General features: G+C 45.6%; 3 protein-coding genes across 6 annotated transcripts; 1 reads left to right on the plus strand and 2 right to left on the minus strand.

The window, feature by feature from the left end:
- Positions 1-603: 603 nt before the first annotated feature.
- On the minus strand, positions 604-12726 carry PSMB1 (proteasome 20S subunit beta 1). Its single transcript, XM_084776121.1, has 6 exons — positions 12561-12726; positions 8789-8896; positions 7971-8052; positions 4868-4997; positions 3446-3552; positions 604-1781 (listed from the first exon to the last, which is right to left on the minus strand). The coding sequence occupies exons 1-6, from the start codon at positions 12668-12670 to the stop codon at positions 1596-1598; spliced, it is 723 nt and encodes a 240-aa protein (XP_084632247.1). The 5' UTR covers positions 12671-12726; the 3' UTR covers positions 604-1595.
- Positions 12727-14472: 1746 nt separating this feature from the next.
- On the plus strand, positions 14473-31671 carry TBP (TATA-box binding protein). 3 transcript variants are annotated; one of them, XM_084776118.1, is made up of 8 exons: positions 14473-14625; positions 18241-18407; positions 19400-19770; positions 22980-23067; positions 26930-27021; positions 28299-28466; positions 29804-29898; positions 30965-31671. In XM_084776118.1, exons 2-8 carry the CDS (start codon positions 18354-18356, stop codon positions 31042-31044), a joined length of 948 nt encoding a protein of 315 aa, XP_084632244.1. In that variant the 5' UTR covers positions 14473-14625; positions 18241-18353; the 3' UTR covers positions 31045-31671. The 3 variants fall into 3 exon arrangements, with proteins under 3 accessions (XP_084632244.1, XP_084632246.1, XP_084632245.1); XM_084776120.1 differs by having other exon boundaries at positions 14515-14625; positions 18238-18407; XM_084776119.1 differs by lacking the exon at positions 14473-14625 and adding an exon at positions 14718-15006.
- A 1549-nt stretch (positions 31672-33220) lies between these two features.
- Positions 33221-39094, minus strand: PDCD2 (programmed cell death 2). Of its 2 annotated transcripts, XM_084776116.1 has the most exons (6): positions 38772-39093; positions 38121-38363; positions 37340-37471; positions 34802-34905; positions 33889-34002; positions 33221-33741 (listed from the first exon to the last, which is right to left on the minus strand). In XM_084776116.1, exons 1-6 carry the CDS (start codon positions 39052-39054, stop codon positions 33583-33585), a joined length of 1035 nt encoding a protein of 344 aa, XP_084632242.1. In that variant the 5' UTR covers positions 39055-39093; the 3' UTR covers positions 33221-33582. The 2 variants fall into 2 exon arrangements, with proteins under 2 accessions (XP_084632242.1, XP_084632243.1); XM_084776117.1 differs by lacking the exon at positions 38121-38363 and having other exon boundaries at positions 38772-39094.
- Between the last annotated feature and the right edge of the window lie 18947 nt (positions 39095-58041).

Here is a 58041-nt window from a genome sequence, read left to right on the forward strand (position 1 = left end):
GACTTCACATTGGCCAGAGCACTCTCCTGGTCTGTACCTCTAAGCCTAGCTCTCAACTTTAAGATGACCAATATTCACAAGCTCTTCAGAGGAACAGCTCCATTTTCAGTGGCCACCAGGTGGCTCACAACCACCTGTAACTGCAGCTCCAGATCAGGACTCCATGTTGTGGGTACCCACATGGGAGACAGACAGACAGACAGACAGACAGACACACACACACACACACACTCTCTCTCTCTCTCTCTCTCTCTCTCTCTCTCTCTCTCTCTCTCTCTCTCTCTCTCTCTCTCTCTCTCCCTCCCTCCCTCCCTCCCTCCCTCCCTCCCTCTCTCTGTCCTGGCTCAATCTCATGTGAAGGTTGTTTACTTTTACACTGTTTTCTTTCTTCACAACAGCCATTCCATATTGCCTGTTTGACAGTCCCAGGGATGACAAATCTTAAGAAATTCCACTCAAGCATTAAGCTGGTAATAAAGGCCTACAAGTCTCTTCTGAGTAGACTGCAGGCATCTGCAGACAAGCTGATGGCCTGAATACTGAGAACCTTCATATAGTGGCCCAAATTACCAACCTTTTCAAATGAATCTCTTACTCCCGGACTTAAAAACAGACACAACTTTTATTTTTTAACATACATTGGTATAAGGGTGTCAGATCCCTTTGAACTGGAGTTACAGATAATTGTAAGCTGCCATGTGGGTGCTGGGGATTGAACCTGGGTCCTTTGGAAGAGCAGACACAACTTTCTAAAAATTAAAAATGTGTGTATGGACCACATGCATGGCTGCTGTCTGTGGAGGCAAGAGAACTCCAGGTAGAGATGGCTCTGTACGACCACGAGGGTGCCGGGAACGGAATGCAGGGCCTCTGAAAGAGCACAAGTGTTCTTAACCACTGAGCCACCTTCCAGCACCCACAATCCATTTTTCATTCTTTTAAAAATTGTGTTCTTGTGTGTGTGCATGTGTATGTGCCATGGCATATGTGTATTAGTCAAGGAACAAACTGTATAGTTCATTTCTATCCACCACATAGGTCCACGGGAAAGAACTCAGGTTGTCAGGCTTGGGGCAAGCATCTTTACCCACTGAACCATCTCCTCAGTCCCATTTTTTTCATTCTTAAATATAAAAACATAGAGCTGGAGGGACGGCTGAGTGTACAGTCCGTTAGATGGCCCAGGTCTGGATCACAGCACACATCTGACAGTTCATGACCGGCTCTAACTCCAGCTGCAGGGAACTGACAGCCTCTTCCTGCTTCCCCCGGGGGCCGGCAGACATACAGCATATATTCACGTAAGCTCACACTTAAAATAAAAATAAATCTCAAAACAATATACCCAGATAAAGAAATTATTTTATTATGTTTATGAGCATGAGCATGTGCTGGTCGAGGGCTGAGGAGGGCACTGTCTGCCCAGGAAGTGCAGTTACAGCTGGGTGCTAGCTGCCGAGTCATCTCTCCAGCCCCACAGAAAAAAATTCTTCCCAATTTGTCGTCTTAGAGAAGACAAACTGTAATAAAATGAGCACTTTACATTTCCTTCGAATAAAACAAACTTGTGCCACAGCTCCCGTATACGGCACACGTCAGTCTTTCCGCAGGGGGACAGTCTCCTCCTTGATGCCCTCTTTGGTCACAATGCAGATCCTGAGGGCGTCTCCGGTGTACACGTCCCTCTCGGCTGCAGAGATGAAGACGTCCTTCACCAGCCGCATGGCTCTGTCCAGAGACAGGGGGACGTGCTCCACATTCTGCATGTTTTTGAAACCAACCTGGAGAAGCAGAAACACATATGGAACATCTTGTGTCCCCACAACCTAAGGAAGATCCCTGCCTCCCACAGCACACATCCTCACGTCCCAGGCTTTGCACTGGGCCTGTCAGGGCACGTTAGAATGGCTGTCACACTGAGGATACTCTAGTCCCAGTGTAAACACAGAAGAATCTGGCAAAGCTCCCAGCTTCTCAAAAGCACAGCACAACGAGGCAGATAGAGATACTGTAACACAGCAAGGAGGGGGCGGCGCCAGGACAGCCCGATGGCCATGGCGTCTGTCAGTGGGCAGCATTCCCTAGGAAGAGGAGGCTTGAGCTGAGAAAATGCCTCCATCAGATTGGCCTGGAGGCAAGGCTGTGGGACATTGTTCAGACTAATGCTTGATGTAGGAGCACGCAGACCATGTGGGCAGGTGGCCCTCGGCTGTATCAGGAAGCAGGTTCAGCCAGCCATAGGGAACAAGCTGGTAAGCAGCACTCCTCCAAGGTCTCTGCTTCAGTTTCCCGCCTCCAAGGTTCCTGACCCAACTTCCCTCACTGAGCACAGGCCATTAAGCTGAAACCAACCCTTTCCTCCACAGTCGCTTTTGGTCATGGCACTTTTATAACGACAATAGAATCACAAGGTGAAGACACTGAAATTGAGGAGTATCAAACACTCCTAACTAAAGAGTGAGATCAGATAGGAGACACCATCTCAGGAAAGAGCAGAGGCCGGGTATGGTACAAGCAGATGGACAGACAGCAGAGGGTGAGGTAAGGAATCCAGAGCAGTATAAATCAGGCAACTGAGCTTGAAGGCTGAAAGAATTTAAAGAAGAAAACCCAACACATGGAGGTCTGAATAAAGGTGGTATTTAAAAAAAAAAAAAAAAAGAGGGACAAATTAAAAGTATAGTTGGGAGTGGGCTAGAGATAGCTCAGTGGCTAAGAGCACTGACTGCTCTTCCACAGGACCCAGGTTCAAATCCCAGCACTCACATGACGACTTAAACTGTCTGCAACTCCAAGGTCTTACAACCTCACAGACATACTTTCAGGCAAAACACCAATGCACATTAAAAAAAGATAGAAATATAGTCGGGAGACAGACTACAACCTAGAAACAGTAAGGATAATAAAGGAGACATGTGTGATGTAATGAAGGAGACGTGTGTGATGTAATGAAGGAGACATGTGTGATGTAATGAAGGAGACGTGTGTGATGTAATGAAGGAGACGTGTGTGATGTAATGAAGGAGACGTGTGTGATGTAATGGAGACGTGTGTGATGTAATGAAGGAGACGTGTGTGATGTAATGAAGGAGACATGTGTGATGTAATGAAGGAGACGTGTGTGATGCAATGAAGGAGACGTGTGTGATGTAATGAAGGAGACGTGTGTGATGTAATGAAGGAGACGTGTGTGATGTAATGGAGACGTGTGTGATGTAATGAAGGAGACGTGTGATGTAATGAAGGAGACGTATGTGATGTAAGGTAAAGATGGCACAGAAAACGCCTCAAGACTTGACCAATGCCTGCAGAGAAAGAGTCCATAAAGCCATGGGGCAGATGATATCTAAGGTGGCACTGGCAGAACAGGGGCAAAGAAATGGTTTTAGAAGACCTTAGCAGCACCTCAGCCCACGCGGCTACGGCAGAGGCTCAAGCTTATTACCTGGTTGTCAAGCAGAGGCTGCAGCATGGCGCTTGCTGAGCCTCCAGCCTTGAAGGAGTCTCTCTGGTAGGAGCCCACGGGGTCAAAGCTATACACAGCTCCCTTTCCTTAAAGAACAAAGAGGAATCGTCAAAGCATGGTGCAGGTGCCGTCAACTTGGCTCAACTTTTGACAAAGGTCAGAGTGGACCCCAGCAGAGTATTCTTTATGAAATGAGGTCAAAGTCATCCTAACACTGTGGTCAGCTTGCCTGGAATTAATGTCACTGTTCAGACACACTGAGTAATCATCACAGACCTTACTCAAAGTTCTAAGGAAATCTCCACGCTGTCCCTAACAAATAGGCTGCTATAGTTTCAGCATAGACTAGATAGTTTAAATTTTTCTTAGAGCTAAAAGTAAAAATACCAAGAACTTATCACATATATCTTTTTACTATTAGATAAATATACCCTTAACAATATACTGTAAACTGTACTGGTTAGTTTTATGTCAACTTGACACAAGCTAGAGAGTCATCAGAGAGGAGGGAGCCTCAGCTGAGAAGATGCCTCTTCAGAGTGGGCTGTAGACAAGCCTGCAGGGCATTTTCTTAGTGACTGATGGAGGAGGGCCCAGCCCAGTGTGGCTGGTGCTATCTCTGGGCTGGTGGTCCTGGGTTCCATAACAAAGCAGGCTGAGCACGCCATGATGAGCAGGGCAGCGAGCAGCACCCTCCATGGCCTCTGCATCAGCTCCAGCTTCCAGGTTCCTGCCCTGGTTAAGTTCTGTCCTGGCTCCCTTCAATGATCAACAGCAATATGAACATGAGCCCTCTCCTCTCCACCTTGCTTTCTGGTCATGGTGCTTCATTGCAGCAATAGACCCCACCTGGGAGTAGATGTATATGTGTATTTTGCCACCGTGTAGGTGCAGGAACCAAACACAGGTCCTGTGCAAGAGCAGTAATTGCTCTTAACCACAAGTTCTTCCAGCCCCAGAAATTCCTTTTCAAGAACTGTTTGAGAAGGTTAGAGAGATGGTTTGGTGGCTAAGAACACTAGATATTCTTCCAGAGAACCTGGGTTCAATTCCAGCACCACAAGTGCCTGTAACTCCACCTCCAGAGGATCTGACACCCTTACGGGCAAAATACCAATGCACATAAAATAAAAATAAGTAACTTTAAAAGAGAACTGCTTGAATTAACTATGTTATATAACCATTCATCAACTTCTGTAGGTCAGGTCTGTAAGATAACAGATAATAACTTTCAACACATAGCAGATCCTGAGAAAACAGAAGTGACTGATAAGTCACCAGATAGCTTCGGTTTCTTCTATTCTCATGATCAAAGAGCAAAGCTGCTGGGCTAATGGCTCAACCCCAGGCAGAAGCTTATACATTTATAAAAGAACACATTTGCTTTTGGCAGGAGGCTACCTTCTTCGTCAAGTCCCCCGATGATGTTGTACACGTAGTACGGGAAGAAGCGCCGTGAGTACAGGATGGTGGACAGCATGGCCGCGATGGCCCCGGTGGTCATGGCTTTGTTGTTGGAATGCTTGTACATCTGCATGGGGGGGGGACGGACAGGAGAGCAGAGTCAGAGCCCTCAAAGTTCAATGACACACTACATACACAAGCTTACATCTTTCACTACTAACATAGATTGACACTTATTACATATATTTGAGGCAGAAGTAGCAAAGTTTTCAAATTAGAAACATTTCCTGGAAAAGAGCAAGACTCAGGATGTGAACAACTCTTGACAAGTGCTAGGAAGATCCCAGAGGGCCGTCCTCAAGGTTATACCAACAGTAAACAACTCCCAGCACTCAGCAGGGGTTTCTAGGACCCAGCACTCCTGAATTGCCGTCTATGCTGTGCTGAGCCTCTGCTGATGCAGCTCCCTTTCAGGTACTCAAGCCCCCTAAGGAATTCCTCGGCCATACTCCTCTAAATAACCAAATAAACTCATTGGTTCTGAAAGGCAGACTTTGGCACAATTAACATTCTGGTCTGTAGTTGGTTTGCCACCTCAAGCAAATAGACAGTTGTCCCAGCATGCCTTTAATCCCAGCTGAGAGGAAGCAGGAGTCTGTGTCCACCCTGGTCTGCACATCAAGCTCTAAGGCAGAGAGGACCACACAGACACCCTGTCTCAAAACAGATTTTAATGGGAAGAATGTCAGGAACGCTGGTAACAAGATGCTCTCCACCGCAGGCACTAACTCGGCAATGATGTGGTGTGCAGGCCTGTAAGGTGAGCCTGGGGAAGGTGTCCCCGTGCATCTCTTCCTGCACTATGCACCCCAAATGATGTCAGCACCAGGAGCCTGACTGACCTGCTTCTACAAATAATAATTTCCTGAAAGATAGCCATGTTATTTATGCTGCTTTCTCAATCCAACAGCAAAACTGGGTAGCTATGACAGAAATCAAATGACCTTCTAGATTTAAAATATTTATGATCTGGTCTCTTACAAACAAAAATCAATTAACTGCATCCTTTGGGGCCCCACTCTTTGTAAACTCCTGGACAAGCGCATCACTAAAGGGCAAAGTCTTGCCTCTCAAAGTGTCTACCAAGAAAAACAGTAACAAAAACGTGATTTTAGGGACTAGAGAGATGGCTCCACAGAATTAAGAGCCCTGGCTGCTCTTGCAAACCTAGTTTGGTTCCCAGCACTTACATGGCAGCTTACAAGTGTTCATAGACAGTTCCAAGGGTTTTGAACCTCCTTGAGTATCAGGCATGCCCATGTGTACAAATATGAGTGGACCAAACCTCCATACCCATAAAATAAACAAACAAAATTAAATAACTACGTTAAAAAAGATCTTAGGATGCCAATACAGGGATTTCATAATTCTGATATACTAAATCCTTATAAATCTTAAAGTTTCCACAAAAATCATAAACATAAAAAGGGTTTAAGTTCACCATTTTTGTTGTTTTGTGAGGCAGGGTTTCTCTGTGTAAAAGCAACCCCTTGGGTGTCCTAGAATTCGATTTGTAGACCAGGCTGGCCTCAAACTCCTCCTGCCTGCCTCTCAGCTGGGATTAAAGGCGCACACTACCACACCTGGCTCAATTCACCATTTTTGTTAGTCACGTAATCAGCCTTTCAAAAGCAAAGCCTAAGTACTGTAAGACAAGGTGAAAATACTGAACAATTACAATAAGCTACATGAAAAATACAGAAGCATTTCTAAGATAAGTTATAGTAAAATATGAATTAGAAGGCATAATGTATTGTAAAATTAATTTTTTAGTCTCTGACTCAATTGTTATCTGCGAGGCTTACTGCTTCCTTCTGCTAACCTAGGCCTAATCCTGAAAGCTTCTAACCGCCATAGACTCTAACTTAAGCCTAGAATATTTTTCAGTCTCTGAGACTCGTGATCTGGGCTGGCTGGTTCAACTCAGCTGTTCTGCTTCAAACTCTTCTCCCAGATGATTTATTTAATCTGGCTTCTCTCTTGGCCTCTGAATTGCTCTGATTGGTCTCAGACTAACTCAACAATCTGTTCTAATCTTCTGGCTTTTTCTCATTTTCTGGCTGGTTCCATCTCTCTCAGCAACCCATCTCTCTATTACTGTCCTGGTAAAACTGCCTCCTTTCTCTGAAAAACTGCCTCTTAAGTAGCTTCCCTTTCCTCTCTCTTCTCGTGAGAGTTGGACTTATCCTATTCTGTCAAATCTCCTCTGATTTGTTACCTTTTTTGCCACTCAATTAGACACCACTTTCAAACTTTTCTTTCTACAAACTAACTTCACCTTTGTTTGAGATTAAAGGCATGTACCACCACGCCTGGACCTAAGCTTTTCTCTACCTGATACTTGCTTTATACCAGGCTGGTCTTGAACTCAGATCTGCTTGCCTCCTGGATTAAAGGTATGTTTATATTCCAGCCAGATCACACAGACCTAGAAGATCTTTGGATGTGATCTCTCGCCAGAGCAGCCATGTTCTGAATTAACAATCCTCTACATTGTATCTACTATAAATGTAAATTTCTGAAGCTTTCAATACTAGATGTTCTAAGATAGTGAAAGTCTACACAGCCCTCAGCAATGCAAGTTACTGCTTCATGGCTATGTGATGAGTCACCTTAAGGGACCCAAGGAGGTGACAGAGAAAGTGGTCACCCTGATAACCCTTTCTACAACACAATCCATCGGTGATGGCTATTACAACTACCCCCCTTCAGCAGTGCTCCAGGGTCATTTCTGGAAAGGCCAGCAGACTGGTCAAGTCATGTTCCTGTCTATAGGCTGCCCGGGCTATCTTCTGTCACAGCCAGACTTGAGACACCTCAGAAGAGCCCTCGGGCTACCCACAGAAGGTAGGCGACCCTGACAAAGCAGAGGTTTGAGCAGACTGACTCTGCTGCCATTTCCTGCTAATCTTGTGACCGCAGCAGCCAGTTTGGTGCCACTTTACTCCTAGGACATGGGAACTCCACCTGCTAACTCGCTGTCTCTCTAAATGCAGCTGTCTGAACTGTTTCAGCAGGTGACATGTTCAAAGGCACCTACCTTTAATCTTGCTTCAATAATCTTTGTCAGAGTGAGACAATCTCCATGAAAACCACTGCAGCCAATTACTGTTTTGTCTGTTCTGTAAAAAGCCAATTTCAGAAAAATGAGTGATAAAGCAAGGCTCACAAACTGACAACCAGCCAGTGCTTTGAGGCTAAAGATACAGTATGAATAGGCTAAAGAAAATAAGGGTGACTATTTTACAGTCTAGGGCTGGGGAGGTGAAGCATGAGGTAACCCTAGGGTCATAGAGAAATCTCACCACTCTGACTACGTCCACAGAAAACAAGTATGAAGTAAAAACACATGAACATCTGACTAATAAAGTCTAACGCTAGCTTCCTTCCAAAAGTCCAGTTAATAAGATAGAAAAGCTGGGTAGCCAGGAACTAGGAAGACACGACACACTCATGGCGTTTTACGGCAGGTGTGGCCAAGCCTAGGACACGCACGTGGCAAAGCTGCCTTCCTTCCTTTCAGATCCACATCACCTTAACCTTCTATGCAGAGAGTTCAAGCCTTGGTGGTTTCCATTTCAGTTCTAGCTTTGTGATTAGCCAAGTATCTTCCCAACTGCCATCACAAGGCAAGGGATGTCTTTACACAGTCTTACTTAGGAGCTGGAGAGATGGCTCGGCAGTTAAGGGCACTGGCTGCTCTTCTACAGGACCTGGGAGGGTTCAATTCCCAATACCACATGATATGCAAAAGCATGCACAAACAAAACATACACTTCAAATAAAAGTAAATCTTTAAAAGAGAGACAGACAGAGAGACAGAGAGAGGGGGGCAGGGCGAGGGAAAGCTTTACTTACAGTTTGTAACATTTGGGGCTGTCTCGGGTATGAATTGAAAATCCTTCACTCAACCGAGTGTCTGAAGCAACAATGGAAAAATCTTCTCCAGCAATTGCCAATACAGTACTGATAGATTTTTTAAAAAAGGTAAAAAATAAAAAATTAGAAAAAGACATTGATTCTGTCTCTTCAAACAGGAAAGTGCTCTAGAGAACTGATCTGGGTAATTCCACGAGCTCCAAAGGAGAATTCAAACGAAAGATGAAATACAGAGAAAAGGATCCCCGGCCACAGGTCATCCGGAGAAGCCCTAACCTAGACTCTGTGATGCAGTCATAAGCCTGTGAGCACACTAACCTCGGAGGGCCTCGCTTTCCTCTAATATACATCACAGAGTGTGAAACAGAACATCATCCTGCTCCAGTGCCTCCCTGAGAAGAGGTGACAGGAAAGTCACTGTGTCACACAGCAGTCCACAAGCAAGGCCAGGTCAGAGAAGGACTGTGTCTGTCTGTCTCTCTGTAGGAGAGCTGCTAGGGAGTGTCTAGAGCAGGCTCTTCCCAACTGAACAGCCTTTGTGTGTGTGTGGGGGGGGGCGAGGTAGGCTCACGGGATTCCTAAGGTAAACGCTCAAGGGAATCGCATTCTATCTAGTGGGAAGCTGTGAGATTCTTGGAGACACCACCCCCCCCCCCCCCCGACACACACACACGCACCTTTTCATACTTTGAATTTCAGCATTTGGGGGGAAAGGCAGGCTCTGTGAGTTCTAGCCTAGCCAAGGCTGCATAGGAGACCCTATCTTAACTGTCAGGGGAGGAGACTCTGACCAGCCAAGCTGGAAGAGGAGACTGTGACTTGTGAGGCTTCCTACAAGTTGTACAGAAATCCGACAGCTTATATGGGTCGTCTACTGTGTGGGGTGGACTTTTCTACGATGCGGTTGATTCTGGGACATCCTTGGTTCTCTATCTCCTTACCCAAACACAACCCCAAGAAAGACTCATTGGTTCTCCAATTTAACTTCAGTCAGCCATGGAGCGGGGTTTGTGTATGTCATGTCTTCCCAGGAAAAGTTGTCACTGTACAGTTCTGACATCTTACTGAAGAGCCCCAGAGCACAACCACAGAAGCAGACCCAACATCCTAGTGCTGCTTAACTTCTAAAGGCTTTGACTCCCTTAGCACCTACAGGAGACATTACGTAACAGTAACTATCTCATATCACGGCGCTGGAAGGGTTAAATGAGTGGACAATCATCGTGGCACACAGTAGGACAGTTCTATGTGATGACTGAGCGCCTGGGCACTGGAATTCCTTGAGAGGTCTACTCATGCCACTTAGGTGTATGACTGGATAAATTCATATTCAGATTGATGGTAATGGCAGGGTGTGAAAATTAACATAATCCACACAGGTACCTGGCATAGTTCCTTCTAGGAAACAAACATCCAGAAAATATTACCTACCATTTACTAGCAAATTTTGTACTAAAGCAGAAAAGAAGGGCATTCCACACACCATGAACAGCAATAGAAGGAGCAAAATGTAACAGTCCACTCAAGCTCCTTAATAATGTAGTCCTTACTTGTAACTAATTAACTGGGTAACTAGAGACATGCATACTCCTTATGTGGTAGGCTGTTGTAGAGGATCCCAAGTGCCAAGCTAGGTTGTAGAATTTCAGCAGGGTGTCCTGAAGGTTGTGCAGACAGGGATGAGCAAAGTTCTATTTGCAAAGTGAGGTTTTAGAACAATTCTCACAATAATAAAGTATGTAATATGGGGTCGGTTGGGCCAGGGTTAGGGTAAAGAAATACTATTCCAATAAGAGTGACACAGGAGACAGAATGAGGAACGTGAAGAAGGAGAAATCCAAACACAGCACCAATGCATGCAGCCACGTCCCCATAACTGAGCACCAACGCATGCAGCCACGTCCCCATAACCGCCTCAGTGGTTTGCTGAGGAAAACAACTACAACAGTCCCAACTTTAAACGGAGAGAAGCACAGTTACACCATAATCACAAGAGGCATTTTAAGGAGCAGAGGTAACTGAAAGGAATAATCACCCTGTTGTTTTGTTTACTAGCAGGAGTTATGGTGAGAACAGAAAATGCACTCAGGAACATTTCCCTAAAGAAGCCAGAATTGAGGGGACTTTTGAGAAATAAAGTTATAGAAACTTGGGAATTATGCTCCCAGGAATGAGGGCTGTAAAGGTCTTAAGTGACAAAAACTGGAAGCGACAAAGAGAAAATAGTATCAGTTTGTAGAGTCAGAGGTTGCCTGAAGGGCTAGTTGTAACACATGCTAAAAGGAGCAGAAAAGACAGGGGAAAGGATGACTTAATAAGAGCGCTGTAAAGAGCTATGAAGAAAGGAATGCATCGAGAGGAACGACCGCCAAGTTAAAAAGTGAATTACAAGTATTGTATTCGGAACACCTTGAAATGATCAACACACCTTACAGTGTAAGCATTTAGTGGTCACATGCAGAGTTAAGAAGCACAGAGGAGGGGGCTGGAGAGATGGCTCAGCGGTTAAGAGCACCTGCTGCTCTTCCAGAGGACCCGAGTTCAAGTCCCAGCCTCCAAAGCAGGTGAATCACAACATCTGTAATTCAGCAGGAGGCCAGGCGTGGGGATCCCCTCTCCCTCTTCTGGCATCCACCCCGCCATACACATGGCACACACTTATAGGACACATATACGTGCCTGGGTAGATAATAAAAATGAGTTAACATTTAAAAAAAAGAAAGAAGAAAAAGAAAGAAGAAAGAAGCACACAGGAAAAGCAAACCAAAACTGTAACAAGGCAGAGAATACTATGAATTTTAAACCGGTTCTAATTCACACCAGCTCTATGACCAGGACTGTTTAAATGCCAAGAGGAAAGGACTAAGACTATAAAATACTCAACTGCTTGCATTTTACAAAAATGTAACCTCCCCGTCAAGAAACGGAAAGGAACCCACTTAGCACACACATTCACATTTGCTCTTCAAATGGCACAACCAAGGCTAAAGTCAGCCATGTTCAACATTCATAAAGACATATTTAACGTTTTTGCTTTTCTTTGTTGATACAAGGTTTCTCCGTGTAGCTCAGGCTGTCTTCGAACTCAGAGATCTATATATATATATATGTTTCTATGCATAAACAATTTGATGAAGAATGCCCCTGTATTGTCAAAGATCGAAAATCGAAGAAAAAAAGCCCTTCGAATAAAGAGGATAATTAAAACGCACAAGTAATTTGAGAGTAAGAATACATACACAAACAAGGCTGGGGAAGTAGCTCGGAAGAACTTGCCCAGCAAGCTACGTCTCAAAAATAGAACAAAACAACCTTTACTTTTCACCCCTGAACTTAAAGCAAACAAAAAGGAAAACAAAAATCAGTGATCTACAACTTTAAGTCTAGTTAATGAATGTTATTTTCTTTTTGAAATAATAAATGACCAGACCGCTCATCCACAGAAAGGGCTACGCGTCTTACAAGCGGGACAAATCAAATCAGTCATGACTTCGTGTTCGAGTAAGAACAGCCCCCCTCGCCCTCCGGCTTTAGAAACGTGTTCATGCCCCACGACACGACACCCACAGAGCTGAGGGTTAAGGATGGAGCCCGTCCTGCTGGAGCAAGCGGCACCAAGGGCGTTCGTGTACCGCCCTGGCTGCCCGCCGGGCTGCGGAACACCCCACCAGGCTGCATCCCCGCCATGCCCACACCCGCTCGCCGCGACCCCAGGCTCGACCAAGGTGAGCGCGGCTGACCCGGCTTTTACCCTCCATTGAAGGCGTAAGGCGAGAAACGCAGCTGTACAGGGCCGGCGGAGCCGTGTGGCCCCATCGCCAGCTCTCCGTCCGGTCCCCGGTAAGCGGCAGTGGAAAGCATCGCGCCCAACTCCTGCTGTCTCACGGCAAGATGGCCGCCGGGCCCGGTCCACTTCCGCCCCTTGCCCCGCCCCCCCCCCTCGGCCGGGCTCCTCTAGCCTATACTCGTCGTTGTTCTTGGAGGTCTACACCTGCGTCCCGCCGGCGCGTAACCCAGATCCATCCACCAAATCCAAGAGACCTGTTTTATAACCCCAAGAAAACCTTTGGATTCGCTCATGGCAGATAAAAAGTTAAAAGTGAGGCCGTACCAAAAAATTAATGCAATCACAGAGCAATGGCAACTCAAATGTCACATTGAGAATGGGTCAGCAGTTCCTGCTGTGTCCAGGATGCATGGTCAACTGTGTGGTACGCGCAGCCACGAGACCCAGGAGGCATCACTAGGTTTCCCTAACCAGAATCTGATGGTTACTATTGTTCGCTTGAGAGACTCTCCCATCACCTAGGAAACACCCATGGGCATGTCTCCGCAGGTGTTTCAAGAAGGCTTAACTGAGGCGGGAAGACCCAACCTAAATATAAGTGGTACCACCCTATTGCCTCGCTTTCTGGACTAAACAAAAAAAGAGCAAATTAATATTTATCTCTTTATGTTTCCGGCCTGTGGATGCAATGTAACACTCTTCTGCATGTGTCATGCTTCCCCAACACGGACTGTATTCCCTTCAAGCTGTAGGCAGAAATAAAACCTCCTTCCCTTAAATTACCTCTTGTCAGGTCTTTAAGTTTTCTTTATTCTTCAGTCTTCCAAGGAGAAGGTTTTCTTTAGAAGATAGATGCACAATACTACTGTACTAATTAGAGCCTATGCATAGTCAACACCTATAGACATAACATACACAGGTACTGTCCATCACACACGCAGGCACGCATGCACACAAGCTAACCTAAAGGAGCGCATTACCACGTTGATAGTCCAAAATACAAGGGAAAGGACGTAAGCAGGACAACACATGTATATACCTAGATGAGCCGCAGAAGGAAAAAAAATTAAGATATGGCGGAATCCAGTCAAGCATTAAGAAACAGCCTAAAAAAGCCTTTAATCCCAGCACTCAGAAGCGTAGAGGCAGGCAGATATGATGTGAGTTCGAGGCCAGCCTGGTCTATAAAGTGATTCCAGGCAGGACAGCCAAGGCAGAGAACCCCTGTCTCGAAAAACTAAAAGGAAAAAAAAAAGATAAGGAGGAGGAGGAGGAGCCTAAAAAACAACTGACGTTTTCTTGTGCCGGCAGGGAAGAGAGCTGGTAGTAGCTAAAACATAAATGACTTTGAAACTCCAAGGCTGCCCGTTCTGCAGTCCTACTTTGGACACGAGTTAACATCCGTTGAGCACATGACAAGGACTACTTGCTTGCCGTTCACGTCATCGACTCACAAATCTCTTAGGAGGCAATTACTATTATCATTCGACTTTACGGAACAAAGCGGAGGACGCAGTGAGCTTGCCAAGGGTAACACCGTTAGTTTAAAAGCCTGTTAAGACTACCAGGGCGTGGCGGCGCACGGCCTCGATCCAGCACTGGGGAGGCAGAAGCAGGCGGATCTCTAGTTCCAGGCCAGCCTGGTCTACAGAGTCCAAAGGCAGCTAAGGCTACACAGAGAAACCCTCTGCCAACAAAACAAAACATGGAAGGCCGAGGATGCAGCACTCTTGCTTGAGTTTGGGCCCAACCGTAACCGCTACACCCTAAACATCTCTCTAACCCTCCTCTTCAGCCCTTGACAAAAACCGACTAGCAGGAGCCGTCCAGGGGCTGGGCCCCGCCCCGGAAGTGCTTCGGAGCCCCGCCCCCTGTTTCCTCGCGTCCCAAGGCCGGGCTCCAGCCGCGAGCTCAACTGGCGGAAGTGACGGCATCAAGTGTGCGCCCGGCGTTCGGTGGGGTCGAATCCCGTAGCGGCGGCGGTTTGGCTAAGTTTCCGCGGCCGCGTCGTTCCCTCCGCGGTGCCCAGGTAACGGTCCCGTCAGCCTCGTCTCTGCCGTGAGGGCCTCAGCAAAGGCGACAGGTGCAGGCGGGCCCTGGAGACGCGGGACGGGCGCGCGGCCGGCCGGCCGGGCGGGGAAACGGTCCTCCGCGCGCGCCGCGGCGGCGGCTCCGCGGGTCACCCGTCGCTGGGCCACGGCTTCGGCGGTGAGGGGCTGGCGCCGCGCGTCTCAGCCGCTTCCCCGGTAGGAGACAGGTGTCCTGAGGCCCGGGGAGGCCCGCCTTGTCCCCAGTACGCATAGTCTCGTTAGGAAGCGGCTCTTGAGGCTCCACACCTCATCCGAAACCCGAAATCCCAGCACAGAACACGCGCTGCTTTTACCTACACGCTGTCCTCCTCTAGGCTCAGGTTAGCGTGCTTTTGTAAGACTCTGGGATGGCCTTTCTGGGGAAAGGTGCCAGGCAGACGCGTGAAGACTGTGCACAACTGATTTCCCAGTTGTTTAGTTTTGCTGGCTCAGTTTACAAAACGTGGAGACCCTGGAAACAATCTAAAAATAAGTTAGTGCAGGGATTATTTAGGTTTTACGAAACAAGTAAGAAAGGATGGTTTATATGGTCTGCGGGTGTGAGATAACTTCAGCATAGCATACTATAAATCCCCCAGTCTAATATAACTAACTGGCTCGGTAGACATCATTTGCAGAAAGTGATCTGGATAAATCTCTGCTTATATTAAATCCAGCCGTCCTCTCTTGTAGCTGCTTTCCATACCAAGCCATGACTGTTGAACTTTGGATATACAACTTGTAGCTTTGGAGCCTGTATGTTCTGTGTGGTGTAATATGACAGATATTTATAGTATTCGATTGTAGGGCTGAGGAGTTACATGTAAGGGCATTTGCTGCTGTGGCAGAGGCCCTGGGTTTGGTTCCTAGCACCTCCATGGTGGCTCACAACCGTCTGAATGAAACTCCAGATATAGGAAATCCACTGCTGCTTTTCTGACCTCTCTAGGCCATATGTACATGCATCATGCATGCAAAACATAAAATGAAAGTCTTTTTTAAAAATCTGGTTGTAATAGTTTTATCTGTCCTGTGCTTAGCTTTCTTTCTTTTCTTCTTCTTTTTTTTTTTTTTGTTTTTTGTTTTTTTGTTTTGTTTTGTTTTTGTTTTTCGAGACAGGGTTTCTCTATGTATCCTAGGCTGTCCTAGACTCACTTTTGTAGACCAGGCTGGCCTCGAACTCACAGCAATCCGCCTGCCTCTGCCTCCCGAGTGCTGGGATTAAAGGCGTGCGCCACCACGCCCGGCTTTAGCTTTCTTTTTTTAATCCTGGAACTTGCTTTGTAGACCAGGCTGGCCTGGAACTCAGACTGCCTCTGCCTCCCTGCTGGGACTAAAGGTGTTTTCTGCCACCTCCTGGCCCTGGCATCTCTTCTTAACTCTGGGAATTTGACCTCACTCAGTCTGCTCTTCTGTTGATATATTTGGTTCTTATGGCATCTCTGAGCAAGTTATTGGTCTGCATGAACCTAACTGATTTTTTTTCCCCTGAGACAGGGTTTCTCTGTGTAGCCTTGGCTGTCCTCGACTCGATTTGTAGACCAGGCTGACCTCGAACTCATGATGATCATCAGCCTCTGCCTCCCTGAGTGTGCCACCACAGCTGGCTGGTTGAACCAAACTGATTTTTAAAAAGTATCTTTAAAGAATTAAGGGCATTTGTCTAGCATTTATGAGGCTCTGGGTTTTTTGTTTGCTTGTTGTTTTTTGAGGCTCTGGGTTTTATTACTACCAGGGTTACAAAGTGAAAAAAAGCTTCTTTTGTGGTCTCTTAATTTCATCACCATTAAAGAGACAATGATTTAAGAAAACTAGTTCCAGGCATAGTTTGCATTAATGTTCTAAGTAGTTAAGAGTATTGAATTTATAAACTTAGTGTTTTATATATTGTTTAATCTGTCATTAATTAAAATCAGAACACAAAAACCAGTTACCTAAAGTATATTGTGTCTAGTTCAGTGTTTATGGCGCTTTATGCTGGAGACATTGTGAAGGGTATAAAGATGAGTTAGCCTCTTTAAAAACCAGAGTGGGCTTAACAATGCTGTATAGGGTCTGGAGAGATGGCTCAGTGGTCAAGAGCACTGACTGCTTTTCCAAAGGACCCAGGTTCAATTCCTAGCATCCACATGGCAGCTCACAACTCACAGCTCACAACTGTCTGCAACTCCAAGATCTGACACCCTCACACAGACATACATGCAGGCAACACACCAATGCACATAAAAAATAATAAGTTAAAAAAAGATAAAATAATGTATAGCTCATTATAATTAAAAATTAATTTTATTTTATTTTTTTTTTTGTTTTGGTTTTTGAGACAGGGTTTCTCTGTGTAGCCTTGCCTGTCCTGGACTCACTTTGTAGACCAGGCTGGCCTCGAACTCACAGCAATCCGCCTGCCTCTGCCTCCCGAGTGCTGGGATTAAAGGCGTGCACCACCACGCCCAGCTAAAAATTAATTTTAAAAATGCTGTATAAACAGTGCCTAATAAGTGTCCTCTGATAGTACAGTGTGCTTAGGAATTAGCTTTCCCTAGGTGTCCTATCCACCCCTATCCCCTGCAAAGAATCCTTTGCTGGCTGTGTTTGTGTGAAAGGGCTGGTCCCTGATGCTGGCTCTTACAGAAGAGAAGGCTCAGAGGCTATGAGCACTGCTTGCTCTTCCAGAGAATACAGGTTGGAGCCATCTCTCCAATCCTACAATTTGATCTTAATCTAAAAATTTATCATCATCTAATTTCACAAAGAACATACAGGTTTCAGTTACAAGTTGTATATCCAAAGATCTGTATCTATTTTTAATATACAGATGACTCCTTGGTGGCTTGCAACCATCTGTTGAGTCCAATTCCAGGGCATCTGACCCTTTCTTCTGGCCTGTGCTGGTACCAAGGCCTGCAAGTGGTATACAGGCATACATACCAGCAAAATACTCACACATCTAAAATAAATTACATTTGTGTCAGGAGTCATCTTGTGAGAGTCTGTTCTTTCCTTTCATCATGAGAATGAACTCAGACTATTAAGATCGACAGCATATCCCTTTACCTACTGAGCCATTTTTTGGCGGCCCTTTTCCCAAATTTTTTAAAAAGATATTTTTATTTATTATGTATACAGTATTGTGTCTGCATGTGTGCCAGCAGGCCAGAAGAGAGCACCAGATCTCATTATAGATGGTTGTGAGCCACCACGTGGCTGCCAGGAATTGAACTTAGAACCTCTGGAATAGTAGCCAGTGCTCTTAACCTCTGAGCCATCTCTACAGCCCCCCAAAAGTTTATTACTGATCTCGATACCTTAATTTTCATTACTGTTAGAATATTTAGACACATAGCAACATAGTTTTTGTTTTGTTGCTATTTTTACGTGAGTCACATGGACTAGGCTTTTGGGATTAAAAACCATTAAAGGATTATATATGTATATGTCTATAATATATATATATGTGTATATATATATATATTACTATATATTCACACTCTCCAGAATAGCTTGTGTGTGTGTGTTTTGTGTGACTGTGAAACCCGTGTCCATCCATTAAACTTAAAACATTTTTTTTTTCCAAGCAGCATCACTATTTCAGGTGTGTGAAGAAAACCCAGAAAGTTAAAGAACTTTCTAAAGAACTATGCAGAGGATGCTCCAGGGGAACTAACTCTGAGTACTGAGGACAGTGAGAGCCATGGACCAGAACAGCAGCCTTCCACCTTACGCGCAGGGCTTGGCCTCCCCACAGGTAACAGCAGGGGGCGCTCGAGGAGGGCGACATCCCCTTGAAGAGAAAGCAGAGCCCTGCAGTGGAGCCATCTAGCAGTGCACACGGATTTGTGTGTTCTTCCGGCTCTTATTGCTTTGTGGACATCGCTGATCTGCATAGCGACAGTGCTCATTTGCTTGGGAAGCTTATTCGGAACCTGATTTATGTAGAGGGCTGTTGCCTCTGTATCAGCTGTAGAACGTTTATTTCATTTACTCCAGAAGGTTCCTCTTGCTTCTTTTGCAGTCACTTTCTTAGCCCAAGATTTCTGCCAAATCTGCTTCAGAATTAAATGTTAGTTTTGGTTGTAAACACTTGTGTGTGTGGTTGCAATAGAATTGTTCCTAGACTATTACCAAGTCAGTATAAATGTTGCCATTTTGTTCTTCTTACCTCCACATAAATAATTATTAAATGGCAATGTTTGTAAAACATAGAAGCATTATAAAAAAGGCAGTTGACAGTATTTTACAGGCTTTGCTGGTTTTTGGTTTTAGTAGAATAAATGATTTTTTAAAACAGTATGATAGAGAATCCCCTGAGCCTGTTGTCCTGAAGATGTAGGTGGCCATATGATCTGTCATCCAACATGGACACGTGTTTAGTTAGTGGTGGCCTCAAAACCACAGAGCTATGCCTGCCTCCACCTCCAGAGTGCTGGGATTGACGGTAGTACTTTAAGTAGGGACATGCGCCTGAGTTCTGTCCCTTATGGCCTGGGTATGTTTGGGAGGCTAAGCATCTTTCTTGCATATCATAAATAACAGATTCCAAATCCCAAGTGCCCGTCTACTGTGTTCAGTACTGCAGAAGAAAGGCATGTAGCTCCAGGGGGCAGATTCTTCCCTGGTATTTAATGACCCATAATACTCAGAAAGCATCGGTCTTTGTACTTTACCTGGGATCCACAAGAAAAGAACCTAGATCCCCACCATCAGCGTCTTAACCGCTGCTTTCTTTGCTCTCTACAGGGTGCCATGACTCCTGGAATCCCCATGTTCAGCCCGATGATGCCCTACGGCACAGGGCTCACCCCACAGCCTATTCAGAACACCAATAGTTTGTCTATTTTGGAAGAGCAACAGAGACAGCAGCAACAGCAGCAGCAGCAGCAACAGCAGCAGGCAGTAGCAACTGCAGCAGCCTCAGTACAGCAGTCAACGTCTCAACAATCCACACAGGGTGCCTCAGGCCAGACCCCACAGCTCTTCCATTCTCAAACCCTGACCACTGCACCATTGCCAGGCACGACCCCCTTGTACCCTTCACCGATGACCCCTATGACCCCCATCACTCCTGCCACTCCAGCCTCCGAGAGCTCTGGGATCGTACCACAGCTTCAGTAAGTGCCTCTGTGCTCCTGTGCCACCCAGCCCCGCCCCACCATGCGTGCGCCACGGGAGGCTGAGATTATGGATTTACTTAAGGAAGTGGTCTAGTGGTAATTCCGTTATGCTGTGGCTTCATCTGCTTTTGACAAGGAATTGAGGCTACAGAGTGAGTTAGTGCTCTCAGCAAAACCCTTTCCTGGAAGTGGTGTTGCTTGTGTTTGTGTATTTGGTCCACTGAGATGCAGACTGAGTCTCACTGATACTGTGGACATTTCCCTGTAGCTAATTGGCTGAGTCGTAGCCCATGGGTATCACAGGATTGGCCATAGTGTAAGCAGACGTCTTAGGGACCTAGGTTTTTCCTCAGTTTTGCTGTGAGGGCTTTATTTATATCTTTGGTCTGTGTCCCTCTGAGGGTTAAGGATTGCAGCTCTTGTCTTGAACTTTTCTGCCTAAGAGAAGTAGGCCTCACATGTAAAAAGTGGGAGGTTCACACTTTGTTCTTTCTTCCTGAAAGAGCCCAAACTTTTCATATACCACTTACTTAGTAACAAGGATATAGCTTTACTCTAAGGAACCTTATGCCCTGGTTAAAGGATTCTTTGTAGACAACACTTTTTTGCTTTTTGAGACAAGGTTTCTCTTGTACTCCTGGCTGTCCTGGACTTGCTTTGTAGACCAGGCTGACCTCAAACTCACAGAGATCCTCCTGCCTATGCCTCCTGAGTGCTGGAATTAAAGGCGTGCACTGCCATACCTGGCTTTTTTTTTTTTTTTAATTTATGTGCACTGTGTTTCACCTGCATATGTGTCCCTGTGAGGGTGTTGGATTCCCAGGAACTGGATTTACAGATAGTTGTGAGCTGACATGTGGGTGCTGGGAATTGAACCTGGATCCTCTGGAAGAGCAGCCATCTCTTCAGCCCCCGATCAACACTATATATAAAACAGTGTTTAATAATCCCACCCTCCTACTTTTAGGTATCTGTTTTCTATTCATATTTGGTTAAAGCTGCCATTTGTAAGGCATGTATTGTTTTTAAATTACCTGTATTATCTGTAGGCCCAGCTAGCAATAAAGACACTGACACTTGTTATATTTTAAAATAGCCTTAGTTAACCTGAGGCAGAACAAACGTTAATCCTCTAAACTACCTGCCCCAATCCCATGTCATCGGCTTCTAATAAGCTATATCGCGTCCATAATCCCAAATATTGCCTAATATTCATCTGGGCCTGATTCTCCATCCACGCTGGTCGTGTGCTTCTCTTCCATCTAACCCATGGCGGCCTTCCTCTCTTCCCTTCAGGTCTCCTCATCTTTCTCATCTTCTACCTAGAATTCCTCTCTCTCTTTCTTGGGACCCTTAACCACACCTCCATCTCCTCTGTCCTGCCCAGGTGGGACGACATTTTATTAATCAAAAGCTGGGCCACAGAGACAGCAGGCAGTAATTAGCATCAAAATCCAGCAGACCATCCCCCAACAGGCATGTCATATCATTTCTAAGCTAACTGGTATGCAGTCATGAATCCTGTTATACTCAAAACATATACCTCACCTGAATACAATTCTAAAATTACTTTTGATTTTAATAATTTTTAAAGAAATAAGCCCTGTTAACTCTCCTTTGTCTATACTTCTCCAAACTATTTTTTCCTGCCTTTTTGACTTGCACAGGCATTCAGGTTTGTGCTGCTGATTAAAATCGTCTGTCAGAACCAGCGTAGGACAGACACTTATTTCCATATCCACAGAGTACGTAGTCAGCCATTACTGTGTCCACTGTCTAATAACACCCCTTACTGGGTGTCAGCTCAGTCGCCTCTAAATGGAGCCTTATAAAGAAGTCAGGTAAATATTTAGCTATCTAAAGCAAGAATACATCTATTGTTTATGTGACTAATTTGTGACAGGTACACTAGAGTGTACTTAAAAATTTAGTTCACACGTAGGCATGCTGTGTCAAAGCCATTTGTATGTGTTAGAATCTGTATTAAGACAAGAGTTTTTTCTTAGAGTTTCCTAGGCCAGGAGGGAAATTGGAATAGGGAAAATGTTGGATCTCCTTGGCTTTATGATTATGGACCAGAGAAAAGGAGTCCAATAAATTTTAACTTAATTTTTTTGGAGGTGTCTTTGAGACAGTCTCAGTTGAAAACCTTGGCTAGCATGGCCCTATTTATACAATACAGGCCAGCTGGGAGTGTAGATGTGTACCATGCCACCTTCCTTTTCAGCAAGGTTCTGAGTTCCTGGATCTGCACAGTATTCTTCCTCAAGTGAGGAAAGAGCTGGAAGGAAGCAACACTGTCTTAACTCAGCATCCCTAGGATGGCAATACTCCTTGTGTGGAGTTGATGGTCTGTTAATTATATTAGGTGACATTGTCTGTTTCAGGGCTGTCTACTTAGAAAAATAGACAAGTACAGAAAAGGTTGAGTTTGCTATGTTTCAGTTTTTATTAAAAAGTTCTAGGCCATGTGGACATGGCGCACACCTTTAATCCCAGTACTCAGGAGGCAGAGGCAGGCACATCTCGAGTTCAAGGACAGCCTGGAATACAAAGGGCTATACAAAAAAACCTTGTCTCAAGATTTAAAAAAGAAAAAAAGAGTGGCATGGAGCAGTAGACCCAGTGAATAATAACTGTTGTGCATATGTTCTGATGTGCATATTGTGTGTTTGTTGGGGGAGTGTCTCAAAAGTGTCTGTCTTAGGGCACTGCCCACCCTGGTTTTTAAGATGGATCCTGTCACTGGCATGGAATGTACTGGTTGTCTAGACTGGCTGGTCATGTGCATCCCAAGCTAAACACTGCATGATCCAGAAACTCAGCTGCATTGTCTGAACGTGGGAGTAATAGTTTCTACACTTTAAGTATAGTCAATAGGGGTTTTGTTGTTGTTTTGGGGTTTTGTTTGTTTGGTTTGTTGGTTTTTCAAGACAGGGTTTCTCTGTAGCCTTGTCTGTCCTGGACTCGCTTTGTAGACCAGGCTGGCCTCGACCTCACAGAGATCACCTGCCCTTGCCTCCCGAGTGCTGGGATTAAAGGCGTGCACCACCATTGGCCGGTTTTAATCATGTTTTCTTTTCAAGTTTACTGCAGAAATACTGAGGTCAGAGCAAATCTCAGTTGTAAACTTTACCTGAAGACCACTGCCCTCATAGTGTAAAGGTTAAATATTTTCGGTAATCATGTTTTCACATTTCTTGCAGAAATATTGTGTCCACGGTGAATCTTGGGTGTAAACTTGACCTAAAGACGATTGCACTTCGTGCCCGAAATGCTGAATATAATCCCAAGGTCAGAAACATTTCCATGCATTTCAGATTATATAGGATTAACAGAAAATTCTTCCTAAATCTGTAGATGAGAAAGCTTGGTTGTGCTTATTTCTTGATATCACAAAGTGAGTATCGTGTTTATCTTGAATGTTAAATGCTATGGGAAAGTTCATTCTAGGTGTTTCCGTTTTGTTTGTTTTTCTTCTGTTTGCAGTGTTGGAATTTCAACCACACTAGGAAAGTGCTGTCTGCTAAGCTGCATTCTCAGTTCTTTAACGTGTGGTTTATTGAATTCCTACTATGTATGTGTAGAAATCCATATAGTAAACTAAGTTTACATACACACATATTGTAATGGGGCACACATGGAGTTGGAAAACAGAAAATTCCATTTATATCCTAAAGCATATCTGGTGACATATTTATGGTATCTGCTTTAGTAATCCTGTGGGAGAGGTGAGGATGGATTGTGTGGGTGGAAAAGGACTGGGCAGTTATAAGTGCAAGAAATTTATTACATGACTTCCTACCTTTAACTGTTAAGGTTTTTCTGATCAGGAAGATCAAGTGTGTTTTGGGTGATATGACCACAGATGGTGTTTCTGATAGAGAACTTGCTAGTTTGCCTTAGTAGTGGAGTAGTGGCCTAGCAAGATTTAATTTTATCACCAGGTATCTTAATTTCTGTTCTGTTGCTGTGAAGAGACACTATGACCAAGGCAATTCTTACAAAAGAAAACATTTGATTGAGGATTTGCTCACAGTTTAGAGGGTTCGCCCATGATTGTCATGGCCAGAAACAGACTGGCATGGTGCTCGAGCAGCCATTCTGATCTGAGGGGAGCAGAGGGGAGGCAGAGGCAGAGGCAGACACAGACACTACGCCTTAGTGGGCTCTGTGACCTCAAAGCCTGCCCCAGCAGCACACTCCCTCCAGGCAGGCCTCACTCCGGATCCTTCTAATCTGTCTCACGCAGTGCCGTTCTCTAGTGACCAAGCATTCAAATACATGAGCTTATGGTCCATTCTCACTCAAGCCTGGAATTGAAGAAGGAAAAAAGTTTTGGGATAAAGGAGAAGCACCAGCTTTTGAGACAACAGCCTAGTGTGTGTAAAAAGGCTTTTTTACAGTAGAAAACATCTGCATTGAACAAACATTTGTGAAGTGCAGGCGGAAAGCTGCCTGCGTGCCTGGATGTTGCAGAAACTGAAGTGGGAAGCATTTGCCATCTCGTGCCTGTGAACCTCCTCCATGGAAACCAGAACCTCATAAATTTCCTCTAATAAAAGGAAACAAGATTGTGTGTGTGTGTGTGTGTGTGTGTGTGTGTGTGTGTGTGTGTGTGTGTGTATGCATATATGCAAGTGCATTTGCTTGTGAGCATATGCAGAAGCCAGGGGAGGCCAGCGGATGTCCTCCTCAGCATTCTCCATGTCTTTATTTGGAGTTCTTCCCTGAACTGGAGCTCATCTTCTGTCTTCGCGTCTCCAGAACTGGGGTTACAGGTGTGCATGGGATCAGGAGGGGGTGGGTTGTCATACGGTGCTGGGATCTGAGGTCAGGTCCTCAGGCTTGCACAGAGCTCTTACCTACTGAGTCATCTCTCTAACCCTGGAAAGTGAGTTTATAAATGAAAAACAGAAGAAGACAACAAAACAAACCTGGGACGGTTTTTAAATGTTTTGCTTTACATTCTTGCAGAAGCTACTGATAGCTGGTGGCCAGGAAGAGGCTACTCAGGCTTTACAGTTTGATGGGCCAGTAAGGAACACAGTCCTAGTGATTTGTAAATTCTGCAGAAACCTTGAAATTTACCATACCTTAGCTTGTCTGTTGGTCTCAGCACTCTCTTAGTTTTGCCAGGTTAGCCCCAGTTTCTTCACCACTGAATCTCAGTTTTCCTCTTTTTTAATTTTTTTCTTTTACTATATTTTCAGTGATGTTAGCCATGAGAGCCTCTGGTGTCTTCCTATGGGAGTGCCTTATGTTTCCTCCCGTGAACTTCCTTACTCTTTGCTTGTGACTGTGCCTTACATGTCCTCCTGTGGGAGCCTCATACTTCTGATTCTGGTGCTCAGGGTCTGGGCCAGGTGTCCCAGGTTCTTGGCTTTTTATTCCAGATCCACACAGATTGCAAATTATCAGTTCATTTATAGGGATTAGTACAGATGAGAAAGAAATACACTGTTAGGAGTGAGGGTGAGCTACATGAATAAGACGTCTCTATTGTGAAGATCTCTTTGCACGATGCAACTGATCTTGGTGATATGCATGCCCAGTTTTGCATGGGTGTAAAATGGTAATAGAGGATTCTCCCTAAAAGCTTGCTCAGAGGATATAGATTCCCTATTGTACCAAAAAACATTCAAACCAAGTTAGCCCCCACCTTCATCGCCACCTTGTGTTTGATAACCCCATCTGTGTTTGATAACCGTCAAGGAAGGAGACACTTGCTCCATTGATTGAAGTGTGTGTGTGTGTCTGTGTAGGTGGGGGCCGTGGGTCTCTGGGTTTGGAGAAGGCTGTGTGTGTTCTGTATGCAGCTAAGGGTCTCGGGCTGCCAGCTACATTGTCAGAAGGCTGTTGCTTTTAATATTTACAAATGTCATATCTACTTGGTGGATCATTCACCCTTATTAAGATGTAGTAGCCTCGTGTAGTTTTTGCATGAAGCCTATTTTGTCAGATATAAGTGTAGTTACCCCTCTTGTTTTTTGTTTTCATTTATTTTCTCATTTTCCTTTTTTTGCTTTTGTTTTTGAGATGGGTTTCTCTTTGTAACCTTGGCTGTCCTGGACTCAGTCTGTAGATCAAGCTGGCCTCGAATTCACAGAGATCCGCCTGCCTCCACCTCCTGAGAGCTGGGATTAAAGGTGTGCCTAGCTCTTCCTCATTTTTCTTGTTTTCACTTTGTTTACAAGTGTCTTTACCATTGAGGTGTGTTTCTTGCAGTCTATAAACAACCAGTCTCTCTTTTAATTAGATAGTTAAGACCATTTACATGTAGAGCTATTATAGAAAAGCCGTATCTGATTCCTCCAGTGTTGCTGGCTGCTGTTCTGGTTGGCTTTCTCTCCCATCTGTCACTAGGACTTAGTTGGCTTGCTGAGTCTGAGATGAGTAGCTTTTAGTTCTTACTTACTCTCCTGTTCCTCGTAAGATTCTTGTTCTTTCCTGAGCTTCCTTGTCTGACTGTCCTTTTTCCTTTGTACGTAGTATTCCTTGTCTGACTGTCCTTTTTCCTTTGTATGTAGCATTCCTTGTCTGACTGTCCTTTTTCCTTTGTATGTAGCATTCCACGTCTGACTGTCCTTTTTTCTTTGTACGTAGCATTCCATGTCTGACTGTCCTTTTTCCTTTGTACGTAGCATTCCATGTCTGACTGTCCTTTTTCCTTTGTATGTAGCATTCCATGTCTGACTGTCCTTTTTCCTTTGTATGTAGCATTCCTTGTCTGACTGTCCTTTTTCCTTTGTATGTAGCATTCCTTGTCTGACTGTCCTTTTTCCTTTGTATGTAGCATTCCTTGTCTGACTGTCCTTTTTCCTTTGTGTGTAGCATTCCATGTCTGACTGTCCTTTTTCCTTTGTGTGTAGCATTCCTTTTAAGTATTTTCTGCAGTGCTGACTTCAGTACTCATGGATTGCTTTAAAGAGGTTTTGAAAAATCTGCCCAATAAAGAACAAATACAAAAAGCAGATGAATGTAAAAAAAAAAAAAAAAAAAGTAGGAGTATCTGATGTGACAAAGATACTTTGACCTAAGACCTACAACACTACAGCTTTCCTCAGCTACAGACACTAATCAGTCAACATAACTGCAACCATTGTGTTTGACCCTTAGTTCACACCTTCCTAACACTTTTTTCTGACCATTTCAGCGGTTTGCTGCAGTCATCATGAGAATAAGAGAGCCACGGACAACTGCGCTGATTTTCAGTTCTGGAAAAATGGTGTGCACAGGAGCCAAGAGGTACCTTAAGGAGCTATCTGTTTCTGGTGGATGGATTTATGAAAGGAAAAAAAAAGATGTCATGATTTTTTTTTAAAGATTTATTTATTATTTATACAGTATTCTGCACACATGCCAGAAGATGGCACCAGATCTCCTTATAAATGGCTGTGAGCCACCATGTGGTTGCTGGGAATTGAACTCAGGACCTTTGGAAGAACAGACAGTGCTCTTAACCTCTGAGCCATCTCTCCAGCCCTATGTCATGATTTCTATTTCTGGGCTGGCACTTTTAACGTGTTATTCTTTTTGTTTGTTTGTTTGTTTTGTTTTTCTAGACAGAGTTTCTCTGTGTAGCTGTCTGCCTGACTCTGCCTCCCAACTGCTGGGATTAAAGGTGTGTGTCACCACGCCTGGCCCTTAACGTGTTATTCTTTTGTTTGTTTGTTTTTCTTTTTGTTTTTTTTTTTGAGACAGGGTTTCACTGGACTCGCTTTGTAAACCAGGCTGGCCTTGAACTCACAGAGATCCACTTGGCTCTGCCTCCCAAGTGCTGGGATTAAAGGTGTGCGCCACCACGCCTGGCCCTTAACGTGTTATTCTTAACGGCTTGCCGTAATTACCTTGAGTAGCATTGACACCTGGATTCTCATTTTGTCGCTCCTGGTCTCCTGGGCTTTGGCTGCAGCATTGTCGCTCACATTCTGCTTTTCAGACAAAAACGCTCATAAGTTGGAAAGTCACAGCTTTAATTAATTTTATTATTTATTTATTTATTTATTTTTCCAGACAGAGTTTTTCTGTGTAGCCTTGGCTGTCCTGGACTCGCTTTGTAGACCAGACTGGCCTTGAACTCACAGAGATCCTCCTGCCTCTGCCTCCGAGTGCTGGGATTAAAGGCGTGCGCCACCACGCCCAGCAGATCACAATTTTATCCAATAGTCGTGTCCTAGAAATACATAGAGATTTGGTGTAAAGGAAGATAGAATTTGTGTATTACTCAATAGTAAATTTTACTAGGTTTTTTTTTTTTTTTACGAAGATGAAGTTTTTGTCTCAGTAGGAATGTGTGGATCAGAATGCCATAATAGCAGCGACCGTGGTAGCTGAACCACACAGCATCAGCTCCCTTAACCTCAGGAGGGGTCAGTAGTGTGGCAGCGGGAGCGCTGATGTTTTGGTAGATTTGTGGTTCCTGTTAAAGACACAGGAATAGTTTAATTACTTTCCTTACAAGTCATTCTTGTAAATTACTGTATCGGGCTTCCTTACACAACCCAGTGTTTCTCCTTCTGTAGTGAAGAACAATCCAGACTAGCAGCAAGAAAATACGCTCGGGTTGTGCAGAAGCTGGGCTTCCCAGCGAAGTTTCTAGACTTCAAGATCCAGAACATGGTGGGGAGCTGCGATGTGAAGTTCCCCATAAGGCTGGAAGGCCTGGTGCTGACCCACCAGCAGTTCAGTAGGTAGGTCTGCGGCGTGCGGGCAGCTCTAGCAACAGAGCGGCATTTAGGGTGGAGAACACGTACGGCCTCACGTGGGCTGTGCCTGTGGTTGTCACCACAGTCCTCTTGTCCTTGCAGCTCCCACTTCCTTAGTCACGTAGACACCCAGACTCCCCTTCACTGGAATGACTGCTACCGTCTTCTGTATACCAGATCATTTAAATACACGAATTTGTAAGCTCTTCTGTCACTTCTAGTGTGATTTTTTTTTTCTAATTTAGTGAACACATTAGCAGCAGAGATACGTAGTCCAGTATTATCATTGCCATTTTATGGTGAATATTTGCTCAGCATCTGTACTCACAGCCATATCTCAGCATCTGTTTTCTTCTTGCAGCCACACCAGCTTACCGGTTTCCTCACACTCAGCACACGCCTCCTGCTCCAGGGCCTTTGCACATGGCACTTTTATACCTGGGGTATTAGGCTCAGTTTGCGACATGTGAACTCCTTTCCTCATATAGTCCTGTCCTGCGTTTGTCTCAGGATCACTCAGAGGAAAGCCAGGCAGACGTGTGTTAGATTATATACGTCATGTCATGCAGGTAGATGGTGTGGTCAGAGGTCAGGGGTCAGGCTAATTGCCCTGGCTAAGCCGCCCTGTGACTGGTGAGGGCTAGAGAGAGGACTGACTACGTTTCCAAAGTTCCTGAGTTCAATTCCTAGCAACCACATGGTGGCCCTCTTCTGGCCTGCAGGTGTACATGTAGGCAAAACACTGTATACCTGAATAAATAAATCTTTTAAAAAAGTAAAGTGACTGGTGAGATTTTTATAAGCTACTATACTTTACCTAGACTAGTCTAAAGAGAATCTAAATGAGGGTCAGAGAATGGGAATATGCCTTGGTTTTGTTTTTGTTTTTTGTTATTGTTGTTGTTGTTGTTGTTGTTTTTGTTGTTGTTTGTTTGTTTTTGTTTTTTTGAGACAGGCCTTCTCTGTGTAGCCTTGGCTGTCCTGGACTCGCTTTGTAGACCAGGCTGGCCTCGAACTCACAGCGATCCGCCTGCCTCTGCCTCTCCAGTGCTGGGATTAAAGGTGTGTGCCACCACTGCCCAGCACAACTCTTGTCTTTATCACAGAAAATCCAGCTTCTGTGACAGGAGCATTAAATGACAGAGAACATGCACTGGGTAGTTGGTCGCCTGCCCATAGCAGGTGGTGCTCACTTGGTGAAAGGCTTCTCATGGGTCCTACTTGTGGCTTGTTCACTCAATACCTCCTGGCACGAGGCCTCTTTGTATCTAGCAACATACGAAACTGATAGTTTATAAACTGTTTTCCCATTTTCTTTCTAGCTATGAGCCAGAGTTATTTCCTGGACTAATCTACAGAATGATCAAACCCAGAATTGTTCTCCTTATCTTTGTTTCTGGAAAAGTTGTATTAACGGGTAAGTTAAAAGAGAAGCTGAGTACCAGAGTTGAGTACCAGACTGTGGGATGGCGTGTTTCGTGTTGGGACAGCTGTCTAGAATTGTAAAGGCTGTGGGATGGCGGGTTTCGTGTTGGGACAGCTGTCTAGTCACATGTAAGGATGTTTCTGTTTACATTTTGCCTCCCATCCTCAGCTTTTTGAGAAGGGTGGAGGAGATGCCAGCAGAGCCTGCTGCAACTGTAGCCCCTAGCCAGATGATTCGTGACTGTGGCAGTAGCAGGGAGGGGACACTGATAAGTGACTGTTTTCTGTCAGCCCCCTGGACATTGGGGTTGTTAGGGTACAACCTGACAAGAGCTCTGTTGAAGGCCAGCAGTTAGGAGAATAAGGCTTTAGTCCTCAGTGCTTGTCAGTTAGCGTGTCACTCAGGACAAAGGATGGAGAAAAAACCGGACGAGGGCTGGGTATTGCCTTGCTGACTTGTGGATCCTGGGCTAGGATCAGGGATGGTGACAAGATGATGCTCTGGGGGTTAAAAGTCACCAGATGTATCTATTTTTTTTTAAAGGTTGATTTATTTATTTATTATTATGTATACAGTGCTCTGCCTGTATATACATACACCCACAGGACAGAAGGGAGCATCGGATATCACTATAGATGGCTGCGAGCCACCATGTGGTTGCTGGGAAATGAACTTGGGACCCCTGGAAGAGCACTCAGTAACTATTAACTGCTGAGCCATCTCTCCAGCCTCTTGTATCTTTTTTTTTTTTTTAATGCTAAGAAAATACTGTTTGAAAACAAAGCTGGAGAGCTGGGCATGGCCCTTGATCCTAGCAGAGCAGGCCAGCCTGGGCTACACAGCAAGTTCCAGTACAGCCAGAGTGAGCTACAGAGAAACCCTGGCTCAACAAAACAAAACAGCAAAACCAAAGCTAGGGTTGTAACAAGGGGACTCCGCCATTTGTTTGTCTGAGTATGGAGAGTACAGTATTTGTGGCTTTGTTGTAAGGTGATAATGTTACATTCGAAGAAATGTTACTTAACCATCTCATTTCTATTCCAATGTGTCTTTGTAGGTGCTAAAGTTAGAGCAGAGATTTATGAAGCATTTGAAAACATCTACCCCATCTTAAAGGGATTCAGGAAAACCACATAGTGTCGGCGATGGACTCCTGCCTTCCCTGTCCACTTGTGTTTGGTACCACTGAGGGTACAGTTGTAAGGACATTCAGTCCCAGGTGGCAGCATGGGGTGACACTGTGTGTCCTGCAGGGTACAGAAAGGTCACCTCTCTGCACTGACATCACCCTGCAGCATTACTGTGAGTTGCTTGCTGTGTGCTGCTATTTGGGCAGCACTGCCCACTTATTTATATTTAGATTTTAAACACTGCTGTTGGTGAGTTCGTTGGTTTAAGGGACAGAACTTTTAAGTGTTCAAGCCACCTGTACAATTGGGCTTTTTATTTTAGCCTTTCCCACATAAGCCAGTTTTTATATTTCTACCAGAAAAGTAAAAATCTTTTTTTAAAAGTGTTGTTTTTCTAGTTTGTAACTCTCAGGAGTTATTTTTGTGCCAGATACATTCCGCCTTCCCAGTATTGCAGGACTGAATAGTTGTATTATCAAAACAAATGGCTGTACATACTTTCTTCAGAGTACTCTGCACCCCCCCCCCAAAAAAAAGCAGCTTGTAAATTGTTAGCTTTTTGTTATAAATGATACCTTTTAAGAGTCATGTGATCACACAAAGAGATTTATTTTAGATATAATGCTTGAGACCATTGTTATGTCTTTGTTGTTGTTATTGTTTTATTGTCTGTTGCAGTGAAAATGGACACATCCCCCACTGAACCCCTTACGGTGTCCTAGGTAGTCCACAGTGCCTGGGACCTACTGAACTGTATGTTTTGTTCTTTTCTTCAGCCTTTGCCAGAGCCTTGTCCAAGTTTCCATAGCTACTAAGGGTGATGGGAGGGCTCTAAGTAAGGGATCCAAGTATAGAATTCCCTGTCCACAGATAGCTTGTGCTCGGGCATAACATTTTTGTCATGCTGTTTTTCTCATGAAATATCAGGTGGGCATCTATAAGGCCTCAGGTTGTTTTGGGGGAGTTTTATGTTCTTACTTATAAAAGTATGTTATTCACAGTTCAGAGTCTATGTACTCAGAATCAGAAAGAAGTCTTCTCCCATCCTTAGCTGTCTCCCTAGGGTACCTTCCACATTATGGTGTCTTCAGGTAGATTATGCCTGAGCTCTCTTGTGCCCGATGGTGGCAGCAGGTGGGGAGGGAGCCTGAATACATGACTGTTTCAGTTGGCATTAGTCTGCTGGCACTTGGGGATTATTGGAGAACCAGCCTGAGACAACAGGACTGAGAAGAGCTCCACTGAAGGCCAGCAGTTGGGAGGATAAGGCTGATCTTCCTACTCAGTTCATGTCCTGGAAGGAAAGAGCTCCTCCACTTGTCTTAAAGTCCTTCCTCCAGACTTCTGTTTTTTTCCATGTTCATTTGTCAAGTGGTTGCTTGCTCTGCCTTTTTGACCTAGGGTTAGCTTTATTTAGTCCTGCTTACAGAATGCTCTTGGAATAAAGCTGTGCGTTAGGGTTGAGCCACACCACAAAAACCTTGTTTTTCCAGTTGGGGTTTGCAGTGTGATCAAACATCCTGCAATAGCCATGTCACTCAGCGCCAAGTCTGGGGAAGCACTGTGGACTGGGGGCCTTGCTCACTTGTGAGGTGTGGCAAGGAGGTGGGGGGTCAGGGTGTTCGTCACCAGGCGTGCTGCTTTTCACCTCACTTTTGCAGAAACACTGAAGCGCGTTCTGTGGTGACTTCCGTTTTTGCAGCCAGTGTATTATACTTACAGGATATACAATGTCCTCTGAGACGCCTTGATTTCAACCATTCTCTCAGTGCTGGGCCTGTCCCCTCCAGTGCTCACTGTTGTGCAGTGTGCATGTGAACTCTGAACGCAGATGTCTATGGTATACCTTTACAAGTGGGGTTGCTGTATCCTAGACCATTTATGTGTTCTAAGTTTTGGCAAATCAGTACTAGATTCCAACTCCCACCCCAACCCCGAAAGTGTACGAAGTACCCTTTCTTGCACTTCCTAGGCATTACTGATGTCAATAATGTGTGAACTATTTGGAAAGACATTTGAGTGTTTAAAGATTATTTCTCCATATAAACAGGTATTTTTGTTTTCTTTTAAAGCTTTATACTTCTTTTTATATGGTCCATTTTCACTTCATAAAAGTTAATTATTTCATTATGGTTTCTTGTTTTAATTTTTCATAATACTGTAAGGAAAAATGTTCATATATATTTAACTTTTTCCAATCCATTTATTGAACCCTGTGGTATGAACTCACACACCAGGACTTCATTTAATATGCTAGGGTCAGATAGTCAATGGTAGCAGAATGTGATGTAACCTCTTAAGTTTTCTGAAAATTGGCAGATTAAGATTCTGAGTGAACAAGAATGCTAGGGTAACAGGACACAACAGCTTTGTTCCAGTTTGTCTTCTTAGGGATCTTCGATGCTGGAATTCACTTGTGGAAGCACTGTTTCTCTGTGCAGCCTACTTACTTTGTAGAACATGACCTCACAGAGATCTGCCTCTGTGCCTCCCAGAGTGCTGGGATTAGTGTGTGCCTCTGCTCATAAGGAACATTTAACCCTGTTCAGGGTGTATCTGTCACATCCTGTTTCCACACAAACTCCTCTGTATAGCCAGTGCCCAGGTGACAGCTCTCAGCACAGGTGAAGACAGCCAAGATGCCCCAGTCCACACTTCTGCCCAGTCTGTCTGCCTTTAGGTGGTTCAACAGCTGGGGCATGACCTGGAACAAAGGACAAAGTGACACTAATAATTTAAGGTAGGGTACTCTTAAATGCCCTGACTTACACCCTCTCTGATAGGCATGCTGAGCCACCTATACCTGTATTTTGGTCAGCTTTTCTAAAGTCATTATTTTTAAAATTCATACCTGGAATTCAAATGTCCTCTTGGCACCACAAGGGCAGTCTGGAATGTCTTGTTCTTGAGGGATATTTTCACCAGAAATCCAAATGGGTTGCGTGCCTCTTCCATACCTGAGGATCTAAAATCAACAAGGACCACAGCTAAGACTTGTCCATGGAACCATCACTAAACAATTAAAAATGGTGTATGCACATGCAGCACTCAATGCCAAAGTGTGGGTGTGGAGGTCAGCTTCCTCCACTGTGTTGGTCCCAAGGATCACACTCAAGGCTCTCAGGTTCAGCAACAGGCACTGGTCACACAATGTTAGACTCTCCACTCTGTCACTACATTGTACAGAGTGACTAGAGTCTGCATACAAAACGTGGCCACAGTAGTTAGCACTTGTCAGGGTCCTTAAGTTTAAAAGAGGATATGCGCGCGCGCGCGCACACACACACACACACACACACACACACACACACACACACACACACACACAAACACTTCTTTTGTAAGACATATCACCTTAGCTAGAAGGCAGATCACCCTGGATACTTATTTGACCCAGCAGTTTTAGGAAGCTACCGTTGGTAATTTTTTGGTCATAACAAAGTAGCATAATGAGGGAACTTTTTTTTTTCTGGTTTTTCAAGACAGGGTTTCTCTGTGTAGCCTTGGCTGTCCTGGACTCACTCTGTAGAACAGACTGGCCTCGAACTCACAGAAATCCACCTGCCTCTGCCTCCCAAGTGCTGGGGTGAAAGGCGTGCGCCACCACTGCTGAGCATTAATGGGGCAATTTTGACATTAACATATCATGCTGTGTTTATGTGTGTATAGTGTATAGGCATGTGAATCTCATTGGTTTTATAAGCTAAAAGTAGGTGTTATAGTCATTTTGAGAATACTCTGCAGAGGTAAAAATGCCATTTCACCTGCTCAGGTTCCAGAGCTATTTTGGATTTAAAATTTTGGAAGATGTGATCTTCCTTGGATTCATGCTTTGCCATGGAAGCCAGTTCTTCCTCAGGTATTCCCCCTGAAAAACAACCCACAATAGTTATGCAGTATGCAACAACTCAATCGTACGGAGAACCTAATTCTAATTAGGAAGCTTCACGTACTGAAGCTACATCTGTGCTCATTTGTAGGTAACATTACGTAATCATAAATCTAGTCTCTAAGGGTGACAGCTCAGAAGTCCAGCTGTCCCCTGCACCAAGGCCTCACCACACTATCTGGGTTCTTTCTTCACGTCTCCTTGCATCTCATCCATCTCTTTCCAGCTTGCACTCATTCATGTGACCAGGAAATGCCATTTCTGTTCCACAGCCAGTTTTGGCTTCTACCTACCATGAACCATTGCTTCTCAACAGACCAGTGGACAACCAGTACAACCTTAGTGAGTAACATCTATCAAAGAGCAGATTGGCTCTTCTCAGTCAGAGAACTGGAGTTTCACTCACTGCCATTAACAGCCATGCATGGAGAATGTAATCTCCCTCAGACTGGAGCTTTAAGTGGCGAAGCAAACATTAATGTCTTGGTGGCCCTTAGGATACTTCACAGGCGAAGCTCCTGTGTCCTGTTTTCCAACCTCTCTCCTTGCAGCCCAGGTACCAATTCTCAGCTGGAGCGCAGTAACTCAAGGGAAGCTTTTTGAAAATTTTATCTTATAAATGTTGGATATACACAAAATTGCCAAGTACCAAGAATCAGCTTCAAATCAAATTTCAAGATTCACAAATCACTTCATTATGTCCACAAATAATTTTGTTGGTTATTGAAGTTTCTGTTTCTGAGAACCAGGAATTAATCTAGGGCTGGTGCACGTTAGGCAGAATGCTCTACACTGAGTCCCAGCCCCATTGTTTTTATCCTTCTAGATGGATCTCTCGAAGTTGTTAGCTTCCCTTGAACTCATCTGGTAGCTGTACATGGCCCTAAACTCCAGTCCTGCCTTAAGCCTCCTGCGTAGCTGGGATCACAGGGGTGTCACTAGACCACTGGTAACTGAGTTTTGTCTGTTCTTTGAGACAGGGTTTCACTGTGTAGTCCTGACTGTCCTAGAACTCATATTATAGACCACTCTGGCCTTGAACTCAGAGATCCATCTGCCTCTGCCTCCCCAGTGCTGGGATTAAAACTGTGGTAACTGAATTTTTAGCTAACTTCTTCAATTTCTGATAGTGACCATTTCTTTCACTATTTGAGTATTCCCTCCGTAGTTCTGGCATCAGCCACCTTCCTAAATAGGTCATTTCATCGATCTGGAGTCCCATCTGCAAAACCGTTCATCCTAATCTTTGTGTAGATAAATGTACTCATGAGCTGATGGCATCTTCCAATAAAGGGTCAGTCCTATATCATTTTTGCAAATTTACTATTTTCTAGACCCAAACATATATTTACTAAGTAAATGAACAGCAATCTGATGTAAAATGATAACACCTTGTAATCCGGAGGTGGAGGCAGGAGGACAAATTCTCTTCATGAGAACCTTTCTCAAAATAAAAACATGCTCATTGAATTTTTTTTCAACCTTTTCCTTCCATTCTTGGAATATATTTTACTAGGGACCCACTGGCTTGAAGTCACTTAGAATTAGGCAGTTAATAACTGAGCTACTTTTATGATTGTTTCTTATATAGTGCTTATTATATAAATGATTACCAGGTCCTCTTGGGTTCACCATCCCTCCCACTAACTTCCTTGCTGAAGGAAGCCATTTTCATGACTTGACTATTATAAAGACAACACACACATGAACAGACACATCGTAGTCATAACCAGGTAGTTCCTATAGCGTATCTATTTTGTTTGGTTTCTCTGTGAATTGGCCCTGGCTGTCCCAGAACTCTCTTTGTAGACTAGGCTGGCCTCGAACTCACAGAGATCCGCCTGCCTCTGCCGGGATTAAAGGCACGTACCACTATTATTATTAAGTGTTTTGCCTACACGTATGTATGTGCACTCTGAGGCCAGCGGGGGGTGCAGGGTCACCTGTAACTGGAGTCACAGACACAAACTGCCAGGTAGCTCGTAGGGATCAAACCTGGGTCCCCTGCAAGAGCAGCAAGTGCTCTTAACCCACGGAGCCATCCCTCTACCCTTTCTCCTTCCTTCTCTCAGTCACAGACATTTTCCTTGCCCTGAGATTCTAATTCAGTTTCTGTAGACTTGGATTATAGTTCATACTCTACAGTCAGCAAAATGTAGAATCAAGCCCTGAAGCACATGATGCCTAGAGCTTCAGTTCTTCCCAGAAGCAAAAGGCAAGTTTGCTGCTGGGTGTTTGAGGTCCCACAGACACAGGGTGCGTGCTGGGTCAGCAAGGAGCACACCGTCCCACAGACACAGCCCCAGAGCATGCACTCCAGGGAACCTACACAGGGAACTAAGACTGAATGACAAAGGCCTCTCTAGCCATACGTTCTGCAGCACCATGACATTCTCACCACAGTACTCCTTACCCATGCTTCCTGTAATTTCAGAATAATCTTCCATTTCCACAGCCTCAGGCAAAAGCTCATCTTCTGTTTCTGTTACAATTTCAAATTCTGGAAACAGGAAGTTGTGGTCTGGAACCGTATGGTCTAAATGGTCTATAACAAAGTTATTAGCATCATTAATAAACAGTTTTGGAGATGATTTAAGAATTTCCATTTCTAAATGGTAGTTCTGAGATCTGTGTTGAGTGATCTCATCAGTTTGAGCATGACTGTGGTATAGGCCAATCGCTATACACCCCCATGCAAGCCACCAAGGCAAGATGTGTGAAGCCCAGACTGGCCTCCTGCATCTAGCACTTGAGTACCACCGCCACTTGATGTACTTGGCCTTTGAGACTAGCACCACAGGTCTGTCCACTCCAGCAGAAGCATGAATAAAAGTGATGAGATTCGTAGTCTACAAAGAAACTGAACAACTAAGAATTCATTAAAATCTTAGATCAGGAATGTAAGTTTAAGCTGTCAACCAAAATATCGTGTCACATTATGCATGACTACTGAGCTACTGCTTCCCTGTTAATAAAGCTGGCTGTATTTTGAGTAGGTAAGGCCTAAAAACCACTATACAAGAAAAGCTGTCGACAGGACGAGTCAAAGACACTGCTCGTTCATTATGAAAGTGTTCATGTTGCCAATTCTCAGACCCTTAAGGTATTATGTTTTCTAATTTCAACTTTAATCAGAAACTAAGGTATCTGGGTTGATAGGCAGTGAAACTAAGCTGAAAACAGGGATGTCGTACCTGACTCTGTACACGCCTGCTTGTGTCCCAGACGCCAGTCTAATGTCTGGTGCTCCTTACTGCAGTAATGTGCCTGTTTGCACCGAGAGCATGTCATGGGACCCAAGCAACCACAAACCCTGCAGAGATGGGCTCCGGACTTAAGCTGGAGGCATACACTGTCTCCTGTATCCGAGGCTCCCGTCTCGGGTGGAGGCTCAAATGAGTAAAAGTCATTTTTCCTTGGTAGTTGATTACGGAAAACTGAAACGAAGAGGAGAAAAAGGTACATAAAGTATTTTCCTGAAAAGTTAAAGTCAAAGATTTGAACCTTGTTTGGTGCTTCACCTCATAAAACGTCGTTTAAGGAGGAAACGAAGTTTTCGCTTTAAGGGAGCAGTTTTTATAGGAGAGGGGATAAAAATGAAAGATAAAAGGGCGTGGTGGCGCATGCCTTTAATCCCAGCACAGGATTAAAGGGAGGCAGAAGGAGGCGGATGTCCGTGAGCTCCAGGCCAGGCGACTGCACAGAGAAACTATCTTAAAAACTAAAGAAAAGCGGGAGGAGCTCCGTCTGAAGAGTTCGTGTCGATCAGCGAGTTAACACCGACTGCAAAACCACCCACCCCAGCCGGCCGCCCTGCGCCGGGGATGCCCGCGGCGGCCGCTCACCTCGCAGGCCGGCGCAGCACGGCGGCTCCCGACAGCAGAAGAGGAAGAGGCTGCGGTGGAAGGCGTCGTCCCGGCCGGGCAGCGGCGCGTACACCTGCAGCAGGAAGGCGAGCGGCCGGCCGCAGCGCGCGCACGCCAGCGCCCGGGGCCCCGGCAGCTCCGCCAGGCCCAGCCACGCCGGCCGCCCGCCCACCTTGCTGGGGAACTGCTCGCTGCGCAGCCTCCACGCCGCCGCCTCCTCGGCGAAGCCCAACTCCACCGGCCCGGCGGCCGCGGCGGCCATGACCACGGCACGCCGGAAGAGGGCGGCCACGTGCGGGGCCGGAAGGCGGAAGGCGGGGTCAGATCTCGCGCTGGGACCCTCCCTAAGAGGAAGTGAGAAGCAGAGTAAATAGAGGACGCTGGCGGACGAGGCCAAACCCTGTCGGCCCTCCACCGCCCTCATTATTTCCGGGCACACGGAAGCCGAAGGTGTTCTATATCCGAAGGCTGTTGAGGAATCTCAGCACTTGGAGATACGGGGGAACTTTTATTACTTCGCCACTGTAGCCTTTAGCTGTTGGGTAAAGAGACTCAGAAACATTTCATGGTTTACACCGTTACGTATTATCATAATCTTGGGACTATTTTAGGGTGTTCTGTTTAAGTATACAGTGCTCTGTCTACATGTACTCGTGCACACCAGAAGAGGGCACCAGATCTCAGTATAGATGGTTGTGAGCCACCATATGGTTGCTGGGAATTGAACTCAGGACCTTTGGAAGAACAGGCAGTGTTCTTAACCTCTGAGCCATCTCTCCAGCCCTAGGGTGTTCTGTTTTAAATCCCTGCTTCAATAGAGATTTTTCCCGAAGCTGAGCACGTTTTACAGAAGCTGAATTTGCAGGTTTCTATTAAGACAGTTTTGTCATTAGCTAACAGAACTTCTGTCTAAGTGGATATTGGTGGTGGTCCCTTCTCAAGGGAGGGGAACACATGCTTGCTCGTTCAGAAGAGGAAGGGGCAAGCAGAAGTCAGTCAGCAATTCAGTTCACTCTGTTGTCTCAGATCACAGACAGTTTCTTGTTCTGTTTTCTTACTTTTATGTAATGTAATACATCCTGAATAAGCCTGTTAATCATATTTAATGTTAAAGTTTACTATTTTCCTCCTCTCTTTGAAAGAGAGGGTCTGTTATCCTATGGGAGAATTGAGGTTGGGGGCAAACAAACACAGAGCCTTGAACCATGTCCTCATGCTATAAAAGGATGTTCAAGCCTGGGCTGGAAGAGAAAGATTAATGGATACAGTTGAAGATAAGCACTATAAACGAACTCATGTAAATGATAAAGCTCTGCTTCACGCAGTTGGGGTGCCCCCATAATCAGTGTCTGATTTAGATAGGACCCCAGGAAAATGGAAAGACAAAAGTGTTTTATTGCTTTGTGTAGAAGGAAGCTGTTTTCAGAGTCTGATCAACTAATACAACTTTTTTGAAACTTTAAAGAGTTTAGAACATTTAGAAACGATGCTATTTCTCTTGGGTTGTCTTGAGCCCCTTAAAGAACCTTTTCTGCCCATCTTTGTGTCAGACCTAACATCCTGAAAAACAGAATTAAGGTAGTGCCTGATTAAAGGATCAGATAGTCACCACGCCTTTAATCCCAGCACTCGGGAGACAGAGGCAGGAGGATCACTGTGAGTTCGAGGCCAGCCTGGTCTAAAAAGCGAGTCCAGGACAGCCAAGGCTACACAGAGAAACCCTGTCTCAAAAAAACAAAAACAAAAACAAAGGATTGGATAGTCAAGGAGTGGGGGAGGGGGAGGAGGATAAAGAAAAGGAAAAAAAAACTGGCACCAACAGACAAAATGAAACAATCAAACATAAAACAACCCAGACAAGACATAAAGACTACACAGACTAAACAAAACAGAAGTGATTAGACAAGACACAAAGACTACAGACAAATCACTGTGAGGTGAGTCCCCCCCCTTCCTCCCTGGATGGGGCCTCCTCGTACAAGCCTGTGCATAAAAGGGGCAGTGCCCTCTTAGTTTCTTGGACTTGGGGCTTAAGCGGGCTTGTGTACAAACCTAACCCCATTAAGTCCTTTACGGTCTGAACTATCAAGACAAGAAGAAGGTCACCTTCCCTGAGGGGGTGGGGGCAGCAATCAGAGAGGATAGAAAGGCTGTCTGTCCCAGGGATGAGCCCCCAAATGTTAGAGCACACTGAACAAGAATGACTGGTCAGGGCCACAGCCTGAATCTGGGAGTCAGACTGACTGCTTCTAAGGCAGGTTTTTTGCGTAACCAGGTGGAAAGCAAGGGGGTGGACAGAATTACATCATTTTGATTACCTAAACATAATTGATTTTGATCTGAGCATACTGTACCCAGGTGGCTAGACAAAGCATTTTAAGCTGATTAGCTAGGATATAGGCTTGGGGACTTTTCAATTTCCCACTGTTCGGGAGAAAGGAACATAGTAGAATATTGTGTGCTTGTTTAAGTAGAACATAAATCATTAATTCAAGCAGAATGCTCAACAAGTATTGAGTTGTGAGTAAAAGGCTATTCAAGCTCCCAGGCAGGCACAGCCGGAGAACCAGAATTTAATTTCACCTCATGATCAAAACGGAGACTTAGAGACAAAATGGCTTCTGATAGGTTAAAAGTGACAGCAGGTGTTAACAGAGGAGCCATAGAACTAAAGTAGGTCTCAACAGAGAGGCTATAAAGTTTAAGCAGGTTAAGCAAGTTATGCCCTGTCATAAGGACCTTCTCTTTAAAAAGCAAAGCTAGGGGTTGAAGAGATGGTTCAGCAGTTAAGAGCACTGGCTGTTCTTCCAGAGGATCCGGGTTCAATTCCCAGAGTCTGCATGGTGGCTGACAACCTCTAACTCTTGTTCCGGGAAATTCAGTACCCTCTTCTGGCCTTCTTGGGGCACCAGGCACACATGTAATAGACATACATGCATACAGACAAAATGCCCATCTACATGAAATTTAAAAGGAAACTGGACACATTTGGCCGGGGTGGGAGGGCAGAGGTAGGTACAGTCCTGCAGTGCATGTGTAAAGTAAAAGATTAAAGTTGGGTGTGGTGGTGCATGCCTGTGATCCCAGCACTCAAGTGGCAGAGGCAGGTGGATCTCTGAGTTCAAGGCCAGCCTTGTCTACAGAGTTCCAGGGTAGCCAGGGCTACACACAGATAAAGTTTTCCCTTTGTCTCCTGTCTTGAATAACCAAAACCAAAATGTAGAGGAATTTAAATTCAGAACATGGCTTCTCTGGCAAGAGATCACATCCAAAGACCTTCTAGGTCTGTGTGATCTGGCTGGAATACAGACACGCCTTCAATCCAGGAGACAGAGGGAAGCAGATCTGAGTTCAAGGCCAGCCTGGTATAGAGCAAGTACCAGGTAAAGAAAAGCTTAGGTCCATGCCTTTATTCCCAAACAATGAAGGTAAAGTTAGTTTGTAGAAGGAAGCGCCCATGTCTGAAAGTGTTGTCTAATTGAGTAGCAGAAAGGGTGACAAATCAGAGAAAAATTTGACAGAATAGGATAAGTCCAACTCTCAGGAGAAGAGAGAGGAAAGGGAAGTTACTCAAGGGGCAGTACAGAGAGAGGAGGCAGTTTCACCAGGACAGTAATAGACAGACAGGTTGCAGAGAGGGAACGCAGGAGAAGACTGAAGGAACCAGAAGATTAGAACAGATTGATGGAGTTAGTTTGAGGCCAAGCAGAGCAATCCAGAGCCTGAAAGAAGCCAGGTTATATGTTAGTTGGGAGAGGAGTTTGAACCGAACAGCTGAATTGACCAGCCAGCCCTGAGTTCAGTAAAAACAAATAAGTGTGAACTTAGTAAGCAGTAAATCTCAGAGGCTGAAAACAGTCTAGGCCTAGGTTAGATTGTAAGGAGGCTAGAAGCTTCCAAGAGTAGGCCTGGGTTAGTAGACAGAGGCAGTGAGGCAGTGAGCCTCAGAGATGACAGTTAAAACAGGTGAATAAACATCCGTTTACACCAAAGGCGGGGTGAGGTGGGGGAGGGAGAGGGGGAGGGGGGAGATCTTGGAATGCTTTTGAGGTACTACAAGTTAGACAAACTCCCAGGAAGGCAGGAGGACAAGGGGAGAGGCCATAGCTAGACAATAACCAATTTGGCCAGCACCACTCTCCTCACCTGAGACAAAATGCCTCACAGCTTAAAACAAAGGCTGTGTGTGCCCTTTTCTCCTGCTAGAAGGCTCCCTGCAGACGGACTGGCTCAATCCGTGTAAACCCAGATCAAGACATTACACAATTGTGAACTAATCACACACCTGCCTTTCTTCTAATCAACCCACCCTGAACCAGTGGGGCAAAGCTCTGAAGGGGGAAAAAGCCTTCCAGAAGAGGCTGGATTTTTTGCCTTCCCAAGCCGCCCCCCCCTCTGCATTTTGAGAGTATTTTTCTTGCGTGCTTGCGTGTTTCCTCGCCCATAATAAAAGCTCTTCAGCTGCTGGTTCTGCCGGTGCTGGTGCTTGAGGTTTCTGCTGTTGCCCATGGCACTTGAGTTTTTTTTTTTTCTGCCTTTTAATTCTTTGACAGAATAAACAAGCAAGCCTGATCAAGACCCTTGACCGTAGTGTACATTCCTAAGTATGCTTGGCTTGCATCTTAAATTTTTAGCTGAAAACAAATTATATTATAAATCAAGCACTCTCCCATCCTGCCTTCAGCAACTCATTGCCAGCAGCTTATACCCTTGTCCACTGCCAGGTTCAGCACACTCCATGTCACTAGAGCTGTGTAGTGCCCGTTAAAAGACACACACACACACACACACACACACACACACACACACACACACACACACACACCTCTCTCTCACGTCCGGCTCCTTTGCTCTCCTCTCTCCCTCCAATAAACCTCTGGGTTAGTTCTGTTGTGTGTTGTGATCTCTCTGTGGCACACTTTGGCCTGTACTCACAAAACTACCTGTTGGCCTTCCTGCTCTGATGGAAGTGTCCTGGCACTTGGAAGCCCAGGAACCAAATAGCTCTGAGGTGGGACAGTGACCTAATGGTAGGGCATCCTGAGACACAGGAACCACACAGACCTGAGGTGGGACAGTGACCCAGTGGAAGGACATGTGGGACATGGGAGCCCAGAAACCACCCAGCTCAGAGAGGACGCCTCAGCAAAGGCGCTGCAGTTCCCAGGGGAGGGTAGCCCCGCCCAGCCAGGGGAGGGTAGCCCCGCCCAGCCAGGAGCTCAGAAACTTATCCTTGCTCCACTCCTTTGTTCCTTCCTTCCTCTCTCCATCTTCTCGGCTTCATCCTATGAGAGAGTCACACGTCTCATGAAAGAGATTTGTTGGGCGTGTCCAAGTTGTGGAGAAATGAATCCGGAGTGTGGCAGGGTTTCTTAGGGGTGAAGCTTTTTAGAGCAGAGATTTCCAGAGTCACACACACACACACACACACACACACACACACATTCCTTGCATGGGTTAGGATGAGAAGACCTTCCCAGCTGCAGGCAGCTTTGGCTGAGGTGCCATCATTGTGGAGCTGCTCAGGGAGGTGGGGTGGGGTGGAGGTGCAGCCCCTGGACAGCCTCTCCTGTGATGAGGTGTCACTGTTTTGACAGGTGCTGCCATTTTGACAGCTCCTTGGCAGGCGTGGGCTGGGGTGGGAAGGAGGGGCCCCCACTTTGGCAGCTCTTGCAGTGCACCACTCAGGGACCACACTGCCTTCTGCTGTCTACTTATGGGGACTCCTGCTCAACTTTGTATACTTTGTAAACCTTGTAAACACTCAGGCAGGCAAGTGGCCAGGCCCCCACCTAAGGACTCCAGTAGCCAGCCAGGCCTCTCCCCCAGACCACCCTGTCATAACAGCATTTCCAACCTCTGTAACTGTCACAAAGATCATCTGTAGCCCCTCAAAAGGGCCCTTCCTAGATAATGATAATTTTAGGTGAAAAGTCTGAACAAAAAGCCACCAATCCAGCTGGGTGTTGGTGGTGCACTCCTTTAATCCCAGCACTCAGGAGGCAGAGGTAGGCGGATTTCAAGGCCAGCTTGGGCTACAAAGTGAGTCCAGTACAGCCAAGATAACATGGAGAAGCCCTGTCTCAAAAAAAAAAAAAAAAAAAAAAAAAGCCACCACTCACCCCTGAGCAGGAAAACCCACCAATCTCCGAGTTTGCACAGAAACCCACCCTCCCTCAGCTCCTCCAGGATCAGGACTTGAAATCGCACCAGTCCTCACCCTGGAAATATTCACTCTGGAAAGCTCTGCCTTTCCCCTCCCAGAAACCCTATATATAAAGGCTGTGTCCGCTCAGTTCCCTGCTGTCATCTCCCGGGAGCAGAGGCAGCCACCCCTGGACTCGGCCCTCCAATAAGTCTCTTATGAGATTTGCTGCCTGGTGTGACAGCAGGCATAGGAAGAAGGAATGAAGAAAAGAACTTGAGCAAGCGTCTCAGCTCAGCTGGGAATGCCCTCCGCTGGGAGCTGCAAGGCCTCTGCTGGAGAGGAGAGCTTTCTCTCAGAGCTGTGTGGCTCCTGGCCTCTCGTATCTGGGGATGCCCTTCCTTTGGGATACCTTCTCCCGTCAGCTGGGCGGTTCCTGGGCTTCTGAGTCCCAGGACACCTTTCCATCTGAGCAGGAAGGCCAATGGTGCGTTACACCAGGAATCTGCCGCGGATGGCTGTCCTTGGGTGTGTTAATTTCACAGACAGAAGGAGAAAGACCGCCATCTCAGATTATGGCCACATTAAAGCAAGTTTTACTTGTGTACACATCAGAGCTGAATTGGCAGGCATCTCCCACTAAGGCGGGGAGACCAGGCCTGAGCCCCCTAACTGCCCTTTTTAGGGCAAAAGCATAGGGTGGGAGATTTTGCACATAAGCCAGGTTTCAGAAGTGAGACCAGGCCGGGCGTGGTGGCGCACACCTTTAATCCTAGTGCTTGGGAGGCAGAGGCAGGCGGATGGAGGCCAGCCTGGTCTACAAAGTAAGTCCAGGACAGCCAAGGCTACCCAGAGAAACCCTGTCTCGAAAAACCAAAACCAAAACAAAACAAAAAAACAGAAGTGAGACCGGGCAGTTAAGGAGAAAGGTGGCTTCCGAGGCTTGGTTTGTGGTACATTCTGTGGTTACTAGGGTAGGACACAGGCAATCTGAAAACCAGGAGCTTAACTTGGCTACAGACCCAAAATGGAAATGGTCTGTTTTCTCAGCTGTCAGCTTGGACGGGAGTACATCCAGAATCAATGAAAACCCGAGCAGCCGGGCACACCTGTGAGGTGCTTTCTGGATCAGATCACGTCAGGGAGGAAGATGCATCAAAACTTTTATCTGGACCACACCTTCCGGCAGCGGCCCACGTCAAAGGACAGAAAAGAAGGAAGCGTTTGCTTTTTGCTGGCAAGCTCACCTCTGCTGTTCCTGAGGCAATCTTTTGCTGGTCTTAGAACTTACTTGTTCGGGTTCCCAAAGCAGACGTAAGGTCAGCAGCTCTAGGAATCCTCCAGGGCTCCAGCTGCACACTGGGACTGCTGAAACAGTCTTCTTCTACAGCAGTAAGACACCATGACCTATAGAAAAAAAATATTGTATTGGGGGATTTCAGTTCAGAAGGTGAATCCGTGACCGGCATGGCAGTGGGCAGCGGGCAGTGGGCAGCAGGCAGTGGGCAGCAGGCAGTGGGCAGCAGGCAGCGGGCACGGTGCTGCAGCAGTAGCTGAGAGCTCGTATCTGATTCATAAGCATGAGGCAGAGAAAGCTAACTGGAGCGCTGTAGGGTTTGAGAAGTCCACTACCAGGGACACTCCTCCTCCAACAGGCAATACCTCCAGCTGGGGGCAGAGCATTCTAAGGCATGAACCTGTAGAGGCCTTTCTTACAAACCACCACACCCACTGCCCGGCCTCCCACACTCTTGCGGACATGGTAACTAACTAGGATTGCTGGGAGCTGTAGTTCTTGGGGAATGACAAGACACATGTTTTCACGCCCCTAAACAAGTTTGTCTGACCCCTCTGCACTGGGTGTGGGCTTTGCCCTGCTGGGTCTCCATATTACTCTGGCCCAGTATTTCCTCCCTTAGGTGAGCCACTACACCCAAGAAGCATACGGTCCTTCCTTCCTTCCTTCCTTCTTTCCTTCTTTCCTTCCTTCCTTCCTTCCTTCCTTCCTTCCTTCCTCCTCTTTGTCTTATTTTTCTTTTTAGACAGGGTTTCTAATTTTTTTGTTGTTTTCTTTTGTTGTTTTTTGACACAAAGTTTCTCTGTGTAGCCTTGGCTGTCCTGGGCTTGCTTTGTAGACCAGGCTGGCCTAGAACTCACAAAGATCTGCCTGCCTCTGCCTCCCGAGTGCTGGGATTAAAGGCTTGTACCACAAAGCCTGGCAAGACAAGGTTTCTCTGTGTAGCCTTGGCCGTCTTGGAGCTCACTCCGTAGACCAGGCTGGCCTCCAACTCACAGAAATCCACCTGCCTCTGCCTCTGCCTCTGCCTCTGCCTCTGCCTCCCGAGTGCTGGGATTAAAGGCTTGCGCCGCCACCACATGGCTAGAATGAGATTTTTCATCAAGAAAGTGAAGGAAATACAAGGCTGTAAGGGCCACTTTAAGTTTAGACATGATGCCAACATGTGTATCTGAAAAAAAAAAACCCGAAGATACAAATGCTGAATATAACACACACACTGATGTAACCCTGAGTTGTATAACTGAGTCATCCTTAACAAAATGATCCCTTTGTTTGACTCTGTGTTAACTGTTACCATTGAAACCAGAGGTGGTGGCTACCAGGCTTAGTTAGGGATTTATGGCTGTGAAGACACACCATGACCATGACGGCTCTTACAAAGGAAAACATTTAATTGGTGCTGTCTCATAGGTCAGAGGTTCAGTCCATTGTCATCATGGTGGGAAGCAGCCCGACATGTGCTGGAGAGGGAGCTGGGAGTTCCACATCTGGATCTGCAGGCAGCAGGAAGAGACAGTGATACACTGGCCAGCTTTGAGTTTCTGAAACTTCAAATCCTACCACCACCACGACACACACACACACACACACACACACACACACACACCTGTCCCCACACACACTTCCCACAAGGCCACCCCTCCAATAATGCCACTCCCTAAGAGCCTGGGGGCCTGTTCAGACCCTCACACTGCCCCTGAGGCCAACAATGAGTGTCTTTGTCCCTGTAAATAAAGCACGTTGCCTCGGCCTCTGAGTCCTTGCAGTTTTCAGCCTCTGGGTTTCCATGACTTCAGAGTTTAGACATCACAGAAGGAGAAAATGAGAAATTAAAGGCTGTACTCACAAGCTTTTGCATCATAACCATCTGAAATCCTTTTAGGGGGTGGTCAGTTATTGCCTTTTTATTAATTCATACATAATTGTAACAGCATGGTCTGGTGCTTTGTATTTGATTGTTAATTAATTTGCTTCCCAAGTTTTCTTCCTGTCTTTTATGAGCAGACACTCACGTACCTCAAAATGTCATGTGTAACCTTGCCTAAGAAATTATTTCTGATTGGCTGATTTAAAGACCTAAACCTGGCCAGGGCAAAATGGGGTAAAACTTCTCGGGCTTTGAGAACAGGAGGATGATGGGAGAGAGGGGGGGGGGGTACTGTGGAGGGAGGAAGCAGAGACCTGTGGTGGGCTGGATCAACGTGGATGGAGGAAAGTGGTCCAGATGAGAGAATAAGCGAGTGTTTATGAAACTGTGGATGAAATTATTAGAGCAGATGGCATGGGATGAGGGCTTGCGGGCTAAGACAGGTTAGGAGGTAACATCTGCCATGCCCCGTAAGGCTATTCTAGAGTACAGCAGGTGCCTGCATCTTTTATTGTTATGATAGCAGGTTAAATAACACCAGCATAATAGTTACATGTTTTGATAATAAACATTATTAGATGTTTTGAATTTACCACAATGTACAATTGTCTTTTGTGAAAGCAGTAACTCAGCACTTGCCACAACAATTTTGTCAAAATGGCTAACCATGCAGGCCCTATATCTACATTAATCTGGAGGGCATCCTTTTTTTTTTTCCTAGACAGGGTTTCTCTGTGTAGCTTTGGCTGTCCTGGACTCACTTTGTAGACCAGGCTGGCCTTGAACTCATAGCAATCCATCTGCCTCTGCCTCCCGGGATTAAAGGCGTGCACCACCACCGCCTGACTTAATTTCTTTGTTGTTGTTGTTTGCTGAAGGGAATTCTTGATGAAGGCAATGATTATGCCGTTTCATCCCCTTACAGTATTTCACAGTAGACAGCTTAACTTCTTCTTCCTTCGGGAAGTACTACGCAACTTCTTTTCCTTCTCGGCACCACCGCAAAGTTGCAGTTCACGATGAGGGCAGGTCCCTTTAGAATGTTCTGCTCAGATGAAGCATATCCGCATCCAAATATAGACTTTGCTCATTAGGAAGAACTCCTTCCTTGTCCAGGGTCTTGGCCCTTATATTTTCTATAGTGTCTGAAGGTTCAATCCCAAGCTGCTGACCTTCCCTAAAATGGTATTTAATGAAACTGCATAATGACAAACTGCATTCATTTGTCCACTGTAGGTGACAGATCAAAAACAAAAGGACTTGAATCCCCTCCCACCAATTTTAGAGACAGGGTCTCACTTTGTAGCCCTTGCTGACCTGGAACTCTCTATATAGGTCAGGCTGGCCTTGAACTTACAGAGATCGCCTGCCTCTGCCTTCTAACTGCTGAGATCAAATACATGCACCATCACTCCTGGACTCCTCCAGAAATCTTAGTATCGTAACAGAAACACGGTTTAATGCTTTGTGATTCTTTATGGTGGGGATTCAGGCTAGACTCAGCAGGGAATTCTTTTGGTCTGGACTAGTTTTGGTTCTCCAAGTAGGCAAGTCACTGACCACTGTGCTGTTAGTTGCCACAAAAGCGTGGCAGATCAGTTTTTGTCTTCAAAGGTGTTCTTTCTTTGGTCACATCTAAAATTTTAAGGACAGGGAGCCTCAGGTTACTAGGACACAGGCCAGGGGAGCAGTGTAGAGAAGTGAGAGATAGTCTCCTGGGCGTTTGTGTTACAGTTTGCCAGCTGCGGTAGTTTTCAGAGATTGTAAATGGCAGGAAGCAACCAGAAATTTCCTATTCCTGTTAAACATTTGTGATATGGGCTGATTACCCTAGAGAATTTTATTTTTAGAATTTTAAATATTTATTTATTTATTATTATATATACAGTGTTCTGCCTGCATGCACACCTCTAGGCCAGAAGAGGGCAACAGATCACATTTCAGATGGTTGTGAGCCATCATGTGGTTGCTGGGAATTGAACTCAGGACCTTTGGAAGAGCAGTCAGTGCTCTTAACCACTGAGTCATCTCTCCAGCCCCTACCCTAGAGAATTTATCTCCCCTGCTCTTACAACTGTGCCACATGTATAGGCTTGTCCTTACAACTTTGTCACATGTAGATCACTTGTCCTTACAACTTTGCCACATGTATACGGGAAGTACTTCCTGCTACATTTTCTTTATGAACTGTGACTATTACTGAGCATGTCCAAAAGCATGTATCTTAAATTGAACATGTGCAGCTATGTACCCATCCCAAGATGCTGTCCCCATATGAATATGTATAGGCTTCCCAACTAAATTCCTTGCTCTTTCTTTCTTGGGGAGAGCATGCCATGTTTGAAAGCTGTGTCCTGCTTGGAGGCAAAGCAAATCCTCACTCTTGCATGCACTGTGATTTTTGGTTTTGCACTCCGCAAACTCAAGATTGTGGACCCACTGTGTTCGGGTACAGCTCCTGGGACAATGTGGCCAGGGAGTAGCATCCTGTGGCCAAGAGGTATCACTCTCAGGGCTGTGTGGCCATGGCATGTCACCCTCGGATATGCTGTTTATGGAGTTTCAGTCCTGAACGCTTAGCTGGTTTTTGTCTTGGGGCTTTTTGTTGGTGTCAGAGATGGTGGTTTGGGGGGGGGGGTTGTTTTGTTTTGTTTGTTTTTCTTTTCTTTTCTTTTGGTTTTTCAAGACAGGGTCTCTCTGAGGAGCCTTGGCTGTCCTGGACTCACTTTGTAGACCAAGCTGGCCTCGAACTTACATCGATCCACCAGCCTCTGCCTCCCGAGTGCTGGGATTGAAGGTGTGCGCCACCGCATCCAGCTCAGTTAGCTGTTCTTAGAGCTGCTGGGTGTTGGGTGGCCGTGGTTCTCCCACTGTTCATGTGGAAGCTTTTTATTTCTGTGCTGCAGACCTCAGGCCGGTTGATGAAGTAAACAAAGCACCGGCTCTCTGAGGAGCGCCAAGGTCTTGTTGCAGAGAGGTGAGTGTAGGAAGGAGGAGCTCCTGGCTGCCTTTCTAGTCCACCACAAGATGAGCACAGCACTCGGTTTGGTAAACTGGGGACAAGAGACACAGGTGAGGGAAAAGTGTATAGGACTTCAGGCCTGTGCGGTCTGTCTTCCTCTGCCATGGTGCTGAGCCTTCCCAGTACTTGCCAATTCCTTCTGGAAGTCCCTCAGTCCCCACCCAACATAGGATCTGGTTGCTAAACTTTGTCCTTCACTGACACAGACTGAATTCACTAAAGGTCTGGCCAGTCCCTACCTCACCTCTGCTGGGTCAAAGCCCTGTGTTTCCCACCATGGGTCCCTGTTGTAGCACTTTCTCCCCACAGCACTTCTAGTTAAGGCCACCCAAGTGTCACAGAGGTTGGAATTCACCATCTAGGGTGAGTTCAGGAGCTTGCCTGATGTCTTTCTTGTCCTGGACTTTCTGTGCATCTCAAATCATGCCATAAATGATTCTATTGTCATAGTGTAAAAACAAAATATATGGGCTGAACAGATGTCTTAAGAGCTCTGGTACCCTTCCAGAGAACCTGGGTTTGATTCCCACACTCACATGAAAGCTCAGAACCATCTGTAATTACAGTGCCAGGAGACCCAGCTGGCCTCTGTAAGTACTGCATGCACGTAGCCATATATGTAGGCAGAATGTCCATATACATAGAATAAAATGAAGAAATTAGAAAGATATATGGTATAATTAAGAGAAAGCTATCTTTTCCTTTATTTAATGGGTAATGTAGTTATTTTCAGATAGATACAACTGTAAGACAAACCAAACCAAACCAAAACAAAACAAAAACATTCTTTACCTCAAAATTTAAATAGTTACTTCATGTCCCAACAAACAAAAACCAAACTGAACTAAACCAACATCAAAACTCAACAATGAAAGCTAAATCAAATTATGGCATAGGTTATGGTAAAAGCTAAACCTTTCAAAGCTGGCTCCAGCCGGGCTTGGTGGCACACACCTTTAATCCCAGCACTCAGGAGGCAGAGGCAGGCAGATCGCTGTGAGTGGGAGGCCAGCCTGGTCTATAAAGTAAGTCTAAGACAGACAAGGCTACACAGAGAAACCCTGTCTCAAAAAAAAAAAAAAAAACAAAACAAAAAAAAAAACGACAACAACAAAAAAACCAACCAACCAAACAAACAAACAAAAAACCAAAAAACAATCAGAGCTGGCTCCCAATGTCTCACACCTGGAGTCAGCCTTCACTGAATACTGCACAGGAGCGGTGACCGAGCTGTGCGGAGGATGTAACCTGGCCTTAGGCTAGGTCGAGGGTGAAAGTAGTCTTGGGTCGCTTGACCCCACTGAGATAAAGATCTTAGACTCCAAGAGGAAGGTTGAGTCCAAGACAAAAGATACGATCCAGCGATTTCACCCAGGGTACTGTATTGAAAAAAGAAACGTCGATTCGGAGAGGGACGTGGGGGAAATCAGAGGTTCCTGCCCACAGCTCCGGGAGTTGGAGGTTTTAGCAGCGGGCAACAAGCTCGGTGGATTGCCCCAGGCTGGTGGATTGCCCCAGGCTCAGTGGGTTGTATTGCTCCAAGCTCGGTGGATTGCTCCAGGCTCGGTGGATTGGATTGCTCCAGGCTCGGTGGGTTGCTCCAGGCTCGGTGGGTTGCTCCAGGTTCGGTGTATTGCCCCAGGTTTGGTGGATTGCTACGGGTTTGGTGGATTGCTCCGGGTTTGGTCCACGGACAGTGTGGCTTCTTCTGTCGAATAGAGGATCTAATAGTCTCTGGAGAATTACGCCAGGGGATTTGCCCGTGGAACTGATACCCAGAAAGTTTCATTCTTGTTCTCCTTAATCCCCATCCCTTCTATTTACGGCAGTTGGATTGTAAGGGAGGCACAGGCCTTTAGTAAATTACGAATAAAGTAGAATCGTTAAGGAATCAGAGCCAACTCTGAATAGCTAGGGGCAGAAGATTTTTTTCCCCTAGGCCTAGAAGTGGTCTCTCTGAGTTGGGTTGGGTCTTGTATAGACTGATTTTAATAACACTCATTATGTTTAGCGGTCTTTTTTGAGGTTGTAATTTAATTACATTTCTCCCTTCTCCTTCCAAACCCTATGTATTTGTATATAAATATATATTCCTAAACATAAGTTGTTGGCCGCATATAACGTGGTTGATGTGTGTGTTCTCAGGGCTGACGGTTTGGCACCAGACAAACAATTGGTGCGCTCTTCCCTGGGGAAGACCACTGCAACCCCTCCAGATGTGCAGGACCGCCGCTGCCCCTCCCAGATGTGCTCAGCTGCCTATAGTCCATTGTGTAGGGTTGCAGCCCCCTGGGCTTTTCTCTCACCAATTTCACATGTTCATCGTTGCTTGTTCAGCTCACGTTTGGGAGTTCATGTTGCTGAGGCTTTGTGGGTGGAGCTTCAGACGTTACTAGGAAACACACTCTCACAGCAAACTCCATGATCCTCTGGCTCCTACAATCTTTCCTCCCCATCTTCTTCAGCATCCCCTGAACCTTATGTGTAGGCAAGGCAAATGAGATAGAGGTGTGGCTAAGCTTCCTGGACTCTGGAGATTTGGCCCAGATGAAGAACATTAGCAAGTATATGAGATTATGGATGGGAGGTAGTTTGATAGAAATTATTAAAAGCAGGTGGCATGGGACTGGGGGCAAGTATGGGATACTTGACCCACTATGGGAAGTAGTTTAGAGGATTAATGTCTGCCCTGCTCCTAGTTAACTAAAGCTATTTTAAAATATAGCAGGTGTCTGTGTCTTGATTGATTGCTAGCGGGTTGGAATATATCGACATAGTAATAATTATAGGCCTAATAATAAACAATTTTAGGCCATATTGATAATTAAAAACAACAGTTTTCTGCAGAAGTCTCCATCTGTTGCAAAAAGAACTTTCCTTGATGAGCGGTGAGGACCACACTTTTCTGTGGGTCTAAGGGTAAACGTTAGCTGGGCATAGTGGTGCACGCCTATAATCCCAACACTCAGGGAGGCAGAACTCTGTGAGTTTGATGCCAGCCTGGTCTACAAAGTGGGTCCCAGGATAGCCAGGGTTTGTTACACAGAGAAATCCTGTCCCAAAAAACAAAAACAAACAACAAACCAAACAAAAAACAAAACAGCATAAATGTTAATAGGTTGTTGTTAGGGGTTGTTGCTGGGTTAGTAAATTAGAGGATTCTCTCCTTCCATGACCCTGACGTCACTAGCATTGGTTAGCCAGGTTTCCAGTGTCAGGCGTTCCTCTTGTTGAGTGGGCTTTAGTATAATTAGAGAGTAGCTGTTTATGACCAAGGTCTGTGTGCTACTACTGCACCTGTAGGGTCATATGCCATGCTGGTCATCGCCGTGGTTCACAGCCATCACAGTTAAGTAGGACTGTTAGTAGCCTCATCCTCTGGAAACTTGGGTGGCACTTTTGATCCCGTGAAAACTAGTCCTGGGATATTCAGGTTAGGTACCTATCAGGAGCCTCTGGGCCCTGTTCCTGAAGTGTGTGGTGTATCCAGCAGTAGGACCTGACCTTCCACCTCTGCCTGGTGACCATGGTGGTCACCACAGATTTGGTGTAGGATTTTGGAGTCTCTTAAATGGCCCTAGCCAACAACTCTAAAAAGGGCCTGGGTGATCTGGGTGGTGGTGGTGGTGGCGGCGGCGGCGGCCACGCCTTTAATCCCAGGATTTGGGAGGCAGAGGCAGGCAGATCACTGTGAGTTCGAGGCCAGCCTGGTCTGGTGGACAAAGAGAGTCCAGGACAGCCAAGGACATACAGAGAAACTCCGTCTTGAAAAAAAAAAGGGGGGTTGGGGAGCGTTCCCTCTGATGGTTTTTGGCTCTTGGAGGGGACACCATCAGCCTAGATGAGAAAAGTTCGTTAAAACTATGTGTGTGCATGTGTGTAATAAATTATGTGCATTATAATATTTTTTAGGTAAATAGTTAACAGTATGATTTCCTATAACAGAAATTAAAAAGTGGGCAACTTCCCTCTAATGCAGATAGCTCCCAAATAACGAGACAGACTATTGTTTATTTAATAAGCTTCAAGGCACAATAACTGAGCATTATGAATCTAGTGTAGTTCTCTAAGTTAATTTAGCTGCTCCTACTTCATTCATCTGCCTATGGACATTCATTTTTCCCAGCACAATTTTTTGAAGATGGTTTCTTTTTACAGGCTGTGGTTTTGGCATCTTTGTCAAATATTAAGTGGCTGAAGTTGCACATGATCATGTTTGGATCTTCAGTTTTGTTCCTTGGCAATCAAGTCTCTTTTTGTGCCAATACCATATTATTTTTATCACTGTGTCTCACTATGAATACATCTTAAAATCTGGAATTGCAATCCCTCCAGCGCTGATCAACCCCTCCTCCCCCCCAGCATGGTTTTGGCTATCTGGAGCCTTTTGTGGCTCCATATGAATTTAGGAATAGTTTTTCCTGTATACGGGAAAAGTGAAATGGAGATTTTGATTGGAATTGCGTTGAATCTATAACTAGCTTTTGGTAGGATGGTCATTTTCACAATGTTAGCTCTACCGATCCATGATCTAATAAGTGATTTGACTGTGTCTTCTGTGTTTGTTTTCTGGCCTGTTCTGAGCTCTTCTACAGTTCTCTTACTTTCCTCAGATCTCATTTGTCCTTTGAGTGTCCTGGGGAAAGCTGTTGTCCACTTATGCATGGGTTTGGACTTTCCTTTGACTTCTTGATTTCTGGCCTTATCATTTTTGTTGCATGGATCAAAATGTTGCTGTTCCTGAAGCTGATCTGGACAGAGATGCCCTGCTTTGGGGTTTATCCTTGCAGGCGCTCCTGGTAAGATTTGAGTGGGATGATTCCATTTCACATGTTGATTGAGGAATTTCTGACTTGAGAAGGCCAAAGAGCACAGAAGACAAAGATGGATCTCTGTCCTTAGTTCTGTGAAAAGATGAAGTTTTTGGTTATAGAGACTATAAGAAACTACCACCCGGACAGCTGGGTGTGGTGGCGCACGCCTTTTAATCCCAGCAGGAGGCAGAGGCAGGTGGATCATTGTTAGTTCAAGGCCAGCCTGGTCTGCAAGGTGAATCCAGGACAGCCAAGTCTACACAGAGAAAACCAGTCTCAGAAAAACAAACAAACAACAAAGAAAAAAGAACAGCTGAGTGTAGAATTTCTTTGCATATCTGGTAAAAATCTTGTTGTGAGTCTGGGCCTTTTTCTTTTTCTTAACTTTTTATAGATTTGTTGTGAATTTCACATCATGCTCCCTAACCCCTCCCTCCTGTACCCACCCTCTGCGTTTTGCAAACTCCTCCCAAAAGAAGGCAAACAAACAAGCTCACTGTGGAAGCTGTGGTGTGTCACAGTGTGTCCCAACAGCTTCTGCAAATGCTCACAGCAGTGAGTCATGGGTCCGGGTCGAGGCCTCGCCTTCTGTTACACTGTCAGTACTGGCTCCTCGCTATGAGTCCTCACACATCTACTGTGTCATGGGGACCCTGCAGCTTTGGTTCTGGAGACAGGCCCCTTCATGCACTCCAGCTGTTCATAGAGAAGGTGGATGTTGGGCTGGGCCAACTCAAAGCCCTGGATCTCGGCCCTCAGAGCCAGCTCACCCATGCCCCTGCCACCAGCCTGGTGCCAGCCTGATTTCTTGAGGGCTGCAGCTGGGGCAGGGCAGGACTAGCTCTCCTACTCTTGTGCCCTCGGTGCCAGCTCTCCAGTGCTGCCCCGTGAGGTGCAGGGCCCCTCTCCCAGTGCTGCAGCTAGCCGTGGGCAAGGACAGCTCTGCTACTCTCAGGCCCTCTCCCATAATGCCCAGGTGAGGGGCGGGGCCAGTTCTCCCAAGTGCTATAAGAGTCCTCAGACTTCAACATGGCTCGGGGCAGTAGCCCAGACCGGTGACATCCGCATGTCCCCCACTCTGCTGACAGCAGCATAGGCCAGGACCTCACATGGCACCAAGTGGCACTGCCAGCTACTCACAGCAGGCTGCTCCTCACTCCCCTCAAGTCTCCAGTGCAGTTCTGCCTCTCCTCATTGCACACGCAGCCCTCAGCTTCTCTTTCTCCTCCGTCTCTCCACCACTTACTTGCTCACCTTAATGGCACCTGGGCCTCTGGGTGTCTGGGATCATCTCAAGAGTGCAATACCTCAGCCACACAGCGTGGTACCATGCGGGGTACACTTGGTCCTGCTCTTCCCATCAGGGCCACGTGGTGCCTTTTGAGAGGTCATCTTGGGCATGCTACGCCCAGCTAGGGCTGGTTGGCGCAAGGTTGGGGGTGGGTCTTCTCTCAGTCTGTTTTCCCCCTTGAGACAGGGTTTCTCTGTGTAGCCTTGGCTGTCCTGGACTCGCTTTGTAGACCAGGCTGGCCTCGAACTCACAGAGATCCGCCTGCCTCTGCCTCTGTGCTGGGATTACAGGTGTGCGTCACCACGCCGGGCTCTTTTTTTTTCTTCTTTTAATTGTTTCATGTTTCAATATATTCACTTATTTTCGGCTGCTTCTTGGTTTACTTTCAGTGGTTCAGCTGAATTTAAAATTTTGTCTATTTCTTTTATATTTTAGAGTAAATGTTTTAAAAAACATCCTTTATAATGTTCTCTTTATTCAATGTCTGTTGTAATGCTTCCCTGTTTGTGTCTGAGTCTGTTAATTTGGTTTCTCTCTTTCTTTCTTTTGGTTAACTGGGACAAGGATCTGTCAATTTTGTTTATCTTCTCAAAGAACTAGCTCTTAGATTTGTTGAAATTTTTTCTATTGTTTTCTTCATTTCTACTTCATTGCTTTTTTTCTCTGCTCTTATTTTTTATTATTTCTTGCCATTGACTGGCCTTGGATAGGTTTTGTTTTTGTTTTTCCAACTTTTTGAGTTGCATCGTAAGCCATTTATTTTTGCTCTTTTTTATTTTTAGTGTAGGCAGTTATAGCTATAAACTTCTC

This window comes from Acomys minous, assembly GCF_964271855.1.
Source record: "Acomys minous genome assembly, chromosome: 3".
Lineage (NCBI taxonomy): Eukaryota > Metazoa > Chordata > Mammalia > Rodentia > Muridae > Acomys > Acomys minous.

Coding starts and splice junctions, on each gene's coding strand:
- PSMB1 (XM_084776121.1), bottom strand. CDS start 12,670: ATGCTTTCCACTGCCGCTTACCGGGGACCGGACGGAGAGCTGGCGATG. Junction 4,998..7,970: donor TTATTGAAGCAAGATTAAAG/GTAGGTGCCTTT, acceptor CCCCCCATGCAG/ATGTACAAGCATTCCAACAA. Junction 3,553..4,867: donor CGGGGGACTTGACGAAGAAG/GTAGCCTCCTGC, acceptor TTGTTCTTTAAG/GAAAGGGAGCTGTGTATAGC.
- TBP (XM_084776118.1), top strand. CDS start 18,354: ATGGACCAGAACAGCAGCCTTCCACCTTACGCGCAGGGCTTGGCCTCC. Junction 19,771..22,979: donor GGGATCGTACCACAGCTTCA/GTAAGTGCCTCT, acceptor CATTTCTTGCAG/AAATATTGTGTCCACGGTGA. Junction 28,467..29,803: donor ACCCACCAGCAGTTCAGTAG/GTAGGTCTGCGG, acceptor TTTTCTTTCTAG/CTATGAGCCAGAGTTATTTC.
- PDCD2 (XM_084776116.1), bottom strand. CDS start 39,054: ATGGCCGCCGCGGCCGCCGGGCCGGTGGAGTTGGGCTTCGCCGAGGAG. Junction 38,364..38,771: donor GTGCTGCGCCGGCCTGCGAG/GTGAGCGGCCGC, acceptor TCTTCGTTTCAG/TTTTCCGTAATCAACTACCA. Junction 33,742..33,888: donor AGAGGACATTTGAATTCCAG/GTATGAATTTTA, acceptor CCTTTGTTCCAG/GTCATGCCCCAGCTGTTGAA.